Genomic DNA, 72089 nt, shown 5'->3' on the forward strand with positions numbered 1-72089 from the left:
CTGTCAGGTGAAAAGAAGTGGCTGGTGACTCCACATGTATCGGAGGAGGCATGTGGTAGTCTGCAGCCCTCCCCGGATCGGCAGAGAGGGTGGAGCAGAGACCAGGATGGCTCAGAATAGTGGAATAATTGGCCGAATACGATTGGGGGAGAAAACGGGGGAAACTTTTCCAAAAAAGATAAAATAGAAAGATCGGTGTGAGCCTCATTCACTGCTCAGTGAGCGATGCTTAGCCTCATCAAGTGGATTTGATGGGACAAACGGCCTCGATCCCGGACGCCAAAGCTCCCCCACTGCACCATCGAACAGAGACGAATTACACTAATTACATCCTCGCCTATACGGTTCATGATGTATGGTGAAGCTGTGATCCCCCCCGACCAGCAGATATAACTATCTGTTATGCTAGCACACCCGGGTGAGGGACTTCGGGACTGGGGATAATATATAAAATCCAGGCTCGGTTGTCCCATCACAGAGGACCCACTGCATTGGGCTGATGATGAGTCAGGAAGGCTCGGCAGTCAGTCCTGCCATGTGAGGGCCACTGGGCTCCATGCAGGGCCTCGGCACCGACAACTCTCAACTGCACGCTCCCTTACCCCTAATCCACATGACACTTCCGACTCACAATTATTACAATTACTGGGTAACGACTGCCATTTTGACAACGTTTTATTTTTGCCATATTGATTGCGAGGACTGGACTTAACAAGATATCGCGTCAAACGTGACCAGATCCATTTGAGCCGTAGTTGGGTTTCGATGTGTCGAAACCTATCAATTAACGTGTCCCAGTTAATTTATGAAGGAAACAACTGCCCCAAATGAGACTGAGAGCAAACTACACATTAGAAAAGAACTGTGCTCCATAACACTTCACTTGGAGGCAATGCACTACATTTATACTTACACTAATTATATCCATCCATTATCCAAACCGCTTATCCTGCTCTCAGGGTCACAGGGATGCTGGAGCCTATCCAAGCAGTCATTGGGCGGCAGGTGGGGAGACAACCTGGACAGGCCACCAGGCCATTACAAGGCCCGCCCACTGACACACACACACGGACAATTTACCCGACCTACATGTCTTTGGACTGTGGGAAGAAACTGGAGCACCCGGAGGAAACCCATGCAGACCTGGGGAGAACATGCAAACTCCACACTGAGAACGAACTGGGATGACCCCCAAGGTGGGACAACCCCGGGGCTCGAACCCAGGACCTTCTTGCTGTGAGACAACCATGCTAACCACTTAGCCTCTATACCGCCCTAACTACACCATGTATATTGTGATTAATTGGAAACATAGGGATATCATCTCATTCTCAAAGTGACTCAACTTTTGACACATAACACACAACATGACAGTATCAAGACTTAAGGAAGTTTACATCGAGTGTGTTTATGCCAAGAGAGGAAAAGTAAAATCAATCAGTCCAGATTGAATTTCTTGTATTTTTCAGCTCCAACTGCTCATAATATGTTTTGAGCATTGTCATTCTACCACACATCCACAAAATAGCGTATCGTGGCTTGAACCTGTCGACAAGCACATTGACAGCCCCGATTGAGAAGATAATATTTTCCCAACAACCTCTGCACATAATCCATTATATAGATTCATTGCCGAGTGTTGCACCACCTGTCAGGAGGTGCAACACTCAGCATTAAGTGTGATTTGTGTACTAGCTTTCTCTTTGTGACTGTATTTTTTCCACTTCTCCATCAACGTGGGAACCTTTTTTTTAAGCACAGGTCATTCTAACAGATGGCACACAGCCTCACACTTCAAAGTCATCCTTTAAATTATCTCAAATTTCATGTCCAAACCACAGAGAGAAACTACAGTCCCCATCACAGGATGACTAGTGGGAAGGCTTAGGATGGTCTGTCCCCCCCCCCCTTAGGACAGTCTGTCCCCCCAGGACGGTCTGTAACCCCCTTAGGATGGTCTGCTCCCTCCCCCCTTAGGATGGTCTGTTCCTCCCTTAGGACGGTCTGTACTCCCCTTAGGATGGTCGGTCCCTCCCTTAGGATGGTCTGTCCCCCCCCCCCCGCCAGTCTGGACAAAGTAAAATCAACTGTTTCCTGCTCCCTGAAATGTTTCTCTGTGATAGCTGTGATAGACTGAACTTACCTGGTAACATAAATTGCTCACACAGACCCAAACATATCCGACACGTCCCGGTCACATGTTCAGTGTGTTGTGATCTACGCAGTACTAGGAACAGATGAACTGGAATGGAAATTTGACAAGAGAAATCTCAAGTGCCTCATTTGAAAAAGCCAGTGTCCAATAATAATAATAATAATAATGATGAAATATAAGGCCATGCTCTGACATTGCTGGAATGAAACTAAAACTCGTGATTAAAAATGACTAATGCAATGGCCAGGCCAGCCGTTGTGGCCTTACGATCCACAAAAAGGCAACATTTTGGAGAAAGTCGTCATCGGAAATTTGAGCAATGAACATCATCCTGTTTTTTCTCAGAATGGACACCTTTCGTTTGTTATTTCAAATTAAAATACTTCCCATTTCATCACAGTCAAGTTCCCTCCAAGTCATACAGGAGCCGAAGCCCGCAGCCCATCCATCACCGGGTCGAGTTACTCCTGGGGCGTGCCGTGCATGTTTATGTGATTTCAGACGTTAATGTGTAAAAAGAAAACGGTGTTAAGTGTTTTCATGCTTTCGTTCAATTTGTAGCTGTCAGGTCACCATTGAAACAACGCGTTTCAATGCCAGATAACCGACGATCTGCAAGCATGTGTGTGAGGATCTGCCAAATATATGATGTAAACTGACACACACGCACGCGCCTAAACATCTGGTTGTGATCAGGGTGAGGGAAAATGACAAGGCATGAAATATGTCTTTATGCATGTCGAAGAAAGGTGAATCAGTTCATCTGGACACAACGTTTATTGGGAGAAACGTTTCATCACTCACCTAAGTGACCTCTTCAGTGTCAGCTGACTGCAGGTACCCCCACCCTTATAAACAATACAGTAGCATAACGACCCAAACCAACGATCAGTTTCATATCCAAATATGGGCGTGACCATTAACCAGAGTTTCAATGGCCATGTGTATTATTCACAGAGGATTGGGGAATGGCTGCAATCACAGCATTGTAAGATGGTGACAGATGTACTCTTAGCACACACCCCCCACCCCAGTTTAAAGATGGTTGTTGGCCTCTTTGACCACCCTTTGACCCTTCAAACCAGCATTCCCCCTTATCAAGGATGTGCACATCCTCATCCTTGAAAGAGTGGCCGATGGCCTGTAGATGGGTGTAGACTGTGGAGTCCTGACCTGACATGTTAGCTCTCCTGTGTTGTGTTACACACGACTGTTGAAACTGTACTTAATGGTCACGCCCATACTTGCATATGAAACTGATCATTGGTTTCGGTCGTTATGCTACTGTATTGCTTAAGGGTGGCAAGGATGTATTAGTACCCCCAGGGGCCCCCTGGGCACTAACGCCCCTAGGCACGCCTCCCACACACACACCACGCCCACCGCAGCCATTAAACCCCACCTTCATTATTTAGGAGCTTCCGTGTATCATTCGATCATTTCATATCCGATTTAGAATCCAAAATCAGAAAACCAATAACAGGCTTTTTTTATTGTTTTGATTTTGTTCTTAAGTTAAAAATAGATCATGAAAAAATTGGATATTTGTTAAGGTATCCCTATACTGTTTCAACAGGCCAAGTACTGCCATTTCACTCACAAATCACAAGACAAGGAAAGGTGCGCAGTCTTATCCAGAAAGGGCCAGTGTGGGTGAAGGTTGTTGTTCCAACCAAGCAATTACACACACCTGTGTCTCTTAATCAAGTTCCTCAGCAAAGACTCTGCTGGTTAATTAGTGGGATCAGGTGTGTGTAACTGCTTGGTTGGAACAAAAACCTTCACCCACACTGGCCCTTTCTGAATGAGATTGCCCACCCCTAATCATCCCAAGGCAGTGTATGACACTGAAAACCACCCAAGCAGACAGCAGCCCCAGTTATTACTGATACATATTAATGTGACTGACTATGAATAGGCTCACCACAATGCCAGCCTAAGGTAATCACACAGCACTGCTGAATGCAGGTTTAAAAATAAGGCTTATCGAGTGTGCTAGGCCACTTCGTACAGAACTGCAAAAGCAAACGCATAATGAACTTGACAAACTGTGTCACTCCACAATACACGTTACGCATACAGACACACACACAATCACGACAGATAATACTGCTCAATGCACAGGCAGCGTAATACAATGGTTCTTACCTTAAAACGTTTTTTTTTCTTTGCAAACTCGGTTCAAGTCCTCAGAGTCAGGCTGTGCGTTGCCGCAGCCGACGGTAGACGCGTCCAGGCTAGCTCTACGGCTAGCTAGCTAGCGGCTAGCTCGACGCTCTCCGTTACTGCTAGCTAGCTAGCGGCTAGCTCGACGTCCTTCGTCGGAATGCCCTCTTCTTCACTTTGTTTAGCTTTAGAAAAAAAACTACTTATTAGTGGGACTTTTTTTTCTAACGTGGCCGCTTCTTTCACTCCATTTTCCTTTCTTTTGGCAGCCCCGCTGGGCTTCTGGGTACCGCCGTCCATATTTTGCCGCTTAGCAAGTTTTCCCAGCGCACGTCTCACTGATCCGGGTCAGGTAAAAAAAAAATCAACTCCACTCTTTTTAACCTCGACTTAGCCTAAATAAAACTGATCTTGGATCTGTGCAGTGTAAAGCAGCCGCTCTCTATGCCCGCCCACCGTGCCCGTTAGCCAATCAACAGAGTGCATTGCCGATCGCTCACCGGTTACCACCTGCCCGGCCATCTCACCGATATAATAATCAATCGTGAGGCTTAATTTTCTTGGAAACAACTTTTATTTCATTCTGATTTGATATTAATGAAGATCAAGAGCTCAAGCTTTTTGTCATATTTCTGTGGAGTCCGACATAAAGAAACAAATACACCCCCCCCACCCCATCGCGGGGGGGGGGGGGCTTTTGCGCTCCAGGGCAATCTGGGGCTGAGCACATGCCCAGATTGCCTTTATGGTAGATCCCTTATGGTAGATTCCTTATGCCCTTATGGTAGATCCCTTATGGTAGATCCCTTATGCCCTTATGGTAGATCCCTTATGCCCTTATGGTAGATCCCTTGTGGTAGATCCCTTATGTCCTTATGGTAGATCCTTTATGGTAGATCCCTTATGCCCTTATGGTAGATCCCTTATGCCCTTGTGGTAGATCCCTTATGGTAGATCCCTTATGCCCTTATGGTAGATCCCTTATGGTAGGTCCCTTATGCCCTTATGGTACATCCCTTATGGTAGATCCCTTATGCCCTTATGGTAGGTCCCTTATGCCCTTATGGTAGATCCGGCGATGGGGGGGGGGGTACCTGCAGTCAGTTTAGACTGAAGAGGTCACTTAGATGAGTGATGAAACGTTTCTCTCAGTAAACGTTATATCTCAGTAACCGAACCTGGATTATTGAGCATGCATAAGGATGCACGCTCAATAATCCAGATAAGAAAATCAAAGAAAGTTGGATCAGTTCATCTGGACATGACGTTTGTGTCCAGATGAACGGATTCAACTTTGTTTGAAAGGCATTGAATAGTATATGTTATCTGACTTCACCGGTCAGCGTGCCCCACGGATGTCCCTCTGACAGACTCTGCAGCCTTGATCCTCAGGCTGCCCCTGCAGTGCAGCAGGCTCCAACAACCATAACCCAGCAGCAGCAGCAGCAGAAATCACTCCATGCTCCAGTCGAGGGGAGGCAACAAATGTCAGGACGTGCAAAAGAAAAAGAAAACAGCAAAGTCGACAGCTGTGAAACAGCAGTTATGACAGAAACGGGTTGGAAGATAAATTGTAAACAAATAGAAAAATAAAAATGGGATGATTGGTTCAAGGGCACGGAGGCTTGTGAGAAGTCTTCTGAAACTGGGAGCGAGGGTAGGGGTCATCCATTTGCAATCTCTGATTATCTCAAAGCACTCTCTCTCTCTCCCTCCCTTTACATGTTTGGTTCTGTTGCTTTAGAGATATGGTCAGGATCAGTGAAAAATTAAAGAGGGGGGGGAAATTATAATTATTAGTTCTCTCCAGAAAAGGATGGCGATTGAATGCTGAAAAATTGATATATCATTCCTTCTTTGTTTTCCATCCATCCATCCATCATCCAAACCGTTTATCCTGCTCTCAGGGTCGCGGGGATGGTGGAGCCTATCCCAGCAGTCACTGGGCGGCAGGCGGGGAGACACCCTGGACAGGCTGTCAGGCCATCACAGGATTTTTTTCCTCAGTGTTTTTATTCCTCTTCAGGGCATGAAAAAAACAAATTTTTAAACACCCGTTTTTCAAGAAGTTTTTCATATGTCCACTCGGGTGGGCCGCATATGTTTCAGTTTCCAACTGCAGATTCTTTGTTTTCTGCAGATTGTTACTGCAGATTCTTAATATCAGTAGTCAAAATAAACCATGACAGACGTCTGGTATACTGGGAGTGACACTCCTGGGCAGTTGTGGGTGACAGGTGCAAAGACAGCGTTTGACTACAAGTGTAAACACATTGATATTTGACATTTGCTGTCATTTTGCATAATTTGCTTACTGTGAAAACACACACACCTAAAATGACCCTGACAACATTTTGGTCTGTACTTAGGAGACTGAAATTTGCCATTTTCGATCAGGCGTCTGAGCTTGACTCTTGTTCCTTTGACTTTACCAGAGTGAATACCATCAGATTACTGCTCCCTTACGCCTCAGCTGTAAACACAGAACCCACAAGATGGGAGGAAATATGGATGCTGGCAAACTAATTAAACACTTATTGATCAGTCTTCACATTAGCGTCGACGGAGTTAGCATGCCCATAATACACAGTAGGGGAGTTTATGCTACGTTATTGTTAGCATATCAATTTCAACTTCTTTTCTTAGAATTTATACCATATTTCTGCCGGGCCAAGAGCAAAAATATGGGGATGATTAACTGGTTTTCTGCAGGATTTCAGAGCACTTTATCGGCCATTTAACAAATCGTAATCCTCGTCAGTTTTCCCAAGACAAACACAAATGCCCGCTGTTCGCCGTTAAGGTTAAGGGGGTCAGAGTTTCTGGGCCGCTGGAGGCGTAAACCTGCAGACCGAGTCGGGGTTCGGTGTCACGTTCAACACCACTGTCAAATACCAGCCTCTACAGACTTGACCTTTGGGAGCTTTTCTCCCTTAGCACCGGGGCAGCTGTCCTGTTGGGAGGTGACGTGAACGTACAGAAGGTCATTTATATGACATACAGTTTGTTTTGTGCCTTGTTTGCTCGTTAGTAAGAAAATGTTTTATTTGGTGATTCAACCTTGCTCTCATGGTCATACAGAAACTATAGCACACTTGCAAGGCGTTAACTCCTGAAGGAGGCCTTCAGTAGTAAATGCTAGGCCGTGTCCAGTCTGGTTACACCATGAAGAATACTTCTGAAAACTACACGTTAAAATACTGCAGTACTTTATGGGTAATATTTTGATGTGATATGTCATTTAAAAAAACATACTTTTAATCATCCATATGAAACCCCATCTCTACAAAGAACTTTTTTTTTTTTTTTTTGGAATTTCCCCCCTTTTCCTCCCCAATTGTATCTGGCCAATTACCCCGCCCTTCCGAGCCCTCCCGGTCGCTGCGCCACCCCCCTCTTCTGATCCGGGGAGGGCTGCAGACTACCACATGCCTCCTCCGATACATGTGGGGTCGCCAGTCACTTCTTTTCACCTGACAGTGAGGAGTTTCGCCAGGGGGGCGTAGCACGTGGGAGGATCATGCTATTCCCCCCCAGTTCCTCTTTCCCTGTGAACAGACACCCCGACCGACCAGAGGAGGTCCACATCCGGCTTCCCACCCGCAGACACGGCCAATTGTGTCAGTAGGGACGCCCGACCAAGCCGGGGGTAACACGGGGATTTGAACTGGCGATCCCCATGTTGGTAGGCAGTGGACTAGACCGCCTGGACGCCCCTACAGAGAACTTCTTATAAAAGTTCATATTTCTGATGTTCTCCCACAGTAAATGCATAGATGATATATAATATTAATACCCAAACATAGTATATATTATTTGCTTTTGTGTACTTACTCCACATCTCCGAGAAAAGAAGTCTCTTGCCATGCGACCCACATAGTCGACTTGTCAGTGGTGGCATGGGAAGAAGACCTCGTTGGCCGCTGGTCTTCACGTTGGTCCTCAAAAGTCAGCGGGGTAAAACATTGGTCGGAGTCAACCGACGTGAGATCGCTGCTGAGGTCGAGCGTGGTCCAGGAGGTGCCGGAGCAGGAGGAGAGGCTGTCGTCCCCCTCTTGAAAACCATCCACTAGATACATGCTGCAGTGCAGACCGCACATTGACATCGACACAACACCAGGGAGGAACCCCTGGGAGTGGAGCGAGAGAGAGGGGAAACGTGGACCAACGGATTCAGGATGGGAGCGGAGAGGGGATCGGTGTCGATGGATGACTCGAGCAAAAAGAGGAAAAGAAGAGATCCGAGAAGAGGAAGAGAACGAGAGAAGACTTTGGGATGTGTCGAAGGTGATGCTCGACTCTGGAGTCCCATGTGCACCTCCTGGCTTGGCGCTAAGTCCGCTGAGTCTCTCTACCTCTCAGCTTCCCTGTTGTCTCAATAGAGATATAGAAGAAGAAAAAAACGGTGGACTGAGTGGACTAGTTGTATCTGGCAGCAATGAAAGACAAGACACCTGTGGGGGTGGAGGAAGAGGATGAGAAGAGGGCGAGAGAGAGAGAGAATACTAGAAAGAAGTATGGGCCAAGAGAGAGAGGGGGGTTCGCTCAGAGACTAAGAGAAGAGATGATGGATGATGGTACATTAAACAGTGAAAGAGAGAGGGGGGAGGGGACACATTGAGATAACACTTGTTGTAGACGGAAGGGGCTGATGGTGAGAGACAACAGAAAAGTGGGAGAGGAAAGGGAATCAGGTGAATCGCTTACCAGGTGATGGCCCACATCTCATTACGCGTCACTCTCCCTCCCCCCCTCCCGGCAGACAATCGAATCAGGTGGTAAGTGGATAGAGAGAGGGTGTAGGGGACGGGAAATCGATTGGAGATGTGCGGAGAGGTTTCTCGGCGGAGGCTCCTGCGGCTATATGATAGCAGCAGGCAAGAGAGTGCCGTCTCAGGTTGCAGTGATAAGCGCTTCATTACGGCGGGACTGCCCCAGCCCAAATAGCATTAGCACTCACCGCTAAAACCCATTTAGATCCTTACATGGGGGAGCTTGGTTAGCTTGCCTCCATAGGTGCTCGGGGAGGGCACTAAGAGCCTTTTTAGGCCGCGGAGGGCTGTTATCAGATTGAGGAGGGGGGTTCATAGGTGTAGCAGAAGGGACTTTTGCACACTTAGATGGAAATCAGATTTCAGTGATTGGCCTTGCTTGGACTCGCCCATCATGTCACTCAGATGTGTTCTCTGAAAGCCTCACTGAAGGTCCGCTGAGATTGGAGTTTAAGCAAGAAATGAAACCTACACATTTTCAAGAACCCAGTAAAGAAATCACTTCTTTTTGGCTGGTGTGAGTTTTTTGCCTCTTGCATCTTGGCTAAGTAAATTGTCTGAGTGGCAAATCAGACTTTTAAATCTTAATGCCAGCCATTTTGGGAAGTTGCAATCTTAAAACCGACTTTGAAACCTTCATCTCAAGTGCTTGGTTTGTTTCTGAGATCTAAGTTGTCCTAAACAATCAAAGAAAACTGGACGATACTCCACTGTCAGTCAGTGTGGTGCTGCTGGTTCTTAGTATGGACTTTTCTACATTTTGATTAACAACTTAAGGCTTCAACATGGTATATCTAGGACTACTCTTGAGCTTTGCTCTTACGAAACTGATGATCTGGTTGTCCGAGGAAGTTTAGCAAATCCTTGGTTGGCTGTCTTTATGCATGCTCAGCAATCCAGGTAGGGAAATCACGGAAGGTTGAATCAGTTCATCCAGCCACAACGTTTACTGAGAGAGAAACGTTCATCAGTCTCAACTGACTGCAGGTAGCCCCGCCCTTATAAACAATACAGTGGCATCAAGACCGAAACCAACGATCGGTTTCATATGCAAATATGCGTGATCATTGACTCGAGTTACAGTGGCCATGTGTACTATTCACAGAGGATTGGGGAATGGTTGCAATCACAGCATTATAAGATGGCGACAGATGTACTCTTAGGCCCTCCCTCGGTACAGGGATGGTCGTTCCCTCTTCACATAGACGGCCTCTTTGACTCCCCGTTCAAACCAGCGTCATCCTTGAAAGAGTGGCCACTGGCCTGTAGATGGTGAAGACTGTGGAGTCCTGGCCTGACGTGTTAGCTCTCCTGTGTTGCGCCATCCTCTTGGCTAGCAACTGTTTAGTTTCCTGGAGTACAACAGAGCAATATAGGGTACGCCGTTAAGTGCCGGGAGGATTGCCGGGACTTGTATGAAACCGGTCGTTGTTTTCGGTCTTCATGCCTTGGTTGGTCGGCTTCCAATGTTCCGACTACATCTAAGGTTGTAGTTGGCATCGTTGAGACACGTGAATTTCAAGCTACCAACGAAAGTCTTTTTCTCTCCCCGAAATGAGGAACAATGCCAAAGCCAGGCCTGGCCTACACTTCCAAGACACAGTATTATTCATGATTTTGCATCTCCACGAGTACAACTGCAACGCTTTGTCTACTCGCCTTTGATAAGTTACGGTGGCTTGACTCCAGTTGGCCCAGTACAAAACCCAGTTGGCCGGTGTTGTTCCGTCATCCCCAGGGAAGTTGGGAATCACTTTTAAAGTATTTTTTAATGCAAACAATTCAATTCGTACAAACCGTTTAATGGCGAGGCACCTGAGTTATGGTGCATGTACAATTCTACTCGAATCCTCGCGGGCCCTTGAGCCAAAAGCTCTTGGTCATTACACATCTGCTCATCACATAGGCCGAGCTCAAGCCAAATGATGATGATGCATTTTGCCTTTGGAAAAAAAAAGCCTTCCCCTTGACATCAGGTTTTTTTTTTTCTGAATCAGCCACCGTTTTTATTACCTGGCCTTTGTGTCTGATGTTTTATTACCCCCACTATGTTCTCCTCCATATTTTACTGCTTTATTATCCAACTTTTTTTTTTTACTGTCCACTGTGAATCACTTTGTAATCTCAATTGTGCTGTGTTAAAATAAAACAATTCTTCATTGTGACACTTATTAGTGAAAGTTTTTCTTCTTCTTTGTTTTCCTTTGCGATCTATAGGCTATTACAGATGACTGACTAGTATTCTTGTTCTGCATAATTTACAGTGAGTGAGCAGGTGTGGGTGTGTTTCTTAAGGACATTTTGCAGGTCACATGACTTCATGGACACATCATCAAAACTGATTTTTTTCTGGGCTCAAACTTGGGATCCTTTTTTGGAGGGGGGGGGGGGGATTTTCCCCACCCTCTGAGCCGTCCCGGTCACTGCTCCACCCCTTCTGCCGATCCGGGGAGGGCTGCAGACTACCACATGCCTCCTACGATACATGTGGAGTCACCAGCCACTTCTTTTCACCTGGCAGTGAGGAGTTTCACCAGGGGGACGTAGCGCGTGGGAGGATGGCGCTATTCCCCCCTCGCCCCTGAACAGGCGCCCCGACCGACCAGAGGAGGCGCTAGTGCAGCGACCAGGATCCACATCTGGCTTCCCACCCGCAGACACGGCCAGTTGTGTCTGTAGGGACGCTTGACCAAGCCGGAGGTAACACGGGGATTCGAACGGGCGATCCCCGTGTTGGTAGGCGACGTAATTAGACCGACCGCTACACCACCCGGACGCCCCGAACTTTGGATCCTTTGGCTGACGTTGCCCATGAAACCTTTTCAAGCAACTTTCCGTCGCATGCCACTGAGTGTCGTCATAGTTGCATTGTGTAGCAGCCATTGCAATTAACCGAGAAGCTGCGAAAGATATAGTTGCGTGGCTGCAACAAGGTTCGTGCAACCAGTCAGAGCATACCTGTCATGTGATGTCGCCGCAAATCTGACCTGTTCTGTTCTACTTGCAGGTTAGATATTCACCATGCGGGGCCAGAGACGGTCCCTTTAAGGCAGTGGGCGGGGGTTAGCGAGGGGTATTGTGGGTAGACACGAGGCTGAGGTTTTGAGCAGAATGGACTGTTGACTTTTAAAGAGTTTGTTGGAGGAAATAAACGACCCCACGGCTGTGTGGTCAAAGGGAGAAGTGGTCTCGCCTCCTTTCTTTCATCCTCCACGGTATCTTATATATTGTAGCGAATTCGGGGGGCAGTCCGTGAGACCGTCGCCGCAGCCGGGACGCGAACCCGTGTCTCCCACTCCGTAAGCGACAACGTTAACCAGTCAAGGGTCGGACCCTTTAGTCGGCTGGTTAACGTTGTCGCTTGCGGTGTGGAAGACACGAGTTCGCGTCCCGGCTGTGGCGGTTCCCGGACTGCCCCCCGAATTCGCTACAATATCGAAAAATGGTGACAGGCATGAGCGCAAGTCCATGAATGCTGGGATGGTAGTATTCATACCTTTACCTGTGCCCCCGTCCGTAGGGTTAGTGGTTGTGTCAGGAAGGGCATCCGATGTAAAATTTTGCCAAAATGATTATGCGGATTGACGAGACCACCGTTGGTGCTGTGCCCTCACATGGTACCGATGGAAACTATCAAATCCGCCTTGGCGACCCCTGGGAAACAGGGAACAAGCCGAAAGAAGATCTATCGAAGGAACACTCAGAATAATTTCATAATTCATAAAAGCTGGTCTTCTACAGACGTTCTATTCAAACCGCTCTGACTCATCCCATTGGCTGTTGCGCGTAGCTCGGATTGCATCTGAAATGCTTAGTGCAACGGTTTAGCAGCAACAACCATGCAACTCATGAATGCAACCAAAGTGGCGTGAAAAAGTTTCATGTGCAACAACGGCCTGACTTTACAGGCCTGCCACCCTGACTACAAGACCAAATCCCGCCACGGTTCCCCCATGAGAATTTCACAACCATTCCTATTTGCGGATAGTTCTAGTAGCGAATGACAGAGACGGAACGTTCCAAGTAATTATTCAGACCTGATGGAATGCCACACTGCGGTGGGCACATTAGCCCAATGAGCAATTAGAGTCCCTCAGTGTCACAGCGCTCGGGAACATCCAGTTGCAGCGGAGGGTTACTAAAGTGTCCGCTCAGGGAGAACAGCCTGAACTTACGCCCAAACCGCAAAAGCATCCAACTCCCCCCAGGATAAGAAGCCCTAGAAATATCCCATCCGTCTTCAAAAGACAAGGGTACATCAATTGGATTGGATTGCACCGAGGCCTCAACTAAAAGCCAGTTTACCTGCTGTGGGAATGAAATGACGGAAAGCTCAACCGCCTTGGCTGCATACAAATGTGTGGGTGGTTTGTTTGCAGCCGTGCATTGCTTTTTTAGCACAGGACGTTCCCATAAAAACATATAAAACCATTTTCCAAGGAGGGTCGTGGGACGCTGGAGCCTCTCCCAGCAGCCATTGGGCGGCAGGTGGGGAGACACCCTGGACAGGCCGCCAGGCCACCTCAGGGTAGACGCATTCACACCTAGGGACAATTTAGTATGGCCGATTCACCTGACCTGCATGTCTTTGGACTGTGGGAGGAAACCGGAGCACCTGGAGGAAACCCACACAGACACGGGGAGAGCATGCAAACTCCACACAGGGGACGACCCCCAAGGTTGGACAACCCTAGGGTTCGAACCCAGGACCCTCTTGCTGTGAGGTGACCACGCTAACCACTGCGCCACCTCTCTTTAAAGTTGCTGCAGTTAAAAAGCTAGTAGCTGGAGGTCGGGACCGAGCTGACGGTCCACCGCAAGGCAAGCCACCGTCTGTCCCAGCCCCAGATCAGATTTCTGGTGCTTTGCAGTCATAAAAATATATGCAAAGGAAATTATCTGAAAATGCTTCCCGAATTTGGCTGCACAAATAATCACGAGGAGGAGGGTGGTCCCAGGACGCCTGAGCATCCTTATTGGAGTGGACTGAACTCGTGACACACAGGTGATGGAAGGTGCCTATAAGGCAAAGGCCACATTGCGGGTTCACCTTAAACCTATGGGAGATAACTGGCCATGCCCATGCAAAGTCGATGAGCTGTGTTCCCACAGCAGGTATGGTGATGCTTCTAGGCCCATCTGCAGGGAGTTACTTAGCAAATCCAGACAACCAATGGGTGGCTAGACAAGCTCAGCACTTTAGAGGCAGCCAACCCTGTCATCTTTAGTTTGAGCCTATAACCTCCCATCAACAGACGCGCCGGATAATGAACCGGTACAAAAGCAAAGTGAACTGCTGGCATTTCAGACACACTTATACCATCGGTTTAGATGAGAGCTGTCAATGGGCAGCTCAAGGACAAATGCAGACCCCCTACCCCATCCCCACTGGTGTAGTAAGAGCCATGTGGAGAACAACCCCACTCTTAAGATTTGAAATGCCAGGCCATCGCTTAACATTTTCAGATCTGCCGGTGAGGACGCCAAGGGTGACTCTCCACCACCTGCAGTCTGAGGGGCGCGGAAGGTCACGAGGGGAAGCTAAATTCTCACCGAGCCGCTTCCAAGAGGTTTAAACACACATTTACAACCAATATGTTGACGTCCCACATCTGCTTTACGGTTTTGTTTTCCCAAGGACATACTGCTCAGCAGGGAGCAGGGTGTAAAGCTGGTCCCCAGTGACGTGAATTGAGCCTGAAATGTAGTCAGGATGAAATGAGGTAATATTCAATACCGAGTTTTATTGTCCCTGTATGACAATGCTGCTGTCCTCAGTATGACCCCCTGAAAACTTTTTTTAGAACTTAATATTACAAAAACACACACTACATTTAGTTGTCCGCTGAAGAGATTTTAAATAAAGATGCATTTTTTTGGGGGGCCCCTTTTCTCCCCAATTGCACTTGGCCAATTACCCCTCTGCCGATCCGAGGAGGGGCTGCAGACTACCATGTGCCTCCCCCGAGGCGCTAGCGCGGCGACCAGGACACGTACCCACATCCGGCTTCCCACCCGCAGACACGGCCAATCGTGTCAGTAGGGACGCCCGCCCAAGCCGGAGGTAAAACGGGGATTCGAACCGGCGATCCCCGTGTTGGTAGGCGACGGACTAGACCGCTACGCCACCCGGCCGCCCTGTTGAAGAGATTTTAAATAAAGTTGCATTTTTATGATCTCTTTATGCAAGCAGGTGTTGCAGTCTTGGGGTTTATTTGGTACCTCCACTGTGCAGTCATCTCACCAAAACAAGTGGTCCTCACAACTGAGAGTTGTGTATCAATACCCAAGTCTCGGTTAGGCCTGGTCGCTGACCTAATGCCCTAATCTAGACCCATATTCTGGATAAATGGAGGAAGTCTGATGACTCATCCGGTGTAATCCAACGGGATCCAGTTGATGTGTGACAATGGAAACAGATAAAACAAAACCCCGTGTTTTAAACAGTACTTTTATATTTACATTTTCACAAGGTCATGAAAAGTAACAACGGTCAACGGGAAAAGCAGTTGGGGATGCAGCCGGATTATCCTGCTGCATGAATAGCTTATGTTGCATCCGGACCAGAGTCGGAAAAAAAATGCCTACACATTTTAGTTTTAACTCTACTTGGAGATGGGCAAGATTTGGCGCTATACAGTTTAAACGGTTCACTGTCATTCACACCACGCGTGTACGAATCCGATTTTGAATGCTTTCCTGTGAACTATTGTCGACCGCATGGGAAAACCCTCACCCATTCCACACTTCCAGTTTGTTCACCGGACTCACTAAAGTGTTTCGCAAATGCCAACGGACCCAGACTCGGGTTAAAATGTACTAAGGTTAAAACCCCCCTTGAACAGGCATTACGCTTGGCAGAATATGGGGCGGGTCACAGCGGAAAGGGGCAGGGGGCTTCATTCAAGATATGCATGTATACAGATAGGGCTATCGCCTCAAGTCCTTCATCCCTTGTTCATTTTGTAATCGTTCTCTCTTTTGTCTCCGTCGTCTCCGATCAAAATGTTGAGCAGAAACGGAGAGAAGCGGGAAAACACACAGGCTGCTAGCGGGGAGCGAGAGACACGAAACGGGCCTTTGGAGACGGACACACGGCAGGGATGTGCACAGGACAACACACAAAGCATTAGGAAGCCGGATGATGTAAACCTCATGCTGCCGATGGGCCGCTTACGTCCAACACAGCTGCTGTTGCATTATGAAAAAATATATTTCTGTTTAAAAGTTTTTAAGGAGTCACTGAACTGGAACAGCCCGGCATAATTGTGAGGTGTCACCAGGAGAGGAGGAGCGCGTCCTTGGTTTACAGAAATATCCAGATGGATCACCGGCTGGGTAGTAGTCGAGTCTTCTATAGAAAAGTCACTAAATAGGAGGGGGGTTCGCCGGAACCCAGCTGGGACTCGGGCATGCAAATTTGCATTAGTTAGGCAAAAAGAGAGCACTGGTGCACCATGCACTGTGCGTCATGAGAGAAATGATCCAGAATGACAGCTAAAATGGGGGGGGGGGGCAGCATGTGAACGTGGAGCATCGAAGATGGCGGTGCAAATTCACGTTTGCAGCGGCCTCACCCAGTACCGATGTGGGAAGATTGCAGCGTGAATTCACGTTTGCAGCGGCCTCACCTAGTACCGTCCATGCAGTGTCTTTGTCCATGTCTAAGTTTGTGTTTTCGTTTGACGGCTGGGAGAGCTGGCGCTGGATCGGATGGGAGAGCTTGGTCTGCTGCGTCCTGTGGGCCCAGGGACCACGGTCCTGCCCGGGGGGCTGCGCCCGAGGAGGTAACACTGAGGGCAGTCTGAAGGGACAGTTCCGATAACACCAAGGGCGGTCTGGCGGCGGCCTCACCTGGCGTTGACCGTGGTGCTTTTGGTGTCGTCGGGTGAGGAGGTGTGTCGAGGGAGTTTGGCTGGAGAGGTGGCGGTCTGACAGGATGCGGAAGCGGGGCAGGCTAAGCTAACTGCTAGCCCATGCAGACCAGCAGTTCTGACAGTCATCCTGGCTGGCGTTCGTTCCCTCGGACAGCAATTTTTTTGTTTAGTTTGGACATATGTGTTTAATTTGGATATATGTGTTAGTTCGGATATGTGTTCTTGTAGTTCTTGTAGTTTCTGGATATGTTTTTTTTTTGTGTTTCACTTCTGTGGGCAACGATATTTTGTGTATATATATATATATATATATATATTGTATATTTGAAATAACAAATAAAGTGTTCCTGATTCCTGGAGGGCTTTTCCATCAAGTAGTGCCGCCTTCCTGTTTTTGGACAGTCCACAGCAGCGCCAACAGCAGTGCATGCTTAGAGGCACCGTGAAGATGGAGTCACTGAGCCAGAATGGGGAAGATGTAGTCAGAGAGGAGAGAGCAAAACTTTGGAAGATACCCTGCATTGTTCCTTCCCTCCTCCACATTTATAAAGGTTACAGATCGATAGCTGGGAGCCGGCTATACCAACACAGAGTCTCACAGGAGGATTCTTCACTTATTCCTCAGAGGCTTGGGTTTGCATTTCAGCCACTCTGGACGGTTAAATTGAAATTTAGCATTTGACTGAGCGGGAGCCAACAGCACAAGGACCGGTTGCATAAGCTCGGCGAGCGTCTGATCTGACTCGGCCCCGGAATGGTCTTGACGGCAATTCTGGAAATGTAAGCAGAGCAAAAAAAAAAAAAAAAAAAAAAAAGGTAGAAAACAATGAAAGAGGAAGGCAGGGTATCGCAATCTCCACTGGATGTGTGTCCAAACAAGCCTGTTAAAAAGGGAACCCCAGTAATGCTACCCGGCATGCCAGTGCTCAGTAGCGTCATTTGAACAGGCTTGTTTGGGTGGTGAAGCAGGCTAAAAACTAGCAGAGGACCAGCCATAGGTGACTAAAGGGCAGCGCGGGGCAACACTGAGGCAGGGGGGCGGGGGCCGGGTGGGTTTTGTCCAGGATAGGGATGGGAGGCGGGGGTGGGAAGGAGCGGGGAAAGGAAAGCAAAGCGGCAGACGTGAGGGAAGGAGGCGGCTTCAGTAAATCGGCCTCGGCTGTTTCATGCTGTAGTGGGCCTCTGATGACGACACGTACGCGGTCTCGGGGAAGAAGTCATCGTGGAACTCCGCCAGAAACCTGACAGAAAGGAAGAAGAAGAAGAAGAAGAGGGGTGAGGAGATTAAAAACACAAACAAACAACGGGCACAAGGGGAGGGGGGGTGGAGTTAAAATGTTTTGCCCACGAACAGTAAATCTCCTGCAGTCGTTTCGCTCCATCAAAACTCACGGCAGAGTTGGGCGGGTGTTTTTCAGCTGATCGTGACAACGTGAGCATGTGCGGCGAAACCTGAGTGACAGAAAGAGCGCTTAAACCCCCGTGTCCTTGCTCACCTCCCCCTGCTGGTTTTCCTAGATATCATCTCCCCTCATTCCACGTAAATCCAAGACCCCTTGCCCTCTGTCCAGGGGTATATATACATATATACATATACGGCGCAGGAAAAGCCCCCTATCCATCCCTTTACCGCCATCATTCCACCAATCACAGAGGGTTAAACACCGAAAACACCAGAGAATGAATGTGCAATAGAGACAGAATGAGAGGGGGAAAATCCCCCCCTCCCCCTCCTATCTAATCAGTAGCGGGGAAAACTAATCCGGAATCTTCTTAGTATCCGCTACTCGGCCAAATCCTCTAAATCTTGCCATCTCATCTTAGCTCCACCGGCCTTCCTAATCTCAATGCAAACAAATTATCCTCATCAGAGGAGAAATTAAGAAAGCGTCGACCACTAACGACAAACAAGACAACCTGTTGGGATGGCGTCGGGATACGGAGTTCATCCCAGTGACGAAATATGAACTTCAGGTGTTTAAAAATTTAAATATTGGGACTAGTTTAACTAAGCCTGGTCCCACAATACAAAGAAAGGACATTTGGGGGGTTCGTTGGTTGGGACTAGATTATTTTTGTTGGTCGAAGTAAAAGATGTTGAAAGCCTCGCCTGTAAAAATATGCAAATCAGCAGTTTTTGTCACCGGGCATAGTGTCAATTTGGTGGTCCAATCTCAAGGATAATATTTATCGAAGTCAGACGAGAGACGAAGCGAGGCGAGCCGGCGCGGGCATATGGATTTAAATCACGACGAAGTGCATGCGTTCACACAGACATTACACACACGCACAGACACGCACTCTTAATCTCAATCATTCTCGCAGAGAAAGGGAGAGCGAGAGCAAGCGAGAGATCAACTGTGGCCAAATCCCCAGAATGCATTTCGCCATTCCATCAATCAGTTTTTGCCCGCTCGGCACATCTCGCAATCTGTCACGGCGGTGAGCTCAGAGCGCGAGACGTGAAAGCAAACCGTTTCCCCAAAAGGGCCCACCAAAACATATTGTAAACGTCCCACAGACGTCTCGCCTCTCCAAACGCCGGCTCATTAGGATGCAAAATAAATGGCTGGATTTTCCCAACTGACTGCTGTCCCATTTCCACGAGATATGAGACAGGGAGGACTTTAAAAAAAAACAACAAACTACAGCGATTGATGAGACTTAAAAGCAGCCAAAGGAAGCAGCTACACAAAAGGTTGTTTTTTTTTGTTGCATCGATTCCTTCCTTTCTTCTGTGCAGCTTAGATGTAGCTGCCATTCTGCTGAGTAATGTTCAATGCAAAGCAAGTGGGACGTGGGCAAGCCGAGGTGATTTGCAGCCCACTTCCATGGGAGTGAATTAAAAGTGTCTCTCTTTTCATGTTTTCCTTGCCGTGAGGGACCGTGTGGGGCTGCTGTGCCAAGTGAAGCCGCCGCCCTGCCTGAAACGACGAGGAATTAGTATTGCACGAGGGTTGTTGTTCCCCGGTCAAAGTGCCGTTAAGAAAAATAAAAAAAAATTAATTTAATCCCTCGGTTCTCTGCACTACCTTCCTTCTCCAGTCCATCCCATCTAATGGGGAGACATTCATGTCCACTTTCCCCACCATCGAGTGTAGTTTTATATATATATATATATATATATATAGTGAAGAAATGGAAACGGATGATCCGCTGTGGCGGCCCCTAACAGGAACAGCCGAAAGTAGTTATAGTAGATATTATATTATATATTCATATATATTATAATTCATAATATATAAATACAATATATAATTTATAATATATGAATTATATATATATAAATTATATATACACAATATATAATGTATATATTTACAATTTATAATATAATATATATATATGTAAAATATATAAAATTTCATATATATATTTTTTCCATATATATTAAAAAAAATTAATCCCTCGGTTCTCTGCACTACCTTCTTCCTCCAGTCTACCTCTTCTAAAGGGGAGACATTCATGTCCGCTTTGGTTATTTTCATAGCAGTCGTCCAGGTTTGTCCTATGCTGTCGGACATTTCTTTCAGTGTTTCCTGGGAAACTTGTTTTACACATGCAGGACAGTTACCGCAATTACGCAATTACGCTTGGGAACAAACGTAGGTCATAACTCCAAGTCAAGGATCAGATCTGGTAGGTGTTGTTCCTTTAAACCGTAGCTCCTGGTAGGCCACACATACAACCATTTCTTTTATTTTCTGCGGCAAAAGCGTGTCAAGAAAACATCGGCTCCAGAAATAAAGCCGGGTTAGATGAGGAGGCGAAGACTTGCTGCTCGACAGCACCCTGTGGTGGCTGGAGAAGGCGCTGCGTGAGTTTGATTAGAGAACGAGTGGCTCTGAGACCCCTCGGGTTGGGGACCAGTTAAACTGAAGATCGCTGGGGAGGATTTAAAGATTAGACTCGCGAGCTTGTGTTACGCCCACTCATCTCTCTTCCTGTAGCGCTCATTTGCCCTCTACCTCTAATTTTCCTTACTTCTCTATACCTACACAATATAAAATCTCACCACAGTGTAGTATGGCCCCCCGAGTGTTTTTTTTCAAATCATGTGTGCTCTTTAAAGAAGTAAGTTTATGTAAAAGGAAATGAATGCTGCTAAATTACAACTCTCTTTGTTAGCGCTACAGTAAGTTAGAAATGTTTTGTTTGAATTCCACTCCCGACACATATCTTAACGTAGACACACCGACTCCGTCTACTGTGAGCAGGTTTCATAGACCAGTGTTGCAGCGGTGCAGAGATGGTCCATTCTGAAGTTTCACAGCAAGTCTTGCCCCTCTGACCAATCAGAGAAGCTCAAAGGGAAAGGGCGTGCCTCCTGCCTGTCAATAAATCTTCCTTCCATCCATCCATCCATCCACCCGTCCATTATCCAAACCGCTTACCCTGCACTCAGGGTCGCGGGGATGCTGGAGCCTATCCCAGCAGTCATTCTGGGGCAAGTGGGGAGACACCCTGGACAGGCCGCCAGTCCATCACAGGGCCGATACACACACACATTCACACCTAGGAACAATCTCGTACGGCCGATTCACCTGACCTACATGTCATGGGCTGTGGGAGGAAACTGGAGCACCTGGAGGGAACCCATGCAGACACGGTAAGAACATGCAAACTCCATACAGAGGACGACCCCGGACGACCCCTCAAGGCTGGACTACCCCAGGGCTCGAACCCAGAACCTTCTTGTTGTGAGGCGACCGTGCTAACCACTGCGCCACCATGTCACCCTACATCACGCCTAGATCATACACAATGCAGAAGCAAATAGTGTACCGGAAGCAGATGTTACACAGAGCCTTGACCTTTTCGATCATATCTGTGGAGATAATGTCAGTAAAGTTGAGTAACACAGACTTCCTGTGCGAATGCGCCGCATGAAACACAGATGTGTGGGTGTGATTTCTAAATCACGCGAGGTCCCCAGGTAATACTAGTCCCGCGCGAATAGGGCTTTGAGGCACCAAGGAACTAAACAGAATCTGTATTTATTTCCCATTCTCCCCTACCTTTACTTCTCCTGCTATCGCTGCATCCAGCAGGGATGCAAAAACCACCTCAGCACCTCATTCCATTAGTGGTGTGCAAACACACAACATAGAGCTCCTAGAAAATGGCTTCAGCTATTTTCTTTAAACATCTGGAATGTAGTAGTCCGCGGTGGCGTAGCGGTCTAAGCATCGGCTTGGTGTCGATGCAGTTGCCCACTGGGGACTGGGGTTCGCGCCCCGGTCTCGTCAGATCCGACTATGGCCGGACTCGATGAAGCAGCAATCATTGGCAACGCTGTCTTCGGGAGGGGGGCGGAGTCGGCTTGTGTTCGTCATGTGAATGCGTCTCTGTGTGTGTCGGAAAAACAGTGGTTCGGCTTGGATTCGCCTTGTCACGAAAGTGGGGAGGCGCTTTCCTTCGAGACTGCCGGCCGGAGAGATGCAGGTGGCGAACGCATGCAATACGAGGGTGGGTGTTTGAATTAAAATAGGGATCAATTGGCCACTAAATTGGGAGAAAAAAGGGAAAAATCAGAAATAAATTATTAAAAAAAAAAAAAAACATCTGGAATGTACACTTACAAAGGTCGTGAGCAAAAAATATTTACTTTTACTTCTACTGGTAGTAAATCTATAAAATACTGCTAACGCTTAGACTGGACTATGACCCCCCTCGCAACTGTTCTGTCGGCAGTATTCCAGTTAGGAGGCGACTAAGTGCGCACTCGGGTTAGTGCGAGTTTGTGTCAGTTTTGAAAGATAGCAGCGCGGCTTTGCTCGGGGTGACAGTTTATTTTCCTTAGAGCGTATCTGCACATCTTTTCTATCTCTGTGTCAGCAAATCAATGCTTGCTACAGACTTGCACCGCCAGCTTCCAGGCGCCGCTAACCTCCCCAGCGCACATCCGAAACAGGGACCTCCCCGGCTACTGATGGCGCCGGTGAGCTACGCTGATTTGCAAGGTCAGTGCATGCTAAATGAACTGTGCAGATGATAAGCCAGATACATTTAAGTACTTTATAATGCCCCCGCCGCTGAGAGGAGACACCTTGTGCTTTTTAAACGCACACATCCTCTAAAGGAGGTTTTGTTTTTGCATAATTTCATGCTATTACAGTCCTCCTGACCGCACAATACAATTTTAAGGGGCGAGACATCATGAACATGCTGACAAACCATCAGGCCTAAGAGACGCCGAGCTTGCTCTTCACTCTTTACCCTGGAGAATAATCTGTGGATGCTGGTCTGTGGTAGGGCAACAGTCTTATGTAGTGATGTGTTTGTTTTACCTAACTGAATGAAAATAGCATTCATCCTATTGTCTTTATGCATGCTCAGTAATACAGGTAAGGAAATCATACAAAGGTGAACCAGTTCATCCGGACAACATTTATTGAGAGAAACGAGTTGAGTCTGAAGAGGTTACTTAGATGAGTGATGAATCGTTTCTCTCAATAAACGTTGTGTGGATGAACTGATTCACCTGTCTGTGATATTCGTCCTCGTGCTGCTCTGTAAAAGCTCTCCGGTTCAACACCTGCTTTGCGAGGACGCACTCTGCTAGCTGAAATTGATTTCGACACGCCCGTTACTTACCTGAGGAACAGCTCCAAATGTTTGACCAGGGCTCGGAGATTCCTCTCAGGGATGTGCATTTTCCCCAGAATTTCAGGAAGTTTCACTGAAAGAGAGGAGGCGAGAGTGAAGAGCAAGAAAAGGGATGATGTAGCTAGTTCGTGCAACTTGGTCAGGAAACAAAAGGGCAGCAATACTGTAACACTTCACAAGACATTTGTGTGTTTTGAAGCGCAAAAACCCTGATGTCTTACTGAATTAACGGTCTTTCAAACACACACAGCGAAGTCACCACCCGTTAGCTGGTGAGTTTCTTTCTCCATAAATTAAAAAACGGACAGTATCAGGCCAATATGATCAAGGCGTAAGAATGACAGGTGGACCTGGAGGAGAGGAACGATCAAAGCTGGGGCATCCGGGTAGCGTGGTGGTCTATTCTGTTACCTACCAACACGGGGCTCGCCGGATTGAATCCCTGTGTTACCTCTGGCTGGGTCGGGCGTCCCTACAGACACAATTAACCGTGTCTGCGGGTGGGAAGCCGGATGTGGGTATGTATCCTGGTTGCTGCACTAGTACCACCTTGGGTCGGTTGTGGCACCTGTTCAGGGGGGAGGGGGGGAACTGGGGGGCATAGCGGGATCCCCCCCACGCGCTACGTCCCCCTGCCGAAACTCCTCACTGTCAGGTGAAAGGAAGTGGCTGGCGACTCCACATGTATCAGAGGAGGCATGTGGTAGTCTGTAGCCCTCCTTGAATCGGCAGAGGGGGTGGAGCAGCGACCGGAACAGCTCGCAAGAGTAGGGTAATTGGCTGGATACAACTGGGGAGAAAGGGGGGGGGGATGATCAAAGCAGAATATTTTAAAGCAACAAACCGAAAAGCCGCAGCAGGTGCTGTGATCCGTACAGGTAGGAGGGCGGAGGAGGCTGGTCGTTCAGAGGGTAGTTATCAGGAGTAAGCTTCCAGCTCAGGACCTGGGCAGTGGGATCAAGAAAGTGCCTTTCAACAACAACTTCAACTCGCATTTCAAAGAATACAATGGTAATAAACCCCTCATCCTGGTACAGGCTATTGAAAATACAAGTTCCCTACACATCGTATCCTCCAAATCATCTTCTTCCAGGTGATCATTTCTTCTGTCACATTGGAAGGTTTTTGGTCATCCTTTACCGTTGTGTATGTTCAATGTGCAGAGTAAACTAGTGCTCCGTGTGTGACATTAACAATGAGTCTGATGAAGGATGTGATCAAATCCTGAACATATCAGAGCAGCCCAACACCATTACCACATCTTTAGGAAACATTTGAAAACATGGAAATCTTATAATTCACCTTCCGATTAGTCATGACCAGTGTTGGGAGTATAAAGACGGTATATATATACCTAAAAATTGAAATTAACAAGGCAACTGTTATCAACAACAGGAATCCTATCATGAACAGGGGTAGCACCGAGAAATGTGACTGGGTATAAAAAAAAATCCTAAATATATTTTAATTCAAATTTTTTCTCCCTGAATTTAAACTAGGCCTTAAATGGATCGCTCTGCAGCTGGACACAACCAGGGCAGCAGGGTGTCGTTCTGGGCAGGGAGGCAGTCCTGCAACTGGAAGGTTAATTTCATCCTACGGCTGCCGTGCATCATCCAGGTGGGTGCGACACATTGGTAGTGGTTGAGTTGAGTCCCCCCCCCCCCACACACACTCTGTAAAGCGCTTTGGGTGTCTAGATAAAGCACTTATGAATCAAATTCATTATCATTACTATCTAAGTGTACTTGAGCAAGACAATAAAACTCCCCAAAAGCTAACCTCTGGACTCCCATTGGAAGTGGGCAAGGTGAAAAGAAAACTCGCCAGTGGAGATTAAGAAAATACTGTTAGATCATTTATCACCTCGTTGAGTTCGTTGTTTCTTCGGCTCTCCAGACCGTAGAAAGGCCTGCCTCCGTCCCTGCTGGGTGTCATTGGCAACGGGGAGGAGGAGCCACTGTGCACCGGAGTCCCTGCACGAAGAAAGACGAAAAGAAAAAAGGGTACACAACTATACACGGACCAAGAGAAATGGCCACATTACAAAGCAAGGATACGAGCAAGGGAGATGGTCTTTTATTGGCATTTCCTCAATGGATTTACCAGTCTTCCTTTTTGTTAAGGGGGTCTGACAGAGCAGACTTATGTTAGTGGCAAACAAACTATTTTCTGGTGCATTGTAGGGAGAAAGGCACATTGTAGTGAGTAAGTCGGATACTGCCATCTCCTGGACTAATGTTTCAATTACAACAACAACATGAATGTGAGATACATCAATGGTGGTGAAAACATTGATAAGATGGGTGATGTTGTGAAAAGCAAGCAAATAAATAAATACATCCATCCATTATCCAAACCACTTATTCTGCTCAGGGTTGCGGGGATGGTGGCGCCTATCCCAGCAGTCATTGGGCGGCAGGTGGGGAGACACCCTGGGCAGGCCTTCAGTCCATCCCAGGGCCGACACATTCACACCTAGGGACAATTTAGTATGGCCGATTCACCTGACCTGCATGTCTTTAGACTGTGGGAGGAAACCGGAGCACCCGGAGGAAACCCACGCAGACACGGCGAGAACATGCAAACTCAACACAGACGACGACCCGGGACGACCCCCAAGGTTAGACATCCCCGGGGTTTGAACCCAGGACCTTCTTGCTGTGAGGCAACCGTGCTAACCACTGTGCCACCGTGCTGCAATCAATCAATCAACCAACCAACCAATCACTCAATCAATCAACCAACCAACCAACCAACCAACCAATCAATCTGATCAACAACAGCCCGATGCATTTTTACAGAGCTAATAAACTATCCGAAGGGTTCAAATTAAGTTGCATAGTTGCATTACAATCAAACTGTATTAAATTATTCATTATTATTATTAATTAATGGAATGGAATGTCAGCTTACTTCTGTCCAGATTAAGGAAGAATTTGGGTTGAGAATTAGAGTCCGCCAGACGGCGTTTGGGGTTTTGTGATGTGGTACTGCCTCCACCTAGAAAAAAACGAAATTCCTTTATGAACAACAAAATAAGAAAAACCTTGGGAGCCTTTAAGACAATTTAACTTTTACAAAGAATCCAGAATACCTCAATTGTAAACAAAATACATTTAAAAAAAAAGCCTCTTGATGATCATTTTGGAATATTGTTTGGAACTGGTTCAGCTGTTTACCAAGTATTACAGCATCCATCTACAATTTTGAATGATGCAAAACAACTGGACCCGTTCAGTAAACTTGGAAAGTAAAGTAAACTGAAGCTGGTCACCTCCGCTACTCCCTTCAGCCAGCCGATCGCCCACCATGTTGCTTCTGGTGGAGCGCCTGAGCGACTGTGACTGATACGATATGCAGTCCATGTCAGGGTGGCGCCGGCGCTTAGTGGTGGTGGTAGGCAGGGTGGGAGTGGTGGCAGAGACGTCGCTCAGTGCCGGCTGGCTGTCTGTTGACTGAGGGGTGGGAGGGTTGTGTAGTGTCGGGCTCGGGCTGCGCTCTCGCTGGATGCTGGCGGGAGACGGTGCAGACAGGAACAAGTGGATTAATAGGCAATAAGGGCTGTTGACATGCTAGAGGATAATGCTCTCTGGGGACCACCAAGGGTCTTTGAGATCAAGATGGGGCAATAGTTCCTTTCACTTTAAGTGTGAATTAAATAAGTAAAATGCATTTCCCCCCCCTTGAACAGCTAATCTTAGCTAGTAAAAGACAGATTTGGATTGATTTTGGTGTGACCTCAACTTTTACTATACACCGAGTGTATATTAAAGGGAAATTTCACCGATGGTTTTGTGTACATGCAATCAGTACTGATGAGTAATGTAGTGGGTTGAAGCAATAAAGTCCTCACTGTGTACTATATTGATGCAGAAATAAGTGTTGTCCTGCTCACAGTCTTTCCCACAGCGCCTAGATACGAGAATGCTTTGGTGCAAGCCAGCTTCTGTATCGTCATCCATAAAATCCTCTGCGCTAGCGTCGTAGGACATCATTTCTACCATCACAAACGCAGCCTAGCTGAGACAATGAGAGCCACTTTATTCGACACTGTATTCTCACAATGAACGTGTTCTCTGCATTTACCCCATCCTACTGTATCGGAGCAGTGGGCAGCGGCAGCACTCGGAAAACAAATCCAGTTCTTCTTTCCATTGCCTTGATCAGGGGCACAGACAGGAGTATTAACCCTAACATGCATGTCTTTCTGATGGTGGGAGGAAACTGGAGCACTCAGAGGAAACCCACCCAGACACGGGGAGAACATGCAAACTCCACACAGAAAGGACCTGGGACGGCCTGGGGTTCAAACCCAGGACCTTCTTGCTGTGAGGCGACAGTGCTAACCACTGGGCCACCGTGCTGCCCACCGTGAGGATGTGTTTTTTTGAAAAGCGTGCTTACAGTAGATTAGAAACCATGCTAGGCTGTATGTAATTTTTCTAGCCCCCAACTGATGTCATGATGCATAATTTGGCGGCCAGAAAAAAAAACAAACAAAAAAACTATTTCACTGCCGCCTGAGCTGCAGAAATGATCGGCGATCAGTGATCACATCCAGCACCTGGACAATCAGCACTGGCACCCCCCAGGGATGTGTGCTCTCCCCTCTACTCTTCTCCCTCTACACAAATGACTGCACCTCAGGTGACCTGTCTGTTAAACTCCTGAAGTTTGCGGATGACACAACCATCATTGGACTTATCTGGGATGGTGACGAGTCTGCATATAGACAGGAAGTTGATCAGCTGGCCCTCTGGTGCAGCCATAACAACCTGGAGCTGAACACGATCAAAACAGTGGCGATGACAGTGGACTTCAGGAGCCCCCCCAACACTGCCCCCCCTCACCATACTCAATAGCACAGTGTCTGCAGTGAAAACCTACAGATTTCTGGGTTCAACAATCTCCCAGGACCCAAGGTGGGCATCCAGCATAGTCACAATCATCATAAAGGCCCAGCAGAGGAGGTACTTTCTCTGCCAGCTCAAGAAATTCAACCTGACTCAGAAACTGTTGATTCAGTTCTACACTGCAATAATCCAGTCTGTCTTCTGTACATCCATCACAGTCTGGTTTGGTTCGGCAACCAAACAGGACAGGGACAGACTACAACGGACAGTTATATCTACAGAGAAAATCAATGGTGCCAACCTGCCCTTCATTCAGGACGTATACACCTCCAGACCCAGAAAATGGGCAGGCAACATCACTGCAGACCCATCACACCCTGGTCACAACCTGTTCCAACTCTTCCCCTCTGGCAGGTGCTACAGAGCACTGTACCCCAAAACAACCAGATATAAAAACAGTTTCTTTCCACAGGCTGTCATTCAAATGAACACTTAACACTGTCAAATAAATCCAACCATGTTGTATATACTGTATATTGTACGTACACTGGTACACTCTGTCATGTCCATCTACCTCAGGCATGTATGTAAGTAACCTGCTAACATCTATTTCAGCATCTCTGAGATATTCTCTGCACCGTTGCACTTTATCATCTTATTTCACCCGTATTAAGTCAATCCTTGTGTATACATCTGAAGATTGTTGTGTTGTAATGTTGTTCTTCTATGTTGAGTACACTGAGAGAGCCATGAAACCGCAGTCAAATTCCATGTACATGCGAACCTACATGGCCAATAAACATGATTCTGATTACGGAATAACTGTGTGTGTTTCATGTGCAGTCCCTCTTGCAGACAGACAGAGATTAAGGTTCATATTCGGTGAATTTTCCCTTTAAGGCTAAAAACCTACAAACTGCTTCACTTAGAACAAGGGACCTTGTTTAAAAAAAACATTTACGATGTTACATGCTATCTTGTGTTGCATTCACATGGAATCTGGGAGACGGTCAACGGCAGTTGGCAAAACCGAATGGGAAAAACCAAACTGCACGATGGAATGGCAGGAAGCATGAAAAAAAAAAAAAACTGGGCTGCTATGGTGATGCATTGTTTGCAGAAAAACAAATTGCACAAACATTTTATTTAATAATATACAGTAATTCTGTCAATTCAAATCGCTATAAAAAATAATCCACCATCCCTTCTTTTTTGTCATGTGCTACATAACATCTGGTTCTAATTTCCATCGCGGAGGACGGCAAAAATTACAATATTTTAACTTTGGACGGCAGTGCCGTCTGCCGCGGTCGGCATAATTTACCATTGTCGTCTGATTTTACCATCATGCTCTCATCCACGGTAATGACTTCCGGTTTGCCGTCTGCCATTTACCGGACTCCCTGTGAACACAACATTAAAGGGTACTTACTTGCTGGAGCAGGGTGGGGTGTCGTTGATGGCCAGGAAGAGCCTGGAGGAGCTGACCTTTTTAAACTGAGCTTGTTCGCTGGGGTAGAGGAGGATCATGGGTAGCGTGAAGTCGAACGTGATCCTGAGGCCGTCAACCATTTCCTTACACAGCTCCTCGCTGAAGGCATGAAGAAACCAAATTGCGAAATGGTATAGTTACGCCAACCGCAGAGCTTAAAAGTTGTAACTAGAATGATCTTTTTAAAAACACACAAACACATCAGGTTCCTTCTCTTCTTAAGTTACGTTAAAGTCAAACTAGGGTTTCATTTATACCCTTCGTGTCCGACAAGGAGGCACCAAAAAGAAAAGGAGCCACTAATACTTTTTTTTTTTTGCTTTCCCTCCCTTTTTCTCCCCAGTTGTACCCGGCCAATTACCCTGGTCTTCCGAGCCATCCCGGTTGCTGCTCCACCCCCTCTGCCGATCCGGGGAGGGCTGCAGACTACCACATGCCTCCTCCAATACATGTGGTGTCACCGGCTGCTTCTTTTCACCTGACAGTGAGGAGTTTCACCTGGAGAATGTAGCGCGTGGGAGGATCACGCTATTCCCCCCAGTTCCCCCCTCCCCCCTAACAGGTGCCCGGACCGACCAGAAGAGGCGTTAGTGCAGCGACTAGGACACATATGGATGCCCAACCAAGCCAGAGGTAACGCGGGGATTCGAACCGGCGATCCCCCTGTTGGTAGGCAACGGAATAGACCGCTATGCTACCTGGACACCCCGAGCCACTAATAAAATGCTCAAGCCTGTTACCTCCAGTACCTTGGGCACAGCAGGGTGTAGTTGTTGTACATTATATATCCTCTAATAACACTTTCAACTGTCTGCCGCTTTACAAAAAATGCTGTTATCTGCTCAAGGATGGAGACGTTATTCGCTCCCATGCTTACCACTCATTTGCCTACCTCTTTTCTGGTTTCAACAGACCATAAGGAAACCCCATGGGTCTACGTCCACGGTAGGTATAATATTGTAGGTGGCGTTGAAAAGCTACAGTGTTTATCTGTCAATTTCAAAAGGAGTAATATTACTTTGAATAAGCCTGCATTTTCCACATGAGCTAACCCTCCTATTATTCAGGGTTGAGACTCTAGTGATGACACGCCTAACATTTTTCCCCCTTCAGGTTTTTTTAAAACTCACTTCCTCTCCGGAGGGACTTGCTGTTGGTTGAGGTTGTTCTGGGCGCTGTTCTGGTGACGACGGTACCGCTCGTTGACCATGAAGGCTTTGTTGATGGCAAAGTGCTTGACGTAGTACTCCAGGATGTGGACTACGTTTGTCTGACAAGGAACCATCACAAGCTGGGACAGGGGAGAAGGCAGTTAAATTACAAACATGCAACAAATCAAATTCTATTTTTAACTGTAGCAGTGTTCCACAATATGTGGACGAGAGCTACACGTGAAAACCAGTATAATATTCAACTGCTTGTTGAATAATGTTACACAATACAACTGCAACACAGCCTGCTTTCAAATGTGTCCATCCGCATTTCCTCAATTGTATCCGGCCAATTACCCCACTCTACCGAGCCGTCCCGGTCGCTTCTCCACCCCCTCTGCCGATCCAGGGAGGGCTGCAGACTACCACCTGCCTCCCCCGATACATGTGGAGTCACCAGCTGCTTCTTTTCACCTGACAGTGAGGAGTTTCACCAGGGGGACGTAGCGCGTGGGAGGATCACGCTATTCCCCCAGTCCCCCCCCCCCCGAAAAGGTTCCCCGACCGACCAGAGGAGGCACTATTGCAGCAACCAGGACACATACCCACATCCGGCTCCCCACCTGCAGACACGGCCGATTGTGTCTGTAACCCGACCAAGCCGGAGGTAACACGGGGATTCGAACCGGCGATCCCCATGTTGGCAGGCAACGGAATAGACCGCTACACTACCCAGATGCCTGTCCATCTGCATTTCAAGTGAAAGCCTAAAATATGGTGCATGTGCATAGCCAAAGGAATCAACAAAGATCTGGGTAACCTTTTTCCTCTTGTTGATGTAAAAGCAGTCATCCTCCAGTTTTTTCTTCAGGATGTCTGGGATGTCAATGTCAATGAGGACGACCTTGTCTTCACTCTCCCTCTTTACGTGTTCCTTGGTATGACGAGTTTCCGGGTCGACCTTCTGGAACAGACAGACGAGAAACATACCTTCAGATCCTACAGCCTGTCTATTCAGTAAGACTCTTAGGGAAAGGAGGCAAGGTGGAGGGGAAAGCACAACACTGCTGTCGGAAGAAAACCTGCCGTCTCAACAAGTAAACTTTTCCAAAATGTAATTTGGAAAAGCAGGTTTAGGTGGCAGGGATCTGTCTTACCATGGCCCTCTTCTTCTTTGGAATCGTCCTGCTGTACAAATTTCAAGAGGCTAGTTCAGTTGACTCATTCAAAAGTAAACTCAAAACTCTTCTATTTGCATCAACCTTCAACCTCAGTCTGCCCTAAGTACTAAACTACGGTTATCCAGCTAATATTCATTTTTAAGTGTGCATTATTACGTATGTGTACTGTATACTACACGTTTTTTGTATTGCTTATAATGTTTTATATGTAATTATCTCACTTGTTGCAAAGTGTGTTGGTTCACCTCGGTGTGATAATGCACTTCAAATGAACTCTTGACTTGACTTGATTTTTATACCATTCCATTATCCAAGCTGCTTATCCCAACTGGGGTCGCAGGATGCTGGAGCCTATCCCAACAGTCATTGGGTGGCAGGTGGGGAGACACCCTGGACAGGCCGCCAGGCCATCACACAGGGCCGACACACACACACATTCACACCTAGGGACAATTTAGTACAGCTGAGTCACCTGACCTACATGTCATTGGACTGTGGGAGGAAACCGGAGCACCCGGAGGAAACCCACGCAGACACGGCGAGAACATGCAAACTCCACGCAGAGGACGACCCGGGACCACCCCCAAGGTTGGACAACCCCGGGGTTTGAACCCAGGACCTTCTTGCTGTGAGGCGACCGCGCTAACTACTGTGCCATCCTACTTTACTTTATACTTTATGATGCTGGGCTATAATACATTTTGACTTGACGAACATATTAGTGCAGTTTTTACATCACGATTCTTCAACAGGCTGTATGTGTTCTAGGATCCTGAAACTGCAAGGGACCATTAAACTTCTCAGTTTGGAGTATAAATATGAAAATCACCGTATCCGCTACCCAAGCCTCAGTTTGCTGGGTTGTAGTAGTGGCAACAGCTGGTATGTTTGCCTTCCCTTCAGTCACATTAGAAGAGGAGCCACCATTGTCTGGATTTTTTTCCTGAGTGAATTGGAAAAGGGGGGGAGGGCAAATTAAAAAAATTATAAGAGTATCCCTTATCTTAAAATGACCCCTAAACTTCTAGAACTACTTAAAAGACAATGTTAAATGTTTTTCCTCACTTACACAGTCAATAAGGACTTTAAATTAGACGTGATGGAAGATACATCTGCACAACTGCTGAGACGGTCAAAATGAAACTTTAAAGTGCACAAATCACTTATCAGACTTAATATATCAAACCTACATCTTTTCCAATACAAATCAGATGTATTAAATTCAACCTTCATCTCCTGCAATACTCATCAGACGTGATAAATGAAACCTTCACCTTTTCCAGTTTATCCCGTGAGAGGTAATAAATTCATTAGACCCGACATCCTTGGGAAAATATCTCGAGTACCACAATAGTGTAATGCTTAGTTCACACACTTTCACACCGCTTCACTTTGCACGCGGGTCATTTCCCCACTAACTGCCATATCATCAAGTTGTCCAACAGATAAATAGGCTAAGATCAATACAATCACATATTCTTGAGAAGACTTCCTTTAATGAAAAGACAGACTTGCAGGGAGCATTTATTTATTTGTGTTTTTCACCCCCCCCCCCCCAACTGGATCTGGCCAATTACCCCACTCTCCCGAGCCGTCCCGGTTGCTGCTCCACCCCCTCTGCCGAGCGCTGCAGACTACCACATGCCTCCTCCGATACATGTGGAGTCGCCAGCCGCTTCTTTTCACCTGATGAGTTTCGCCACGGGGACATAGCGCATGGGAGGATCATGCTATTCCCCAAAGTCCCGCCCCCCCCGAACAGGCGCACAGACTGACCAGAGGAGGTGCTAGCGTGGCGACCAGGACACATACCCACATCCGGCTTCCCAAACAGAGACACGGCCAATTGTGTTTGTAGGGACGCCTGACAAAGCCAGAGGTAACATGAGGATTCGAACCGGTGATCCCCGTGTTGGTAGGCAATGGAATAGACTGCTACACTACCCGGATGGCCACGGAGAGCATTTTTATACTTGTTCACCTCAAGTTTTGGAACTTTGTCCATGTTTTAACATAGACATCCAACATAATAACTGTATATAAATAACAGAAATCACGAAAGGTGCATGGGAATGAATCCAGCGCTATGATTGGTCGAACTCTTCTTCTTTTGCTTTTTGACAGTCTAGACGCTGCTGCCTATTGCTGGTATATTTCAGTACTGCACGTGCAATTGAACTAATCAACATCAGCTGCTTTTTTGAGTAGTTTAGAGTGACAAATCGTGCCAGCGTACTCTGATGTCAAAATGCGTACTGCTACGCAAAACGCGTACAGGCTGGCAGGTCTGCTTCATATTCTCCAACACTTAGCAGATATGATAAATTATACCTTCATCTTTTCGAATTTCATTCAAAGGCTCAGTCAAACTCATCTCTTCAACACAAGTAGCTCAAGTCACCTGCTCCTGCAAAAACCTGTCTTTTCCCAAATCTCGCCCGCTACGTGCACGACATGCTCTCATCTTGAACTCTGAAACAGCGTTTCAAACCTACGCACTCACCTCTACATCCTCTGGAATGTGAAGCATAACAGCATGTAACCTAACTGCAAAAGTTAGTATCGAGAAATTTGCTTTAAATGGCATTCAGGGGCAAATGGACCTTTGATCAGAGGGGCAAGTCCACTTTACCATTTTCTTGAGATCCTCCGAGAAGTTGCTCTCCCCGCTGTTTGAAGATTCTGGGTCAGAGTCGTCGTCGTCACTGCTCTCCGAAGATGAAATCAAACCTGGAAAGAAAAACAGAGAGAAGACGGAGCTTTTAAGAAAAGGGGACTTTACAAAAGGGAACAGAAAGAGAGACAGAAGCGAAAGATCTCTTACTTGTGTCATCACTTTCATCTTCTTTGGAGAGAGTCTTCAGAGAAGATTTAATACCAGACTGACGACGACGTCTCTTCCCCCATCCTTTCCTCTTCCTGCCAGCAGGGTAGGAAAAGAAACCATATGTTCTCAGCAGTCGTTTTATCTTTGGGTGGAACAAAGGACTGGCAGGCTCGACAACACTTTTGAACACAAACGGGATGTAAATTCATGGACCCATGGTAGGCTGGCCTGGCGAGTTAAGCGCAGGGCTCGAGACTAACGGCATCCCGTCATCCCGGGGACGATAGAAAATGTGTTTGGGATGAACAGAGATCTTCCCCCAGGATGCCTATTTATTTATTACTATCACTAAGCAAATGAATATCGAGCATTGACTACAACCGTGCGCGTCTTCTCATGCTGTTACTATAGTTACTATTACTGGCTACTCAGCGCGAGACGTAAAATGCACCTGAGATACTGGTCCATCTATCCCCTTGGTCAGAAACGGCTTGCTGGTAGGACCTCACAAATATGTTGCACAGATCGAGAACTGCATCGCCTTCATCGAACCCAAGTAGGACTACGAACCCCAAGTCTAAGGACAAATTTAAATGGACGTATTCTTTATTAGTCATTGGATTTTAACAGTCTAGCTAACTGCTTGCTACTAGCTAGCTAACTTTAGCCAGGCGCTCTTATTAATAGCGGATGGTTGCGGGTGGTGAAATAATACATCATCCATCCATCTATCCATTATCCAAGCTGCTTCTCCCAACTGGGGTCTTGGGATGCTGGAGCCTATCCCAGCATTCACTGGGCGGCAGGCAGGGAGACAACCTGGACAGGTCACCAGTCCATCACAGGGCCGACACCACACGTGAACACCTAGGGACAATTTAGTATGGCCGATTTACCTGACCAACATGTCTTTAGACTGTGGGAGGAAACTGGAGCACCCAGAGGAAACCCACGCAGACACGGGGAGAACATGCAAACTCCACACAGAGGAGGACCCGGGACGACCCCCAAGGTTGGACTACCCCAGGGCTTGAAACCCTGGACCTTCTTGCAGTGAGGCGACCGCGCTAACCACTGCACCACCATGCCGCCATAACACATTATTAATGAGGAAAATATTAATTACATTCTCTAAAATGTGAGCATAGTAGAGAGCACAGCCACAACCCGTTGCTGCTCCGCAGCTGGTTGTCCCCACCCACCCACTTACACACTAGGGCTGCACGATATTGGAAAAAACTCACATTACAATATTTTTTTTTTAATGATATATATTGCAAACTAAAAAAATACAGGAATATTCACCAGATGATGTCTTGATGCATACTCAATAATACAGGTAAGGAAATCCCAGAAAGCTGAATCAGCTCATATTGACACAGTGTTTAGTGGGAGAAACGTTTCATCACTCATCTAAGTGACTTCATCAATCTCAGCTGACTGCAGGTATCCCCACCCTTATAAAAAGCACAGCTGCAAAACAACCGAAACAGGCACAATTGCGTCACAACTGAAACCAGTGACTGGCTTCATATCCAGATTGCTGTGACCATTAATTAGAATTAAAATGGCCACGTGTACTATTCACAGAGGCTTGGGGAATAGTTACAATCACGCATTACAATGCTGTGATTTCAACTATTCAGCCCCGGGGGCTGAATTCTGCTGTCAGCCGAGGTAAATCCGCTAGTGCAACATATCACAGCCACGGATTCGGCGAGCCGTAACAACAACATCACGGACCCGGACGCGGAGCAACTGCGGATGAAAGCTTCAGCCTGCCTCAGCAATGCGAAGCCGCCGCCGTCCAGCATCAGCAGACGAGAGGAAAGCTCTCACGACTGTCAGTAAGGATGAAAACATCATCATCCTTCCAGCGAGAAAAAAGGTAGATGCACTGTTTTATTAAACCAGACAGACTATCATGAGAAAGTTATGACATTACATATCGACATAAATACTTATGAGCCCCTGAAACGAGATCCAGGTAATGGTTACAAGAAAAAGGTGATAGATTGTATGAAACTGTTAGAACAGGACAATGCTACTGACAGACTCATTTACACAGCAGAAGCTACATCTACTCTGTATAGTTTCCCCAAGATACATAGACAGGATGTGCCATTATGGGCTATTGTTAGTATGATCAAGTTTCTGGCATCCATTCTTAACCTGTTGGTAGGCAGTACTGAACATCACATTCAGAACACTATGAAGTTTGTGGATAAAGTGAGGGACATCATTATAGAGATGGATGAAACAATAATCTCTTATGATGCTATGTCCCTCTTCACATTTCACCAAGAGTTGCCAACTTGTATATGGACGAAGTGGAAAACAGGGCTCTGATGTCCTATTGAGGGACAACACCTAGCCATTGGTTCAGATATGTGGACAACACCTGGGTTAAATTAAATCTCTGAAGGTACCACATTTCACCGACCACATTAACTCTGAAGACAAACACATCAAGTTCACCAGGGAGGATGTGAAAAATGACACGTTAGCCTTCCATCCATCCATTATCGAAACTGCTTATCCTGCTCTCAGGGTCACGGGGATGCTGGAGCCTATCTCAGCAGTCATTGGGCAACAGGCGGGGAGACAACCTGGAAACACCGCCAGGCCATCACAGGGCCAACATCCACACACCCACCCACACACACACACACACACATTCATACCTAGGGAAAATTTAGTACAGCCGATTCACCTGACCTATATGTCTTTGGAATGTGGGAGGAAACTGGAGTACCTGGAGGAAACCCACACAGACACAGGGAGAACATGCAAACTCCACACATAGGACGACCTGGAATGACCCCAAAGGGTGGACTACCCCAGGGCTCGAACACAAACCTTCTTGCTGACCACGCTAACCACTGCACTACAGTGCTGCCATGTTAGCCTTCCTACACTGTGAAATTGCAGTTGGTGATGGGGGACATTTGATTGTTGATGTTTACTGTAAACCAACACATACTGATCAGTACTTAAGGTTTGACTCTCATCATCCACTGGAGCACAAACTGGGAGTCATCAGGACGCTGAACCACTGAGCTGACAATGTCCCCATTGACACAGCGGCCGGGGAAGCGGAGAAATCCCACATTAAACAGGCCCTGGTTAAGTGTGGTTATCCTAACTGGGCATTCGTCATAGCCAGGAAGACACCCAAACAGTGCACCTGCTGATTGAAGACAGACGGAAAACCGCCGTTTAAGTGTAAACCAGTGGTGATTCTGTATGTGACAGTTGAGGCGTATATTTTCCAAACACTGCATCTTGGTTACTTTCAAACCCCAAAACATGCTGCGAAATAAATTGGTCCACCCCAAGGATCAGGTCCCCGGCACAAACAGAACAATATAGTGTACGCTGTTAAGTGCTGGGAGGATTGCTATGAATTGCATTTCAGGGAAACCAAACAGACTGGCGACGAGGATGACACAACACCGAAGAGCTAATGTGTCAGGCCAGGACTCCGGGGTCTATATCCATCTACTGGCCAGTGACCACTCTTTCAAGGATGAGGATGTGCACATGCTTGATAGGGAGGAAAGCTGGTTTGAATGGGGAGTCAAAGAAGCCATCTATGTGAGGAGGGTACGACCATCCCTGAACCGAGGGGGGGTAAGAGAACATCTGTATCCATCCTTCAATGCTGTAATTGCAGCTATTCCCCAGTCCTCTGTGAATAGTACACGTGGCAATTGAAACTCTAGTTAATGGTCATAGCAATTTGCATATGAAACTGATCGTTGTTTTCGGTCGTTGTGCCACTGTATTGTTTATTAGGGTGGGGATACCTGCTGTCAGTTGAGACTGGAGAGGTCACTTAGATGAGTAGTGAAACGTTTCTCTCATATACGTTGTGTCCAGATGAACTGATTCACCTTTCTGTAACTTTTACATAGACTGGAGCAATGCCTTTAACATGTTACTGATGATCCACACAGAAGCAACATTAAAACATAATTCATATTGGTTGGAGAACTTAATATTACATACAAAATAAACGACTGAAGCCAAAATTAAAATTGTAGGAATCAATGAATGAGTGGTGGGACTTGAACTTACATGCGACCCGCCGCTTTGCGTGCCAGTTTATGTTGCAATGACCGATTTTCCTCAGTATCCCTAAGCACATGGTCCTCTGCCGCCCAACGATCCCAGCTGAAAAAAACAAACAAAACAAATGCATGAAAAAAAACAACAACGCATGCACACAATGCAGGCACATCACAAAGAACTAGGGCTGTGTATTGGCGAGAATCTGGTGACACGATACGTATCAGGATACAGGGGTTACGATTCAATATATGGCGATATATTGCGATTTCATAGCCCTGTGTTCTTCGTGCTTATGCTACTTCCTGTTTCAGTTTACACGGTTGGGTTGGAGCGGAAGAGTTAAATGGATGAAGATAGATTACTACACTGTTATCTAGCGGTCATGGGGTTACACACAACACAAAATGTTTGTCACGAACCTTTACATGTAAACAATGAAAAATCGATGTAGTGGTTTTGAGAATCAATACAGTATCACAAAATATCGCGATACTCGAGTGTATCGCTATTTTGTTACACCCTTACAAAGAACCTGCATGGCTTGCCATTGGTGTGTTATATCTTCTTCTTGCTCCCTGTTTCTAAGGAGTCACCACAGTGGATTATACAGTTTTCATCGGTACCCTGTGAGGGCACAGCACCAATGAATGGCAGCCGTTTTTAACCCGGAACTCAGCCAATCTCGTATGGAGCCTCGACTGATCCGGTATGGTCTTGTCAACCTGGAGAATGATTTGGCAAAATTTTACGTTGGATGCCCTTCCTGACACAACAACTAACCTTATGGACCGGGGCACGGGTAAAGTGCTGGATGCCATCCCAGTATTCATGGACTTGCGCCCGTGCCTGTCGCTATCATTGGTGCGTTATATCAAGCTAGGTTACATCATTACACACATTTATAATGGATGCAATGTTACAAAGACAGCCACATTTGAGCTCTTGTAGATTTTTGCATCAGTAAACAACACAGAAAGCATGCTGCTGTTGTTTAAGCTAGCTACCTCCTGTTCCACCCGTTGAAGTGAATCAGGTACTTTGGGACTCTCCTTCCATGTTCATCGGTGCTTAACAAGACATCAATGACCTGTGCGGGAAAAGAAACAACAACACTGTCGATTAGATTAATATGACGTTACAAACACTGAACAGGCGTGCTAAAGAGCGACGGTGGCTTTGTTGCACTCGGTTAGCTCGCTAACGTAAATCTATGACCTATCTTAAAGCATCCCAGATAAATGACGATCGCTTTAGTTGTTCTCTTTTCAACTACAGCAAATCATATCGTGGAAAAAAACAAATAAAGCATCATTCATGAGTACGAAGCGCCTGAGTGGTCATGTCAAATTTATTTGTAGTTCGTTCGCTTGATTTACAAAAAGCGAATGCTGTAGTAATGAATTTTAAATAATATAATTAATAATTCATTTAATTATAATTATAAATTATATTAATATAATATTATAATATTAATAATGTAATAGTAATATAATATTAGTATCAATATTAAACATGCAGATGTCTAGAATGTTCTGGCAATCTCTCACAATTCCTATCTACTTAACCAGAACCAGAAACCTTCCATTTGTGGGCATAGTCCTCCATCTACAGTACTAACTGTGTAAAAGTACCTAAACTAGACTCTCAATGTGCAGATCAGTCAATAGTGAAAATCAATTAAGTAAAAACATAAAGTACGAAAGGAAAATAAAAAAATGAAACAGAGGGGTGTCTGTTATAAACCCAATATTTTCTGGTCCTCTACATTGGCATGTTGATCTTACTGGCCAAAACAGTACAATCTAACCAGAGTAATTAACCATGCAACAACACTTCTATATAACGTTTTATGATTTTCATAATAGTTTTCAAAGTTGTCCGTGTTATGTTGTATTACCTTGCTATGACCTTATTATGTTATGTATTATGTTATTACCTTGTAGTAGTACAACGTTCACTCACTGTAATAAATCGTTTGCTTGAATGAACGACCAAAAAAAAAAAATTGATGTGACCCCTCAGGGGCTCCGTACATGTGAGTGTTTATTTAATCCTATTGCTTTGTTTACAGTTGGAATCGGCAAACGACAGCCACTGTTACAACTCTCTAATCATACGGACGGACACTCATTACCTGAACCAAAACAGGGTGTTTTAGGAAAGTTGGTGTAATAACATAATAACACTAGGTAACACTATAATAACTACACAAATTAAGCGTTAGTTAAGTATTAGTACCTACTGAATTCATCATTTGTCAAGCATTTGTAAAGCAAGACATGCACCGATGGTTAGTGAGTGTGTTAATATATGTTTTATAAATACTTATTAATACCGCAATTCATGATTAACTCATGCACAAAATGTACATCTAAACTGGTTTGTTAATCATGTACTTACACTTCCTACTTTAGACCTCTGTGAGTCTCATGGTGCTGCTGGCCTTTCAATCTCATTTGTAAATGCTTTGTAAGGCATAGATAGTTCTCAGTTTAGATGACGTCATACAAAACACTTACACCAACAGCTAGGAACTACCTGAACCAACCAGGAACTGCAGTATTAATAAGTATTCATAAAACGTCTATTAGCACACTCACTAACCATTGGTGCATGTCTTGTTGTGCAAACGCTTTACAAATTATGTTATGATGTTAGTTACTAATACTTAACTAATGCTTCATTTGTGTCGTTATTACAAAGTGTTACCTAGTACTATCATATTATGACACATATTAAATATGATTATGATGTCCATACACAATACTGACGTCATAAAGTGGCGTTGTCTTCTCTGGAAATGCAACTACCTTGAAGGGGGGGGGTCCATGTCTCAATTCAATTTCCCTTGCTGGCAAGACACAACGTTGCATGGTAGCTATTCTCGCTAAAGGTCACCATAAACGCCAGAGCACACGGGACAACAAGGAACAATAGCGATAGAAGAAACAAAAATAAAACAAGCTGGTTAAAGCAAAAACTCTTCCCACCGCGACTGGATTTTGGCGTCTCCATCGGCGCGTGGGAACGTAAACACTACAAACGTGGCCGAACGACGCTACCCCGGAAAAGGACAAGAAGAAGAAGAAGAAGAAGAAGAAGAAGAAGAAGAAGAAGAAAACAAGCGACGGAGAACAACGATTATAATCCCGCGGCGCCTTGCAAAAGGCGGAGGCTGCGGGAGGAGATCGCGGCTAACATGCTAGCTTAGCTTTGCGTGGCCTAGCTGGCCTCAAACTGGATCCCCCCCTCCCCATCCCCCCCCCGGTCCAACGCATCTTTGCAAAAAAACACGCCCGCCCGCCCGCCAGCGGTCCGGTTTGTTTACTAGTCGCGGGGGGAAGAAGCGAGGGGACCGGGGTCGAGAGGCGGCCGGAGGAGCGCTTACCTTGGCGTCATACAGCACTTTCGCCTTGGTCGGGTCCGGCTCGAAACACAGCACTTTTTCCCCTTTGTGAAATTGATATTTAACTCCCCGCGAATTCATTTGTTCATGGCGACGTGCAGAAGAGGAGGCATCGATGTGAACCGCGGAGGGACTCCTTAACCCGTTCCCCGCCGAAGTCCTTCCTGTGGGGAGGCGAGCGCGCACACGCACACACACACACACGCACACACACGCGCGCACAGGAAAAGGAAATGAAAATGGCGGCGCTCTTGAGGGCGACACGCAAAAGCGTTTGTTTTTTTAGCTTTTTTTTTTTAATGACAAAGAACAAACATATGTAAACGCACATAAACTGAACATTGAACACAGGGGTACAATCAATTATTCAACTGTGAAATTACATTTCTCCAAAATATTAACAGTTCAATTGCTTTTTTGTTGTTGTTATTACATAAGTGATGGTCTTGATGTAGTTTTTGCATGTCTATCAAGAATACACTTACCCCCCCCAGTTCATTTCATCCTATGCACAAAGAATCTGCCAATAATTAGCAATTTTATAACAAACATTACGTTGGGACCTTTATCCGTGGGGTTAAATAGAAGCAGGATATCTTGCAGCTGAAAGGTAAGACTGAAAGATGTTTTCCTAAGAATACAATTTGATAAACCCGTCCAAAATGTACTAACACGTGGGCCGTTCCGGAAAAGGTGGCTTAGAGGGTCAAAGTCATTTTCACCGAATCAACGTCTATTTTAAATCTACTTGCAATAAAACTTTTCATGGGCAAACTAATCTTGAATGTAACTTCTTTGACATTATTAGTTATGCAGTATTTATAACACTGACTCCAGACATTTTTCCAACTGATATGTTCCACAGTGGACTTCCAAAACATTACCACAGGAGGTGCAAAAAAAAGAAATAAGAGAAAAGCGTTTGTCCTTACGTATTGAACGCGATTGGAAATCCTTTTCACGAACCTTTACGGACACCATAGTCATGCTATACTGGTAATCGGCCGCTAGATGGCAGCAGCGGCGGGGGAAAAGGTCACACAAAGCTACAGTTCACCTAAAGTCGAAGGCACTCGTAGTTAAAGTCATTTATGGTTTTTGTAACACGTTTGCGCTAATGTTATCAATCATTATCATTATTATTATTCCTTTAATTTGGTGATAACTCTTATCAGGGCTAATGTTCAATATTTAAGGCCTTAATAGAGTTTTGGTACCTAACTGGACAGCAGGACAGAGACCGAATTCAATTAAGAGTCCCGGGGGCCGGAACCGATCCCTGCAGGCACTGGGCGGAAGGCAGGCAAGAGACTCGGAATTGATCATATTCTAAAATGAAATATCTAAAACAAACCAGGCCACATTGCAGTAAGCAATCCAGATGTACAAAAAAAAAACTATTCAGCTAAACAGTTTATATTTCTGCTGCCTCGCCACTGAAGAGAAATTCACCATAATCTAATCTCCCTCTAGTTGAACGATATGGTGGCTATAGGGCACACACTGCACTGGCTTGTGTGTATGTGTGTGCACATACATCTGTGCATGTTTGCACCCCTGGGTTTGATTTCAACCTCTCCTTCTGCTCAGGTGTGCAACGCCCCTCGTTGCAGCCTTATTTTGCCGTCGACCCCGACTTTACCCAAAAGACGGCTGCCACATTTGGGCCACATTCTCAAGTGATCACCGCTCTATATTGAAATTTTGATGTAGAGGTATGAACTCAATGCATCCAATTTGATTTCTGCCATCAAAATCCACATTTCAGTACCCTTCATATCACCATAATTTACTGTTAGTGCCCTGTTGGCTTTAAGTAGAGTGTGCTGGCCTGTGTCCAGCAGAAACTATCATGTTTAGCACCATATACATTATCAATACATGCAAAACGATTTCTGTCTCATTGCCTTGGTCACTCGTCCACTCTCTCTCTCTCTCTCACCCACACATTCTATCCCTTTTTTTCTCTCCTCCGTCTCTCTTTCTCCCTCGGTCTGTTTTTAGGCAGGTCAAAATTATCTCAGCTGTTATCAGGGCCCCGTGTCATGATGTGCTCGTGCTCCTTGGTTTTGTTTGTGTGTGTGTGTGTGTGTGTGCATATGTGTGTGTGTGTGCGCGCATGTGTGCAGGACAGCTTCATAAGCTCCTTTATCAGACAACCAGCACCCTCCTCCTCCTCGAAGTCCTGTTGTCTCACTTCATTTTTCCCATACTTTCACACACTCGCACTAACATGCTCTCTCTCCCCTCTTTCATTTTCTCTCTTTCACACATAAACACATCACCACCTCAACTCTCAGTGCTCTCTCTCTCTCTCTCATCTATCTCTCTCATCTATCTCTCTCTCTGACTGTCACTTGGGCTCTCTCTGTCTCTCTCTCGCTCTCTGTCTCTCTGTTGCTTGCTCTCCCTCTGTCTCTCTGTTGTGTGCTCTCTCGCTGTCCCTGTCTCTCTCAGTCTCTCTGACTCTCTCTCGCTCTCTTTGTCTCTCTGTTGCTTGCTCTCCCTCTGTCTCTCTGTTGTGTGCTCTCTCGCTGTCCCTGTCTCTCTGTCTCTCTGACTCTCTCTCGCCCTCTTTGTCTCTCTGGTGCTTGCTCTCCCTCTCCGTCTGTCTGTCTCTCTGTGTCCCTCTGTTGCTTGCTCTCCCTCTCCGTCTGTCTGTCTCTCTGTCTCTCTCACTGTCCCTGCCTCTCTCGAAAGATATCGTGCATCTTAACACGTTAGAAAGGCATAAGGCCTCAGCAGGTATCTGATAAATGTGTTGATTTTTTTTAGCCTTTCTGCACCAGTTGTATTCATGCACATGTTGGACCAACATTCCCGTGGCTTATCTCTCGTTCGGCTAATTATAGCAGGCGGGAGGCTTCATATAGGATAGGCCTATTATGTATTCACAGACCGAGGTGGATTAATGCGAGACGGGGATTAATACAGCTATTCTGGTCTCCGTCTGTTTCTCGCTTTCTCTCTGCTAACGTCTGCCCCCCCCCCCAAGTCTACGATTTACTCCCTTTCTGTCTCTCTATGTTCTCCTTTTGGGACTCGCACCTTTCTTTTCTTCGCGTAATCTTCCTGCATGCCTCCGAATCAAGCGTTTTTGGGGTGGCTGAAACGCGCTTCTTTATTGGAAACGGGAGATTTCCTTGCAAGGGGAGGGGGGGGGGGACTACACTGCTGATTGTAATGACACTGGAGGGGGGGTGCGATGCAATGTAGGAGGAATGTTCTGCTCCCCGGGCTGCAGCAAAACAAAACGGAGGGGATAGTCCGACTAATGACGCGCCGTGTTCCTCTCTCGTGGTCTCGGCCCCTCTAACCCACTCCTCTAACACTCCCCCTCACCAACACACACACACACTCACACTCACACAACCCTGCAGGACAGCGGTGAGAAACGTGCAGAACAGGGGGAGGATCGGGCGCTGTGCGTGTGCACGCGTGCGTGCGTGAGGACGAATGAAGCACGTCCCGTACCGGGTCGACCTGGTTCTAACTTCACTCCATCTGATCGCCATGGGTCGTTTTTGAAGACGTTCAAAGAGGGATGCGTTGAGAAAACCAGTACCCCCACAACCCCAACCCCACCCCCCCCCTCACACACACACCCGCAAAAAGAAGTGCAGATGTGAAGGTTTCACGCCATGTCTGCGGCTCACGGACTCCTCAACAGCGTCTTCTCCTGCTCCTCTCCCGCGTCCAAAGCCGTCGCCAAGCGGAGGCTCCGGCAAACGCGAAGTTTGGACCCCGCGATCATAAGACACTGCGGCGCCGGTAGCGAGGGAATAAGCGGCTCATCGTCCTCATCCTCGACGACAACATCTTCATCGGCGTCATCCGCAACAGCGGCGGTATGGAGGGAGCCGTCGCCGCTGGCGGACGGCGCCCCGGACGCAGGTGCGCTCCGTCCCGCCGCGTCACCCGTGCGCTCCAGGACGCTGCCGGCTCCCAAGGAGCCCATCTCGCCGTCTCTGTCCTCGCCCTCCATACTGTCGGACGCGTCACCCTCCTCCAACTTCCACTCGGACTACTACGAGCTGGCCAGAGGCGCCAAGCGGAGTACCGTGGCGGATTTGCCGTTCCTGGCGAGGAGCTCCGCGCCGGCGCCGCTGTTCTCCCCGCGGAGGTGGCTGCAGAGGAGGCTGCAGCAGAGCAGCTCGCACGCGTACGTGGTTTGGAAATCGGAGGTAGGCTCGACACCCCGTCATTTCTCTCATGTATCCCCTCTCTAACTCGGGTCCGACTGTAGGCGCTTTGGCTTTGCTCTGGTTTGGCCCTTTGCACCATTCTCGGACGCGTATTTGATTCGCGCCCACGACGCCGCGGACGCGCTCGGGCCAAGTCCGCCACCTGAGTTTTCTGGCCATGTTGCGCGGACAATTTTTAGTAAGGGATAATTCGGGTTTTCTTTACCACCTGGGTCTAATTATCATAGCCTCTGTCATCACGCATATTTTCCTTTTTGACAAGTTTGGACACATGTGGGACGGGTGGTCCCCATCTAGACCCAGCTTTGTAAGGCGTCTCGACGGAGCAACTGAGACTCAGGCGTCAGACGTGTCCCAGCAAGTCCGATTCAACCCACTCATCTAAAACCACATATTAAGCGCTGAAAAACAAGTGTTAAAGTTAGTGCCCGACATTCCCATTGTTGCCAATGGTCTATTTTGCCGAGCTATACTTGCTGATTCAACTTGCAGGAATGACCAGACGTGCCTAGGTGGCGGTAACCATGGAGCGACGACCCGGCAGGCGTGATTGGGACGTCCTATCATGGAAAATCATGCACACGGTGTAACTGAGACGCCGGGCGTCTTGTCCGTTGTTGTTGATGTTGAAATGAAAGGTTTAAGGCTGGGGCGTCCGGGTCTGTTGCGTTGCCTACCAACACGGGGGTCGCCGGTTCGAATCCCCCGTGTTATCTCCGGCTTGGTAGGGCATCCCTGCAGACACAACTGGCCGTGTCTGCGGATGGGAAGCCGGATGTGGTTGTGTGTCCTGGTCGCTTCACCAGCGCCTCCTCTGGTCGGTCGGGGCGCCTGTTCGAGGATAACTGGGGGGGGGGGGGTAGCGTGATTCTCCCACGCGCTACGTCCCCCTGGCGAAACTCCTCACTGTCAGGTGAAAAGAAGCGGCTGGCGACTCCACATGTATCGGAGGAGGCATGTGGTAGTCTGCAGACGGGGTGGAGCAGCGACCTTGGCGGCTCAGAAAATTGGCCAAGTACAATGGGGGGGGGGGGGGGTATAAGGCTGGGTTCAGTTGCCCCATAAGACACTGTTGTAAAGCGATGCCTAGCGGTGGCCCTGTGTCCAAAATCTCCAAAATGCTCCTTTAAAACAGTGGTCACCAACCCTGCTCCTGCAGAGCTACTGTCCCGCCGGTTTTCACCCCAACCCGGATTTAACAGACCCGATTCAATTAGTCAAGGTCTTGTTAAGCAGGTAATCAGCGGAATCAGGTGTGTTAAATGCGGGTTGGAGTGAAAACCGGCGGGACAGTAGCTTTCCAGGAGCAGGGTTGGTGACCACTGCTTTAAAATGTCTCTCCAGAATTTCCCCTGTAAGACAGTAGTTCTCAATCAGGTCCTCTGGCACCAGCAGAGCAGCTGATTATCTATTCTGACAGGTAGTTCATTACATTTCCCTGTTGACCCAGGTGGAAACCCCCCCCCTCCTCCCTGATTTGGGACTGGAATAACTGGAACAACAGGTGAAATGGGATGGAACTATAGGTGGTAGAACAGAAACCCTGCAGCAGAGGTGGACACCCCCGGCTTCAGAAAGTACAAATCCGACCACGTGTTTGTTCTAGCCATTCACTAAACAAGGTGATTTCACTCTACCCGACTGAAGAGTTGTGCTAATTAAAATTCAGCTGGGGTCGTGTATGGGATCGGTCGTCCACCTCTGCGCCGGCAGCACTGGTGGGCACCTGAGGACCTTAGTGAGAACCACTGCAATTCAAGACAAATCCTCTGCAAAGAGGTGCGCCGCTGGACAGCTTCTTTCATCAGAGGGTGGCTGCTGAGTCTTCCTTCTGACCATTGCTTCATGGAGAAAGTCACTACTCCTGTTTTATTTAAAGGGGTCAGATGCCATCATAACGTTGCATACCCCCAAAACGTAAGGCCTGTCAATCTGTGAAATACCGACATCATGCCGATTTTTCCATTCACCCATCCGTCAATTATCTATAGCTGTTTTTTGGGGGGGGTGGTTTGGGGTGCAGTCTATCCCAGCAGAAAATGGTTAGAAGGCAAGGGAGACACCTTGGACAGGTCACCAATCCATCACCAACTCCCCCCCCCCCCCCCACACACACACACAAACATCTACGGGCAATTTAGAGACTGCAATCCACCTAGCATCACGCATGTCTTCGGACCGTTTCCTCTTTGGAGGAAAAGTGGAGTGGCCTGATATTTTATGGAGGCAAGTTGACCGGGAACACACCTCTATCCACGAGCTTGAGGTAAGTGTGTTTGCGTGTGTGTGTGGGAGGGATGGGGGTGGGGGGGTATGAGGTGCCAGTGAGAGAAAGGGGGGGGGGGTGCTGCATCTACTCCGACACCTGGAAGCTGTCCCAGTACCACCACTGCCGTATAAGCCTGCCGTTGGGCCACTCGACAAAGCCACCGTTCACAGTTTGACTAAGAGCGCCGGACTTGCTCAAGGGCACGTGGGAAATTGCTGGGCAAGTTGGTTCGCCTCGTCCGCCTGGAATTCACCCAGCGAGTCATGTAGTTTCCCTGCTTATGTTGAGAGCTTTTAACAACTACTCCTAGGCACTGAACGATATTGGAGGGGGGGGGGGGGGGAGAGAAAACAAGATTACAACTTTTTCAGGGTTTTTTTGCAACATATATTCCAACTTTAAGGAGTTACATAATATGAGATATATGCGGCTTTTAACTTTCAGAGCTACATTTGGAAAAAAAAAGATCCCCTCAGCAATGATTCAGGTATTTTCATTATGGGGGGGGGGGTAAAGTTATCCTAGCAGTCATTAAATCAGACTAAATCCTGCTATTTTGCAGATGCACTAGAATATTTTCCCCTCAAGACAGCTCATAAAAAAAAGCAAACCTTGCTGGACACCGTTTTCAGTCATGCAATATGAGTTCTAGCCCAACACGAATGCAGGACGCAACTTTGCATCAATTTGCATCCTCTGCAGTGCGACTACCGCACGCGTGTGTATTGCAAATGTGTGCATTTCTTCCAAAATACCTCCTGCAGACTTATAAAGGGGGTCTGTCTGTGAAGATGCCTTCCACCGTTTAGTTTGAGCAATACTGGCGATACAATGAGCGTCCGCTTATTTTTTTCCCCATTGTTGGCACCGTTGTGGCTAAGCCTCGGTCTTAAAATTGAGTGTGAATAAGTAGAAAGCGGCAGCGTATGAAATCCTTACCAAAACATACCCGGGTCTTATTTTTAGCATGGGGGCTTTAGGAGCCACATAGTTGGCAGGGGTCCACATGCTGCTCTCGCTGGAAAGGTATGATGATTTCCCTGACTCTTTCTTGGACTCGCCTATATTATGTTTTCCTCCTATTATGTTTTTCTTCCATCTTCCCTCACTGTGCCTCTCTCCCGTGCCCGCCCCCCCCCCCCTCTTCTTCGTGTCTCAGTGTCTGCCCTATCTCTTTTCTCCCTCTCGCCGAGTCTACGTGCACGTGCCGGAGTGTGCATGTGTGTGTGTTTGTGCAAAAACATTGTGAGGGTGTTTCGGGACACATGGCTCAGAAGTATTCAAGTTGGGCCTGGGGGGGTTCTGGTTCTCATGACCGGGAGCGGCCACCAGGTCAAACGCAGACAGCTCTCAAACAGCACTCCCATCATTTGCAACGTTGGCGCGGCACGCAGGAACACGCTCGCACATACGCCCGTGCACGCACACGCCTAAACATGCACACACACACTCACACTAATGCACATTCATACACACATACAATACACTCATGCACAGGCATGCACGCGTGCACACACACACATGCTCATGCACAGGCATGCACACACACCCATGCAAACACACACACACACACACTCATGCACAGGACAGACATGCACACACACCCGTGCAAGCACACACACACACACACACACACACACACACACACACACACACGCACACACACACACTCATATACAGGCACATACACGCATACTGTCTCTGTAAGATGTTTAGAAACTCGAGTCCACCACATTTTCCCACCAGTTTAACTCCATTTTCCATGTCCCCCCCACCCCGACCCCCACCCACCCTTTCCATGGTCCACTGAGAATAACATTGGGCTAACATATTTGGAGTGATTAGGACCCTCAACCACCTAGTTATTGCACCTCAGAGTGTTTGCAGGAACACTGAGCCGAGGAGGGCTGCGGCCTGCCGATACGTCACCCATGCCCCCTGGGTGAGACACCAGATCCCAGAGACGAGGTCTGACATTGACAGACGTTTGCAAATACAGCAGTAATTGGCTGAGCTCACTTGTTATCGGGCTCACGAGTCACTTGACATGTCAGAATACAAACCAAATGGAGGGGCCTTCGTTCCTAATTATCCCCTTTCAGATGTGACATGAGACCCTGGTAATGGAAGTGGGAAGCTGTCCGCTTTTTTCTTTTCTTTTTTTCAATTTGGAAGAAAATCCTCTTTTGCTTTTGACCGAGTTGCAAGGGAATGAATCCCGATGTAAAAAGTTCAGGACGGAAGTCAGGAATCAGGAACACTTCGTCGTTTCCCCCCAGCCCACAGCAGTGCAACACAACGACATAAACACGTATGCAAACTACAAGAACACATATATCTAAACTACAAAAAAAAAAACTACAAAACTAAAAAAACATATATCCAATATATATATATATATATATATATATATATATATATATATATATATATATATATATATATATATATAAAAGGTCACCATCCAAGAGAGCGAACGCCAGGATGACTGCTGGAACTGCGGGTCTGCATGGGCTAGCAGTTAGCTTACGGCTAATTCATGCTCCCTTTAAGTACGTAACTAGCTAGATACGTCCGTTTCAAATGATCTAAACGTCACTGCCCACATACTTCCCATCCGTGTTTTACGTCGGCATGGTTGTTAAACAATACATCCACTAGAGGGCAGTTCAGAGCAGCATTGCCACTCCCGTTTGCTCATGGACTTATTGTGGGCTTGAACAAATCGGTCCTGCACAGACCGCCGCTTCTCCTCCGCTGCCGTCCAACTCACGTCCAGTCTCCTCCCAGCCGTTCTTTAGCAGCTGTTTGCCTCTGTGCCCAGGCGAGGGAACTCGCACAGTCTTTCCTCAACAAGTTCCGCCATATCTTCGTCTTCTTTGTTGCGCGTTGCTGGCTGGTCGCGCGTGAGCTATTGACGACACTGCGCAACACTGCCCCCACGATTTCCGGTGGTACTGCTCCGTCTGTACGGATCCGCAAGCTCCCAGAAAACGTGCGGAAATACGGACGAAATGAACGCAGAGTACGGACAGAAGCCTCCGCCCGTATACGTATTTAACGTTGAGCATAACTGAGGCTTTAGCCCGCCTCGCTTCCGCATCCTGTCAGACCGCCCTCGGTGTTTCTTCTTCGAGCGCAGCTCCGGGCAGGGCCGTGGTCCCCAGACCGCCCCCCCCCCCCAGCCGATCCAGCGCCAGCTCTCCCGGCCACCAAACGAAGACACCAACTTAGACGCAGACGTGGGCAACGATCCTGTGCTGTTGATTTGGAAAAAACTGGCTTTTAAAATCCCTCAGAGTCAATACAGGGCAAGAGATGGAGTAGGAGGTGCGCACAGTTTGTATCGTCGGACCTTGCTGAATAGTGAGTCAGTCCATCCCAAGGAAGTTTACAGAGATGGTTTTGAGGTTTTGTTTAATGCGAACCGTTGCATAAACCATTGCCGATCTTATCTCGGGCAAACCGAATCGTTTGCACGCGGTGTGTGCGTGTGTGCGTGTGTGCGTGCGCGCACGTGTGTGTGGAGATGGTGGAGGGACACCTGTGCACAGTTGACTTTTGTTATGCCTTTGTAAGGAGAGAGAGAGAGAGAGAGAGAGAGAGAGAGAGAGAGAGAGAGAGAGAGAGAGAGAGAGAGAGAGAGAGAGAGAAGGGTGGGGGGAAACAGAGAAGGACAAAGTGCGGATGAAACGGTTTACATACTCGACTGATGCCTGACAGTTTTATTTGCCGTGAGTGCTTCGTAGCCTCTTTTTTTCCGTGCTTGATGTTGACGTCTAAAGAGTGTTGACGCAGTGAGCCTTCAGAAGGCCGGGCTGATTTAAGTGACGGCCGGGTCTGGCTGATTTTCGAACGTGCGGTGTTTTGAAAACGATCACTTGTAATTTCGTTTGTTTTTACAGCGCGAGTATGTTCACCACGTCCGCACTCGCCATCGCCACGCACACACATGCATGCACACACGCATGCACATACATGTACACACGCACTCGCACGTGCAGAGAGGAAGCGGTGGTTGGCTAATTTAATAGCGGTTGTTTATGGGCGCCAGTATGTTGACATTGTGCACTCTATTTTTAGACCTAGCTCCACTGGCGCTTTAAAATATGGAGAGGATGGGTCAAGACATCCATTCCAAAACAAGACATACACTTTTAGCCTGTGTCCCAAATTAAAGTGGAGGGGACAACTTTTCAACTCCCCCCCTAGTGTTTCCAAGTGGTATTACTGTTTGCCCCAGCTGTCGCAAAGACAACCCGGTCGCTTTTGCCAACTTTCAAAACATCAGAGAATATTTAAGTTAATTCAAGAAACCAGTCAATATAATAGCTATATCAGAGACTTGGCCCAGCCCTGACAACGCTGTGGGCTTTGCACTGAAAGGATAGGAAGTGACGTATATGAACAGGAAAAACAAGAATGGAGGGGGTGTGACTTTGTACGTGGATAAAAGCTTCTATTATAAGGGGGTGGGACGCATGACAACAGCGGTTGATGACGTGCTAGAATGCGTTATAGTAGAAATCTGAAATGAAATAAGAAAAAAGTAATTATGAGCTGTATATACAGATCATCGGGATCAAATATTGAAATATTTAAGGACTGGATAGAAGATCTCATCTGATCTCATCATCAGCCGCTTCTCCGGGGTCGGGTCGCGGTGGCAGCAAGCTAAGTAGGGCACTCCAGACGTCCTTCTCCCCAGCAACGCCCTCCAGCTCCTCCTGGGGGATCCCAAAGCGTTCCCAGGCCAGATTGGATATGTAGTCCGTCCAGCGAGTTCTGGGTCTACCCCGGGGTCTCCTCCCAGTTGGACATGCCCAGAAAACCTCCAAAGGAAGGCGCCCAGGACGCATCCTAATCAGATGCTCGAACCACCTCAACTGGCTCCTTTCACGCGAAGGAGCAGCGGCTCTACTCTGAGCTCCCTTCGGATGTCCAAGCTCCTCACCCTAACTCTAAGGCTGAGCCCAGACACCCTACAGAGGAAACTCATTTCAGCTGCTTGTATCCGCGATCTCATCCTTTCGATCACTACCCAAGGCTCATGACCATAGGTGAGGGTTGGAACGAACACTGGCCGGTAAATTGAAAGCTTAGCCTTCCGGCTCAGCTCCCTCTTCACCACAATGGTCCAGTACAACATTACTGCTGATGCTGCACCAATCCGCCTGTCAATCTCCCACTCCATCCTACCCTCACTCGTGAACAAGACCCTGAGATAACTGAACTCCTTCACTTGAGGCCACAACTCATCCCCAACCAGAACCATGGTCTCAGACTTGGAGGTGCTGACTCTCATCCCGGCCATTTCACATTCAGCTGCAAACTGCCCCAGTGCGCACTGGAGGTTGCGTTCTGATGAAGCCAACAAAACCACATCATCTGCGAAGAGCAGAGATGCAATTCTGAGGTTCCCAAAACGGACACACTCCTCACCTTGGCTCCGCCTTAAGATCCTGTCCATGAATATCACAAACAGATTCAGAGACAAGGGACAACCTTGGCAGAGTCTGACACCCACCGAAAACATGTTTGATTGACTTTATTCCAAGAATACGGACACAGCTCTCACTTTGGTTATACAAGGACCGGATGGCTTGTAGCAACTGCCCTGGTACCCCATACTCCCGCAGTACCCCCCACCCCCACAGAGTGCCTCAGGATACACGGTTGTAAGCCGTTTCCAAGTCCACAAAATACATGTAGATTGGCTGGTCAAACTCCCATGCCTCCCACAGCACTTCCGCAAGGGTAAAGAGTTGGTCCATTGTTCTATAGCCAGGACGGAATTTGCATTGTTCCACCTGGATCCGAGGTTTGACAATCGGTTGGGGACTCCTTTCCAGCACCCTAAAGTAGACTTTCCCAGGAAGGCTGAGCAGTGTGATGCCCCAATAATTGGAGCACACTCTCTGGTCCCTGGGCCAGGCGGCAGGCAAAGGCGGGGACTGGGGCGTGCCGACTTCCGGCATCACAAACTGGCCCTTGGGACATGGAATGTCAACTCTGGATAGAAGATACTCATTCAAAATCAACACAAAGGGATATGTTCATATGTGGGGATTTCAATATAGACCTGTTTAATCCAAATAAGCACAAAAAGTCTGAAGAGTTCATTAATACAATGTATAGTTTGGGTTTGTATCCTAAAATCACTAGACCTAGCTGAATCACACCACACTGTGCCACCTTAATAGTCACAAACATTATGGAAGGCAACACAGAGAGCGGGCTTCGATAAATTACACAAATCAATCATCAATCAATCAATTGTATTTTTATAGCGCTTTTCTAGCTGCAACAGCCACTCAATGCCCTTCTCACAGTTTTCACTGTCTATGACTGCAATTTTAGGAAGAACAAAGTTCCCAACATTAAATATATAAGAGTAAGAACAGAGGAATCCATGAATACTTGTAAAGATGAATTACTAACACTAACTGGAATATAGTATACAAGGAAAAATATACTGATAAAGCTTAAGATTCATTCCTAAACATATTTCAATCCTTATATGACAAAAATTGCTCAATAAAACAACTCAACAGTAAACGGAAATATAAAGATAGTCCATGGATCACAAAGGGACTATGTATAATTCTCCAAAATATTAGAAAAACTAGTTGCTGTTAGACTAGACAAATTCATTGAGAAGCACAATCTGTTGACCGATAGCCAGTATGGGTTTCGACCAAACAGATCGACATCTCTGGCGCTCATTGTATTAATTGAAGAAATAACTAATTGCATAGACAAAAAAAGGGAATATTTATAGACCAAAAAAAAAAAAACAACAACCTTTGACACTATTGATCACAACAGATTAATAGATAAATTGAAAAAGTATGGTATCAGAGGGGTGGTGCAGAATTGGCTAAGAAGCTATTTAAGTAACAGGCAGCAGTTTGTAATGATAGGCGGACATAAATTGTCATGCATGGATATTACTTTGTGGTGCACCCCAGGGGTCGGTTTTAGGTCCAAAACTGTTCATTCTGTACTTAAATTATATATGCAAGATATTAAAAATATTGAAATTTATTTTATATGCTGATGACATGAATATATTTTGTTTTGGTGAGAATTTACAGCAGCTTTTGGAGGTGACCACAATAGAAATGGCAAAATTAAAACGGTGGTTTGACAAAAGCAAATTATCCTTAAATCTGGACAAAACAAAGTTTATGTTGTTCGGAAGTCACCACCAAAGTAAAAGTAGTGACAGACAATGTACAACTAGAACGAGTATATGAAAATAAATTTCTAGGTGTGATAATAGACCACAAAATCTGCTGGAAACCTCCCATAACAAATGTATGAGCAAAACTGGCAAGGAGCATTGCAGTCATGAGAAAAGCAAGTCACATTCTGGATCATAAGCCATTGTACACTGTATTTTACCATATCTGAACTACTGTGTGGGGGTATGGGGTAACACATACAAAACCAACCTACAACCGTTATGTATACTACAAAAAAGAGCCATAAGGATAGGTAATAATGTAGGATATGGTGAACACACCAACAACCTATTTTTAAAGTCAAGTGCCTTGAAGGTAAGGGATATAATAGAATTTAACACAGCACAATTAATGTTCAAAGCAAGAAACAATCTACTACCGAGTAATATACACACACACACACACAAATTCTCAGGGAAGAGGACTATACTTTGTTAGGGAATCTCTAAATATTCCTAATTAATGTTTTTTTCATTTTTGTGATAACGTGTTCTTTATGAAAAGATGTAGTTTCACCGGATTCGGGTTTACCGATTTTATTCAGTCTCACGGAACAGCGTACAGATTCACATGTTGTCATTTCCGTTATCGCTACTTACTCTCTGTATATCTCAACTCATCAACTTGATAACCCTAGGGGTCAACTGTACCTCCTTACGGTGTGGGGTGGTACTGCAGGTAAGTATAAAATGAACAGGTAGTCAGTATACCACAATTTTCCTCTGGTATAAGACGCTGAGTGGATTGTGTGTGTGTGTGTGTGTGTGTGTGTGTGTGTGTATATATATATATATATATATATATAATCCAGTGATTAAAGTAAATTCTTTAATAGACGGTACAAGCCTGTTTCATGCCATAAGCAATCATCAGTGACAGCTGATGGATATATATATATATATATATATATATATATATATATATAGATCCATTATCCAAACCGCTTATTCTGCTCTCAGGGTCGCGGGGATGCTGGAGCCTATCCCAGCAGTCACTGTGTGGAAGGCGGACACCCTGGACAGGCCGCCAGGCCATCACAGGGGCGACACACACATACACACCTAGGGACAATTTACTACGACTGATTCACATGACCCGCATGTCTTTGGACTGTGGGAGGAAACTGGAGCCCCCGGAGGAAACCCACGCAGACACGGCGAGAACATGCAAACTTCACACAGAGGACGACCAGGGATGGAGATATATATATATATATATATATATATATATATATATATATATATGAATTAACTTAAGAGTAGGTGAGAAGGAATAGGAATAAACAAGTATACTTCCTCCTACTCCTTTCCGAACATGTAACAAACAATGTGATGTATATGGAGATTTGTTCGCTGAGCTTGATGCGTGGATTTGTTGCTTGTAACGTATTTGTGGGGGCCAGCCTGCTTATTCCGCAATGTGAACAGAGCTACGGGTGCTGCGTAGGGACAGAACACACTGCAGCTACGGAAGGCAAACATATTATCTCGCACTGATCACTTCCGGGCGTCCGGCTAGCGTAGCGGTCTATTCCGTTGCCTACCAACACGGGATCGCCGGGTCAACTCCCCGCGTTACCTCCGGCTTGGTCGGGCGTCCCTGCAGACACAATCGGCCGTGTCTGCGGGTGGGAAGCCGGACGCGGCTATCTGTCCTGGTCGCTGCACTAGCGCCTGCTCTGGTCGGTCGGGGTGCCCCCCCGGATTGGCAGAGAGGGGGTGGAGCAGCGACCGGGACGGCTTAAAAAGAGCAAGGGGGAGGGGGGGGGTAATTGGCCAGATACAACTGGGAAGAAAACGGGGAACCATTGAAAAACAAAAAAAACAAAACATTGATCACTTCATACGTTATTAGCAGCCTGACTACTGTCCAACGCAAGAAACCACCGTTAAGAGCCCCAATATGAACTAGAAACCCCCGATCTCAGCGCTGCGATAAAGGCAGAGCGAAATATCGGGTAGTATTAATAAGTAGGCAAGTTGTGCTACTGATCGAGAGGAAATACTGCTGATTTAAAGTGGGTTTGGAAACCTCTCAAGTCCCGACCGCTCGGGAGAGAGCGACCGGTCATTCGCTAATACTAATCCCCTCGGTGGAGAGAGCTCCGGGACTCGGGAGGGGTCCAAACCGTTACCTCTTTTTCCTTTTCTCTTTCTCCTCATCGTCTTTGCCTCCGCCGTCAACTGGGTTATTTTTCTCTTGCCGAAAAGATGTATTTTGTTCTCTTCGAGTTCGGTCGTTCTACCATTCGCTACTTCCGTTACCCGGATCGCTTCCGGGGGAAACAAACGCGCGAGCCATTTCCGGTTGTTTATTTAAGGTTGCGCAATCGAACGTTTTCTCTTTCTCCTCATCTTCTTTGCCTCCGCCGTCAGCTGGGTTATTTTTCTCTTGCCGAAAAGATTTTTTTTTCTCTTTTGAGTTCGGTCGTTCTACCATCCGCTACTTCCGTTACCCGGATAGCTTCCGGGGGAAACAAAAGCGCGAGCCATTTCCGGTTGTTTATTTAAGGTGGCGCAATCGAACGTATCAACGAGCAAATAATGCACAGCGAACAGAAGAACGACCGAACATCTGAACGGTTTCTGTGAGACAGAATAAGAAATATAACGTAACATAAATGGCTAATAGACTAGCTTAACTAGCATTCAACGTACGTACACTCGTAAACACAGTGCAATATAACCTACTGTACCCAATTGGGCCTGACCCTTAAGATGAGCGGTCAGCGACGGCTCCTGCGGTGCGGGCGATACGGGTTCGCGTCTCGGCCGCGGCACTTCCTGTGGTTGCCCCTCGGATTCGCAACAATACAGTAGCATTAACAGCTCAGATGACAAACAGGTCACTATATGGCCCATAATGTGAAATACACACATTTATTCCACATAAACAACATAACTCACTTTCCTCACGAACGTATTCTCTGTTAAAGATGGTCTTTTCTTTTCTTTTTTAAAGAATACAAACGATACATGAACATTGTATACTATATATCAGTGGCAAGAGCATGCAAACTTCAGCAGAAACAAGCATCAGAAACGACAGCGTATTCTTTAGGTGAGGCAGCAAGGTTAAATTTAATGTTGAACTCTTATTATTTCAGTAAAAGACCCCCCTTGTTGAAGAGCTGACCTACCAACATTATTTTGTTGTCATACCAGTTCTGCAAAAACAAAGATTTGTTTTTATAAAATATATTTTTTTTGTTCCAAATTACAAAAAAAAAATGTGGGGTGAAAATTTGTGTTTGTAGATTAATGTCCACGAGAGAAGTATCTGTTTATGGAATGCTGAAAGTTTCACAGGGATTTTATCAATATTATAATTACAAAGAAGACTAAAATGAAGACCACAGACCAAAATATATGAGGAAAGATGTTCTAAATAGAGGTAGGATTTTTTAAATAGGACTTGACCCAATTTATTGTGAAAGTTTGAATTATGGTTGTAAAATCTAAGAAATGTAAGCCTCCCTTTACACAAGAATTCACTACTGATTTCCTTTGGTAGTGTTTTCGATTCCTGCAATGGATTTGAGCGTCCGACTATCTAAATACAAAGACAGGGCAGTATATGTTAGTCTAGATATTCCTTCTGCCTTTGATAGCAAAACTCTACCCTTCAAGCTCAGGTCCCTTTGGAGCAACTGATTGAGACGTTTTTTTTTCATTTGTCAATTATGGGGTCAAAGTTCAGTGGACATTCATGCTATTTGGTCTTTTGCAATAATTATGCCTAAATATGTCACACTGTTTTTGACAGAAATGTCACACATTCTACCACTGAACAATCTGACAGGTAGGAGTTCACATTTGTTAATATCAAGGTAAAGCCCTGAAGCCTTGGAGAAGGACTGAATTAGGTGAAGGGCACAAGATATTTGACTACTGTTTTTTTTTAGAAAAATAGTAGTGTCATCTGCTTGCTGGCTAATTACGATCTCGTCCTGCAGCAGAGATTCCTTTTGAATTATTCATAGTGATGTGATCAGCAAGGATTTGAGTAGCTTAAAGAAACAAATAAGGCGAGATTGGACAATCTTGTTTAAGACCTCTCTTGAGGTCAAACCTCAGAGAAGTACCATGTCTGAGTTTAATAGAACAATTAGGGTTAGTATCTAATGTTTTGATAGCACAACAAAAGGCAAGGACTGAGGCAAGGACTTTGTAATCATTGTTAAGGAGGCATATTGGACGCCAATTTCCAATGAATAGTGGATCCTTTTTGGGTTTAGGTATTAGGGTAAGTATGCCTTGACTCAGACGGGGGGGGGTGCCTTGATTAAGACTTCTGGGGCAATTCCATCGGAGAACAGTTTATAGAATTCCCCAGTTAGACCGTCTGTCTCTGGGGACTTATTGTTTTTCAAGTGATTTATGGAAAAAGTTACCTCATTAACAGTAGGGGGGGGTCTCACATATGTTACTATGCGTTGGGTGTTGATTGCACTTACAAATTGCTCTGTGATTTGTGCAGAATAATTACATGTATAGAGTTTGCTATAGAAAGAACAGTAGTGGTTAGAAGCAGTTTTTGAATCCATCGATATAATATCATCTATTTTTAGTTGCTGAATAGTGTTTAGCTTGGCTAGACGTTTTTCCAATTTGAGGAAGAAAGAGGAATTGCTTTCACCCTCCTCAAGCCGTTTCAGTCTGGATCTCACAAAGGCTCCCTCTGCCCCATTTGTAAATTTCGTCTAGCTTACTTTGTAGCTTTGCCATGGTTACTCCGTCTTCTATTGTGCAGTTAGCTGGATTCTTTTGTGAAAGTATCCTACTCACATGACGCCTTCATCTTTAAGATCAGGAACCAGGTACACTTATGAAATATTGTTTCCCCCCAGCCCACAGCAGGGCAACACAAAGACAAAAACACATCCAAAAACTACAAGAACACATATATCCAAAGTAACACATATATTCAAACTAAACAAAACATCACTGTCCAAGGGAACGAACACCAGCCAGGATGACCGTAGGAACTGCAGGTCTGCATGGGCTAGCAATTAGCTTAGCCTGCCCCGCTTCTGCATGCTGTCACACCACCCTCGGTGTTACCTCCTCGGATGCAGCTCCAGGCAGGGCCGTGGTCCCTGGGCCCACAGGACGCAGCAGACCAAGCTCTCCCATCCGGGTGCAGCGGCAGCTCTCCCAGCCATCAAACGAAGACACAAACTCAGAGGCAGACGTGGACAGAGACGCTGCATGGGATGGACGGTACTGGGTGAGGCCGCAGCAAACGGGAATTCCGCTCCATCAGACTCCCGCTTTCCCAAGTGCAGCAGACGAATTGGGAAAACATCACCATAACTATACTGACTGAATCATTTTAGAAATATCGTGGCTCGAAGGTTTTGTTCTCATACAATTTCTATGCAACATCTTTGCGTATTTTTTTTTGGCCCTGTTACAGCCGGTAAGACAAAGCGGGGTTTGCATTCGAAACATCCTCCGCGCGCGTCACTCCAAAATATCATTTTCATGACTTTCGGTTACCCTCTCGTTGACAGCAGATACTTTCTGTTCCTTTTCGCGTGGATTTATAAGAAAATAAGTTGCGCAAATTACACCTCAGACATCATTCTGGTTGCAGGTGTTACTAAAAGGGAAATTAATGCGATAAATCAATTTGACAGAATAAGTGCATTCGCTTCTTAAAAGCAAAAGCTTCTTCCGTCGCATCTTCCAGATGGGGTTTTTGCTTGTCAGCGAGTAGACCCGAAGATAGAGAGATATGTGGACAAATGGATATTTACTTTAACTTCTTAAATCTCTTCGACTCGCTCTCCAGGTTCTGGATGTGAAATATGGTAATGAGCGCAGTCAAGCTGCGGTTCCGATGGCGTCTGCTCTTCGCGCGTTTGCAGCAGCATGACTCAGGTGGACTTGAATCGTGGCTAATACTTAAACCTGGTGCGTTTACTTTCGTTCACTTTTTATGCATTCAAACAAACAACGATACCGAAAGACACCAATAAAGGGCCCAATGCAGGGCAGGTGGTAAAACTGGTTTAAAATGGAAAAATTGCTCTTGCTGAAATTCTGCTGCAGAACTGATTGTACCAATATTTTAAGAAGGTGTAAGTCTCAAAAAAAGCAATGGTGAAATGCAGACTTAAAATCTAACCTGTGGCAAAGGGAAACTGACATCTGCTTGCACTGGTCAACACAGACCCACATTGTGTGCAGTGATTTTTTTGGCTATAGCTCACACCTGTTCAATGGCTGCCGAAGGAACTGGACTCCTCTGCACACCTGTCCAAAGAACACAGAGGCCAAATTGTGAAGCATTTTCCATTAAGCGTAACACTGAAAGCATGCTTTCACTGGTAAACCGATGACGCACCATCGCTCAACTAGCATCGTTAAGATGAGATCTCCTAATGGGGTGCTTTCTTACGTCACTGTTCGCTGTAAAAAAAACCCCAATCTGTAATATAATATAACAGCTTTTTCCTTTTTATCTTGCAGATTTTTCCCCCTGTATGTCAGAGATAAATGGAAATGGTAAGAAAATTGCCAAAATAGACTGTGAACGTACGTAAAATAACACGAAAATGAGTTTTATGAGTTGGTTAATTTCGGTTATTTTACAGTTCTGTTTTTAAGTTGGTTTTTTTTTTTTTTTGCAGTGAAGCAGCAGTTTTAGCACTATCAGATGAGATTCCTTTGGAAAACTGAACAACTCATTTCTTTGGACTGTCTCTTAATTTCCAGAAACGATAGATAAGGGGCAAAATAAGCTGCAGGGCAGCTCGCAGTAAGATGACGTAGTGTCCCTGGATGCTGCCATATTTGATGTCAGTACGATGGAGCGCCATGTTCCATTTTCTGATGTTCAACCCCAAAAACAATTGATTGTAACGTGAACAATAGCCAACGTGGCACTGCTTGCAATGACCCCCCCCCCAAAAAAAGTTTGCATAACATTTCATCTTCCTGAACTGTTTCGCTGTGTATTAAACAGAAATGGGGGTCAAGTCACACATGTGCAAGTCTTAACCTTCGAGTCTCAAGTCATTTTTTTCTTGGGTCAAGCCAAGTCAAGCCAAGAGTTAAGGCAAGTCAAGTCCCAAGTCAAGTCGCCCCCTGCCCCCCCCCCCAATGACTGCAGGCTTACCTGTCGTATCCAGTCTTTATGAAGAGAAAAGACAAGATATTAATATATATATATAACAATCATATTATTAGTCAATTCATCTAACCTGTTCAACAAGTATGACGATGAATTGAATTTGCATTGGATTTATTGAGATTCGGTAAAATAAATATAATCAAACACAAAAGAAACAACTTTATGAAAGCTTATTTACTCACTTATTTATTAAGAGTGAAATGGATTTTGCAATGTGTTATGAAACACTACAATGTGCCATCAGAACTGTACCATTCACGCCCGAGCACCACACATGTTCGGCATTATTGATTTCATAAGACAGCCCTTTCCCAGTCTCTCCGGCCGGCCGTGCGTCTGTCTGCCAGTGAGCCAATAGCTGAGTCGTGTCTCTCGCAGCAGGACGCATGGCGAACCTTCGCGTGCCAGCTTTGTGCAGCCAACAGCCGCATCCACGCAACAATGCCCGGCAAACGCCGCAGAAGCACTAGGCCGCCATTTTGCCCCTCTCCCGTGCTCTTTGCAAACCCACCACCTCCACCTCCCCTGTAGATTCACATTCCTTCACCGGCCCGCGACGGGCTGCGCACAGCTCCGGTCCAGAACTGCCGTCTGACTCCGTTCCAGCGCTGCATTCAAAGCACGACGTGATCCGTCTCAGTCGCTCACAGCCTAGGGGAGAAACCCCTCCGGAGTGGATAATGAGTGAACTGTTTGGATCAGACGGTGAATTACCCACATTTAAGGATTCTGGGACAAGACGTATTCAAAAACACAAGGCAGACAAGCGCAGGTATTTTTTTGCGATAAATCCCAAGAGGCTCTATTTTAGTTCCGTGTCCTCATCGGTCCAAAAGGGGGAATTGATGTTTCCACTCGCATTCATTACGCCTGCCGAGCGGTCAGATGAAGAAGCGAGATTCAGATAGATATGCCAGTTCTCTCGCATCACAGTCCAGCGGCGGCTGGCCAGTACAGGACGCTGGGGCGCCTCCCCCCCCCCTTCAAATATCAAGAGATGAAAATCTACTTAAACATGTTAAATACGATTTAGTTGTGTGATGCAAATAATGATGAAATAAACGTGTTTTGTCAGTCTGTGAGCGCCTGTCAGCAGCCATTAAATATTGGTTCCACGTGGTAGTTGGTTGATTTCTGTCTGCATATACTTCCTGGGTGGGGGGCGCCGGCCAAACGATGCCTTATATCAGCGTTTCTCAACCGGGGGTCCGCGGACCCCTAGTGGTCCGTGGTGTAATTGCAAGGGGTCCGTGAAAATAAAATATCTTTAAAAAAAAGATCCTATGAGATGTATAGAAATAGGATTATTTTACTCAAATGTGACTGAGACTTTTATCTAGCTAAACTATAAAGGGTAACAGGACTTTTTTCTCTAATTACATCTGTTTCACAAGTGTCATTTATTGTATTTTAATAAGAGATCTCGCTCCCGTTTGCATTGTTAGAAGTTACTGCATAAAATTCTGTTTTTTACATATATCTGAAAGTTACTGAATACATATTCTGTTTTGTTACATATATCTGAAAGTTACTGCATACATATTCTGTGTTGTTACATATATCTGAAAGTTACTGCATAAGAATTCTGTTTTGTTAACTATATCTAAGTTACAACTGAAAGCTCTTATTTTTGCCCCAAAGAGTGAATAAATGCTACAATGCAATTTAAAATGCAGTTTCTACTGTTTCTATCAAATTGCAACCCCCCTCCCCCAAGATCAGGTGGAGGGGTCCTCAGGGTAGATCAAAAATACGCAGGAGGTCCAGGACCCCAAAACGGTTGAGAACCACTGCCTTATATAAGCTCTCAAACTTGTGGCGAGCAGGTGACCTGAGGCTGCTGTCTGATTGGTTTCCTCAGATTTCCCCAGATACTCCTACGTTTATTGGCAGCGAAATGGTATTGTTTTAATGGGTTTTTTTTTTAATCTAATGTGATTGGACAATTCTCGTGGCTGTCAATCATGTTCACACCCACCACCACGCCTCGTCTCGACCGTCAATCATCCGCCGTCTGCGAACCCTGATAAAATCTATTGGCCACATTGTCCTTCTTAATACCTCTGTGTGGACATTAAAGCAGCTGTCAGGTGTGCTGCGCCAAGGTAAACTGCGCCCCCCCCCCAAACTTTTTTAGCACCAGCCGCCACTGGCAGTATATCATTAAGCAGGCGATCTCTCAGAGACGCCACACTCTCTGCGCAGTGCTGAAACAGCGAAGCCTTAGTTGTGAAGCAAACCGCTATCCATTTTGCCTTTCCCCCCCCTACTTGCCCTCGCAGCCCCCTCTCGGTGAGGAGGTTGCGTCGGAGGAGCAGAAGTCCTGGGCGCTTAGACATCTTTGGAATGTCGGTGCCAAGAATCCACCCCAAAACCCAATTCAGACCTCTCAGTCTTGCAAAAACGACCCCCCCTCCAAAAAAAAAATGATAGAAACGGACGTTTTGAATTCAAGTCGGTATGCAAAATCCCAAGTGCACGCCCCCCCAGTCAAACCCCACAACCCCGCGCTGTGATCCAATGAGTCCCCACAAACCGGCGTGATGGACGATCCCTGACAAGTATGTGTGAATATTGTTCTGCATGATCCCATATATGTACTCACGACTTTGACTGGCCCACAAATCAACCAAATAGTGTAAACACTTGGGAAAAAAAAATTTTTTTTTGGAGTTACTGCTTAGATAAAGGCAGATCTGGATAAAGGCAGCTCGGGGTTGGGAATATTGCCCTTGTTTCTATTTTTTTTAGGTTAGATTTCCACTTTGCATGCCTGGCGAGTTGCATCAGGAGGACTTACACCTGCCGGCGAGGTTATCTCCTCTCAGCTCGCTGCCGTTTCGCCTCGGATTGGGACAACCTCCCGTCGGATGAACCTCGACACCCCCCCCCCTCGTCCGCGCCACCTGACCCGTCCTTCTTCTGCGCGAGCGCGAGCGCGAGTCGGGGAGGGTGATTCATCACGCTCCGTGGAAAAACAAACCCTTCCTATTGGATGTGGACTAACGCATGACTTCAGCGCCGTGCCATTCTGGTTTTGCCCCCCCCCCCGCCCCCTCTTGGGAAATAGCTGCAAGACCGGTGTCTCGTTTGTTTTCTGAGATTTCGTCGGTCGTTTATTACTTGAAAACATGCGCGTGAGGCAAGAACGGGGGGGGGGGGCTGTGACTTTTGCCTTTTTAGTTTTACCAAATTATCTGCCCTCCGTCCCGGGGTAAAAACCAAAACAAAACCTGCATCAGCATTACTGAGGGGGGGGTAGGGTATTCTGTATGTCGGTCTGCACGAGTAACTGACTGTCTGTTTTCATAGAGAATTACCAGTTGTTGTGAAATTAGATGTCACGGGTATGTGTGTGTTAAATGGACTGCACTCATGTTCACACGCACACGCACACGCACACGCACACATTCATACATACACTGATGGTGGAGGCTGCCATGCAAGGCGCCGACCTGACTCATCAGGAGCAGTTACGGGTTCGCTGTCTTGCTCAGACACTTTGACACGCTCCCTGTAGGAGCCGGGGATCGAACCAGCGACCTTCTGATTACCAGACGACCCGCTCTGCCTCCTGAGCCATACCGCCCTACAGTGTTACCGCTCTGGCTATGATCTCTATTAGAATATGAATTCGGGGGGGGGGGGTCAGCCGGGACGCGAACCCGGGTCTCCCGCACCACAGAGTGACTACGTTAACCAGTCGACAAAAGGGTCCGACAAGGGCCAGCGAGTCTACACACGTGTGGTCGTTACGCTACCCCCCCCCCCCCCTTAGGGAAGCGCGTCCCCACACTTCAGCACACCAGCTCCCTCACGCCTCTGGGCGCACGCGCTTCCGACGGCCTCACCATCCCACTGATTTACACCAATGTAACGAATTCGGGGGGGGGGCAGCCCGGGAACCGCCGCAGCCGGGACGCGAACCCGGGTCTCCCGCACCACGGGGGACCACGTTAACCAGTCGACTAAAGGGTCGGACCCGTTAGCCAAGGGCGAGCGAGTCTAGTCGTTCGTGGTCGTCACAATACTCTGGAACCTGCTCACGTTTGTGCTCGTCAAACGTTCAAGCTTTCACAAGACGGGGGACGCTTCGAGAGGAAACGGTGTCGAAAAGGCCACCCACACCGAGTCTACCGTCCTCTTCAAGGCTGCAAAGGATGAGCTTTGTTTCTATTCATTAACCACTTGGCTTGCTGTTCCGCGTGCAGGTTCAGGTTGCAGAATAGGCCCTGAGTCACGAGCTTTGGGAGGTGACCGAAAGGGTGAGATCGCGGATACACGGGGCTGAAACGAGTCCCCTCCGCAGGGTGTCCGGGCTCAGCCTTAGAGACAGGGGTGAGGAGCTCGGACATCCGGAGGGAGCTCGGAGTAGAGCCGCGGCTCCTTCGCGTCGAAAGGAGCCAGTTGAGGTGGTTCGGGCATCGGATCAGGATGCCTCCTTGGACGCCTTCCTTTGGGGGTTTTCCGGGCACGTCCGACTGGGAGGAGACCCCGGGGTAGACCCAGAAATGCTGGAGGGACTACATGCCCAATGTGGCCTGGGAACGCCTTGGGATCCTCCAGGAGATGCTGGAGGGCGTTGCTGAGGAGAGGAGGGACGTCTGGAGTGCCCTACTTAGCTTGCTGCCACCGCGACCCGACCCCGAATGAATGAATGAATGAATGAATGAATGAATGAATGAATGAATAGGTCCCTCACAAGAGTTGGAGCCTCAGCACCTCTGAAGATGGAGGGAGCACTGTAACCATGGCAGCGGAGCAGCCAGCGTGAGGTTAACTCCACCACAGGAGCGCTGATAGGCGGGTAAACACTGTGCCCATCTCTATTTACACTCGCGGGCCTTCGTGCCAACGTTGCGCCGGGACCCGTTGTTCGCAAACAAAACAGAAACCGCTGCGATGCTCGGATGTGAGCGCGCAGCCGTCCCGCGGCCCATTTATGGCTCGAGCGCAACAGCTGGCATGAATGAGTGCTGACATGTACCAGGTGACATCCCCGAAGCGAGGCGTTTTGCACACCGGCTTCCGAGCGGATGAGTCCGCTCCGCACTACTTCCCCCTAATTCATTATGGAGGGGTATGAGCGTCGGTCCGGTGACAAGTCGTGCAGCTGTTGACACGCTGGACCACGAGTATTTACGCATCCACGAATCGCTGAAAGCGAAGAGAAAATGACGTCCTTTCGTTGTTTTTTTGCTATCAGTTCCCTTTTTTCTGACACAAATGCATGATATTTCGTTAGAATAACACGATTTTTTCTTTTTTTTTGGTGCGGTGAGGTAGTGCTCGGGTTTGTCATTCTCACAACTCCTTTCGGGATGTTTTCCTAAAGGCACAAAAAAGAGAAGAGCTTGACAAAAAAAAAAGAGACGCCTGCAAAGTAAACATTAATTTCCGCAGCCGGATCACCCTGTCTGTTGCCGATTAAGCCTCTCCTCCAGTGAGAAAGCGCCAGTGTTTGGTTACTTTGTGTTCGTCTGTGTGTCAGTGTGTGTCTGTGTGTGTGTGTCTGTGTGTGAGAGATAGAGTGCATAGGTTAGTCTATTTGTGTGTTTTGGTATGTCTGGGAGTGCGTCTGTGTGTGCAAACGTGCACGCACGCACACACTTAAGCACGCGTGCACGCACACGTGCACGCACGCATACACACATGCGCGCGCGCACACACACACTTCAGTCTTTGTGTTTTTGCAGGGATATAAGTTGTGTGTGGGGGGGTTCCCGAGACCCCCGTGTCCACTAATGTACTCTCTAATGTGATCTGTCATGGCCGCGGGGGTCGTAAAGCATGGATAGGTTTCAAGCCCCCCCCCCGCCCCCCGGCCCCCACCTCACATCCTCTCACGTATCCCATGGTTCGACTGTTTACCCGCCGGTGTGTTGATTTTACGACACCCATTCACGTATCCACCCCAAGCTGCGCAGGCCGCGATGATATGATACCCTCACTGGGCGCAAACCTTTCCCAACAGCTCGAGAAGAGATATGTGTGGTGGATTTCAAGTAGTCCCGGGCCGGGTCTGATTTTTCTTTTTTTCTTTTTTTTGCGGGCCATTGTAATAGAAACACGAGAGGAATAGACTTGCACACAATAGATGGGAAAAAGTGCTTGGGCCAAGATGAGATGGTCCAAGCAACTTTTTTTTGCATAATAAAAAAGGAGAGATGAAGAAATGTAAGTACTAACAGTCATATTTCTATGGGAATTTTAAGGCAATTTTCAGTCACATTCAGACTGTGCAAAAAAAACATTATTTACTCCTATTTCTAAATCTTGCATCCCCTTTCACCTACAGCATCCCGATGTTTCTGCAGGACTCTAAATCTGCAGGAAACTAAACTGATATGATGATTCAGATGTTACTCCCACTCATATTGCATAGTGGTGCAGAATACGTGCTTGTCTGGATCCTCTGTAAGGTCATAAAATGTTATATAGGTATCGATTAAGCCTCGAGCCATCGATCAGCTAATTCATCTATTGAACTCTATGGGGTAACTGAATGGGAGACGGCTGTTGTATCTTGATGTCGACCATCAAACTGATAGCTCCGTGTGTGTGTGTGTGTGTGTGTTTGTGTGCGTGTGTGTAAGACCCTCACAAGGGGATACGAGGAAGTCCTTGTGTTTTCATATCCTGTCCCGTTGCGGGGAAAATAAAAACATGAGCCCGAAGGAATAAAATCAGTTTTGTATTTTATGAAGCTCTTCAGCATCCTCCTCTGGGTGGAGCTCCTCTGCAGCCGCCACACGTTACACTTCTACTGCCCGTGTTTCCGAAGGGTGTTTTCAATTAGTCTTATTTTCAATGTAAATGCGATGACGTCAGAGTTTAGCCAGTTTTACCAAATGATGACTGACAGCCAAATCGCTTACTTGACTCTTTTACTCATTCCCTGGCACAGTCGTGCATGTGTGTGTGTTTGTGTTTGAATGTTTTGCACAAATAGGTTCTATAAACAAGGTATGGAGATTAGCCCACCGGCTCTTATCGCTGGATTAAAAGAAAGAGAGAAGTCTTTATTCCTGCGAGGATTAGCCGAACGTTCCTGCCCACTCATGCAGGGTTTAGGCAGCGGTAACAGCTAAGCTTTAAGAATGAATACCTGAATACAGTGCGCGCGCGAGAGTGTGCATGCACGCGTGTGTGCGCATGCGTGCGTGCATGCATACGCGTGAGTGTGCGTGCACACACGCATACGTGCAGGTTTTGCGCGTGTCTATCACGATGCCACTTCTCGGCGGCGTCCTCACCACGGCCGCGTGAAAGGCTGCATGCGCACCGACCGCGGTCGCATCTGAAACACCATTTTAGGAGATGACGACCTCCCCCTGCAGCACCGCGCAACACCACTCCGCACAAACACTTCGGACGAACTGTGACGCGCTTCTTCTTCTTCTTCTTCTTCTTCTTCTTCTTCTTCTTCTTCTTCTTCTTCTTCTTTTCTTTTTTCAAACGGAACGACAATTGTCTCGTTACGACTTGCGTTGCGTTGCGCTGCGCTGCGGGTCGGCTGCCGGGAGCTGCGTGCCCCCCCTCCCCCTCCCCCGGTATGAAACGTGCAAGATGGATGGACGTGGAAGCGAAACCGATCCATCAGAAACATTAGCGGTGAAGGGGGAACGGATTAGGTCAACAGTTCTGAACCAACCCCCTTAAGTGACCACACTTTGATGCGTGTGGACTCCCTTGCCCTGAACGCCATCCCTCAGAAAGGGGGGGGGGGGGTGAAGTGTTTGGGACGCCATCCAAAACACTGGGTCCGCACTCCGCGTTCAGCGTGGCTGGAGCAGACACGCTGCAGTGGGTCCTGTTTTAAATATCTGACACCACGTCAGATGAGCAGTGTTTTTAGAGGCACGAAGCCGTCCGTCTGACTCACGAACTCACCTACCCCGAAGACCTTCTCTCTGCTCCCCCCCTCTCTCCCCCCCCGTATGTATGTGTACGTGGTTGTGTGCGCGCGCACGCGCGCGCGTATGTGTGTCAGTAGGGAGGCGAAGGGAGTTGTTTGGAATTCCAGATCTTTGAGATGCCGAGGGCCTGGGGGTCCGACCTCCCCCCCTTCCCCTCCACCTCCTCTCTCCCCCCAACTCCCAATTCCCTCCTCTCCTTTCCCCACTCCATTCTTTTGCCTCTCTCCTTTTCTCGCCCGATCTCTCTCTCTCCCCCTCTTCATCCTTCTGCTTCTCTCTCTTCTCTCCACCCTGACTTCGGTTCATCATGCTTTTTTTTCACCCACTCTTTCATGTTTTTTCTTCTTCTAAAACGCAGATAAAAAGCTCCTTTGGGACACGATGATGCTTAATTCATGAGGTCAGCCTAAGATGGTCCTCGGTACAGATTGGTACTTTTAATTTTCTTGAAGTATGCTCCTCGTATTTTTAAGTGAGCGAGCGCCGCCGAGAGAGAGAGAGAGAGAGAGAGAGAGAGAGAGAGAGAGAGAGAGAGAGAGAGAGAGAGAGAGAGAGAGAGAGAGAGAGAGAGAGAGAGAGATGATCGAGGGAGTGGGAGGTGGAGGAATAAGTCCGGCGGTGCTCATAGTGAGATGGAGTGAAGGAATGATAGATGATGGAGAGGAGGGGAGGGGGGTGGATAATTAGCGAGAAACTTGGCCGAGCCGACGCTAGGCCCTTTTCTCCTGCCATCAAATCCTCTG

The 72089-nt window shown here is 46.9% G+C and overlaps 2 protein-coding genes across 2 annotated transcripts in view; both read right to left on the reverse strand.

The window, feature by feature from the left end:
- The window catches only part of LOC130131423 (FERM and PDZ domain-containing protein 4-like), a 121166-nt gene extending 112766 nt beyond the window's left edge, over positions 1 to 8400 (reverse strand). Inside the window, exon 1 of the mRNA XM_056301099.1 lies at positions 8156 to 8400. Coding sequence (XP_056157074.1) covers positions 8156 to 8400 — 245 coding nt within the window. The remainder of the gene's footprint in view (positions 1 to 8155) is intronic.
- An 8894-nt stretch (positions 8401 to 17294) lies between these two features.
- Positions 17295 to 42761, reverse strand: LOC130131621 (male-specific lethal 3 homolog). Its single transcript, XM_056301386.1, has 14 exons — positions 42549 to 42761; positions 40165 to 40247; positions 39167 to 39262; positions 35084 to 35178; positions 34892 to 34989; positions 31899 to 32042; positions 31058 to 31218; positions 29868 to 30026; positions 26857 to 27092; positions 26496 to 26582; positions 25446 to 25555; positions 24424 to 24523; positions 23568 to 23652; positions 17295 to 18211 (listed from the first exon to the last, which is right to left on the reverse strand). The coding sequence occupies exons 1-14, from the start codon at positions 42645 to 42647 to the stop codon at positions 18112 to 18114; spliced, it is 1653 nt and encodes a 550-aa protein (XP_056157361.1). The 5' UTR covers positions 42648 to 42761; the 3' UTR covers positions 17295 to 18111.
- Between the last annotated feature and the right edge of the window lie 29328 nt (positions 42762 to 72089).

Source organism: Lampris incognitus, chromosome 21 (genome assembly GCF_029633865.1).
Source record: "Lampris incognitus isolate fLamInc1 chromosome 21, fLamInc1.hap2, whole genome shotgun sequence".
Classification (NCBI taxonomy): domain Eukaryota; kingdom Metazoa; phylum Chordata; class Actinopteri; order Lampriformes; family Lampridae; genus Lampris; species Lampris incognitus.

What these genes read in the sequence shown, in the direction of transcription:
- LOC130131621 (XM_056301386.1), bottom strand. Translation starts at nt 42,647, where the DNA reads ATGAATTCGCGGGGAGTTAAATATCAATTTCACAAAGGGGAAAAAGTG. An exon ending in CGCAAAGCGGCGGGTCGCAT is followed by an intron (nt 35,179 to 39,166) that starts GTAAGTTCAAGT and finishes CCCTGCTGGCAG; the next exon opens with GAAGAGGAAAGGATGGGGGA. An exon ending in ACCCCACCCTGCTCCAGCAA is followed by an intron (nt 27,093 to 29,867) that starts GTAAGTACCCTT and finishes GTCTCCCGCCAG; the next exon opens with CATCCAGCGAGAGCGCAGCC.